Source organism: Mugil cephalus, chromosome 14 (assembly GCF_022458985.1).
Source record: "Mugil cephalus isolate CIBA_MC_2020 chromosome 14, CIBA_Mcephalus_1.1, whole genome shotgun sequence".
NCBI lineage: Eukaryota > Metazoa > Chordata > Actinopteri > Mugiliformes > Mugilidae > Mugil > Mugil cephalus.
In genome coordinates, this window is record NC_061783.1 from 1,557,283 (window position 1) to 1,620,027 (window position 62,745).

The following is a 62,745-nucleotide window of genomic DNA, read 5'->3' on the forward strand; positions in this document are numbered from 1 at the left end:
GCGCAGTCAGTGTGAAAAGAATAAAGGAATAAAGGCGTTCTCAGTTTCATCCTAGCTCTGCTTTTGCTTTTTTGCTGACAACCAAACCCTATTCTCCTTTCTCCGATAAAGAAAACACCTGAAATTATACCTTGATCACCACTCTGAAGAACATTTGAAACAGAGGTGAGGTCTCTGTACCTAATTTCCCAGTTCTCTGCGTCCTCCACCGTGTCAGGAAGAGGTCTGTCTGCAGTTTCAGGCAACGCCAGGGCAAGGATGGCCCCCAACAGCGGGGAGGTGCCAAAGATGACAAGGGGCGTAGCTGGGCTGTGGTTATGCAGCATGTTGATGGCCGGTGCTAACACACCGCCCATTCTCGCAAACATGCAGGATACACCTATTCCTGTTTGTCTGTAGGTAAAATGTGACAGGGGTGAGTTTTTTTTTTTTTTTTTATTAAATTTAAAACTCTTTAAAAACGACTCTTGCCTTAAAACAGTGGGGAATATCTCAGCAGTGTATACGTAGATCACAGCAAAGGAAGCTGTTATGCCAAACTTTCCTGCCATGGCAAGAGCAGCCAGGATGTTGGGATGATCTACAGACAAAAGTAGCAAAATCATCCAAGCGATGAATTATATTTGAGCATTATATATATGTATGAGGAAAAGCTGATGTTGCAGAAAGTTCCAGTCACTGTGTCCATCTAACCTGCAGGGATAGCCAGCATGAGCAGACAGGCGAGCCCTCCAAAAGCCAGGAACCCGCTTTGGGAGAATCGGCGGCTGCAGGGCAGGACGAGCAAGACCAGAGTACGAGCAGGGATCTCAACCAACCCGAACACAAACTGGGTGAGGTAGAGGTCTGTCCCTAACCTGGACACACCCAGTGACAGGCCATAATACACCAGCACATTCACAAACCTGGGATTTCAAACAGGAGGGGAATGAGAGGGAGAGAGAACGCAGATGGTATATGGAGTCAAGATTTGTCACTTAATAACACCAAAATGATAAGACTTACCAGATGTAAAACAAGATAATTGCTCTCTTTCTCATCTGAGGTGTCCGCACAAGATCCATCACAGAGTGACTTTTCCTCCCTCCGCCTAAAATGTCACACTTCTCAACCTGAGGTGATATGGGTGAACAAATGAATCAAAAACCTTAAATCAAGTCTGTTGGCCTTATATATGTTTCACACTGTAATCAAATCCCGATAATATTTTAATAGTTAGTATATAACCAATGCTTTTTGACCAAACAATCAGCGATCGCTAGAAACATAAACAACCCCCACCGTTGTACGTGTTCTTTTATTACACAGAACAAGGACAGTGCCAACCCTTCAATTCACAAGATGTGTCTCTTCATTGAGATCATTTTCCTCTGTGGAGTTTATTGTGTTTTGCTCCTTTTTTCCAGATGATTGCACATGACAGCTGTGCCATAAATGCAAGGAGACAGACCTGAACAGTGGGAGGTAACACCCTGCCGTTAACAAGCGCTGCCTTGCGGAGGAGGGCGATGGCCTCCTCTCTCCTGTCGTTGGCCAACAACCACCTAGCAGACTGAGGCACCACCCTGACAGACAGAGAGCAGGAAGAGAGAATGAAGGTTTGGAGAGGGGCGAGAGAGACTAGTGACAGAAATAAGGGAAGAGGAGGGAGTATCACAAAGAGGCAATTCATGTGTGAACCTAATGCCCGTTGAATTTCCTACCATATATAGAAGATAAGTAGGAACCCTGGGGCTGATATAGCTAGTTGCAGTTTCCTCCAGTCTCGTATCAGGTACGCTACTCCTGCTAGCAGCATGTAACCCAAGCCAAAGGCGTAGTCTGTGATGATACCAGCCAGCATGCGTTTCTTGGTGCACGTCCACTCAGTTCCTACACAGGAGGAGAGGAGAGGAGAGGAGAGGAGAGGAGAGGAGAGGAGAGGAGAGGAGAGGAGAGGAGAGGAGAGGAGAGGAGAGGAGAGGAGAGGAGAGGAGAGGAGGAATGGTGGGTTTGTGGTTTAGCCGAGGTGGTGGTTTGAAGCTTTAAGGTCAAAGGAAGAGTCACAAGGGGTTTGACAAGAACATGATCAAAGTAATGCATTTGCAGGTCTGATTATTAACTGAAAAGGAGACATCAACAGCTGTGCTGACTACTAACATTTTCCTCTTTTCTTGTATCTAGTGCAGCCGGTCAAACTTTCATGTAAATTTTGATTCATCTACAGCCGAAACAATCTGGGAGTGTGGAACTGTTTCTTAGCCCGGTACAGTAAGGCAATATGACATAACTTAGGGCTAGATTGTAAAACATTTCTCTCCCCCTGCTTGCAGTGGGAGTAAACCTGGCAATACACTTAGATAGAAACTGGTCCACCCCAAAGTGGCAAAAACAGAGTAGTGTTGTTTATGCTATTCAGTGCAGTGAGGAATTTACAGACATGTACATTGAGGGAACTAAACAACATTCATAAATGCATGGCCAACACACAGGAGAGCCAGCTCATCAGGGAACGACTCAACAGTCCACCTCCACCTGAAGGACAAAGGGCACTCCTTTGAAGATAACAACATCAAAGTCCTGGCCAGAGAGGACAGATGGTTTGAGAGAGGAGTAAAGGAAGCCTCTATGTCAAAGTGGAAAAACCTTCTCTGAATAGAGGAGGTGGAATGAGATTTAATTTAATATCTATTTACAAATCAGTTTTGACTTCTGTCCCCAAGAAGTTTTAACAACATTCATACCTTGAGACTGGAGGCTCCTACTAACAGTAGCTTAGTTAGAGCACCATCCATAGGGCCTTTATTCAATGCCTTTTGGATAAAATATATATATATATATGGAAAGATGGATGTTTTTGTGGATTTTTCCACTTCAACTGTGTGGTGTTTTGTGTTTTGTAATTGAAAAATGGAACTATATTTAAAATATAAAAGAGAGGTGTGAATTTCATTACATGTATACACTTAAACATAATGGTAAACTATTTTGCAGGCATGACACAGTCAATTTAAATTGACTGTGTCATGCCTTGTTACATTTATATTCGACTATGTATGTTTTAGGTCGTACCAAGCACGAAGGCATTGATGATGACTCCAGATATTGTGGCACCAACTACAAAGCGAAGAATCACATAGACTGGGAAGTTGGGCGCAAAAGCTACAGCCACTCCAAACACAGTCTGCAGAGCGATGGACAGCAGCAGAACAAAACGCCGGCCGTACCTTGCACAGACAGAGAGAGAGAGAGAGAGAGAGAGAGAGACAGAGAGAGAGAGAGAGAGAGAGAGAGGAGATAAACACAAGTTTGGTGTCTAATGTCATCTAAATGAGACAGAGACAGAAATGACAACTGGTAAACTCATAAGATGATTCCACCTTTAACTCTAGTTGTGGGAGACACTGTTAGTGTTGTAAAAAGTGAATGTAAATGACACAAATAAACACAGTACAATCTGTTTTGAAATGATATACCTGTATTTAAAGTATTATGCAGGTTAAAATGCTGAAATCAGAACAGAAGAACAGAGAGCCAGGAACACAGAAAATCAAAAAGGGAAGGGGTTCTGAATAATCACTGCTCCAGCATAACAAACCAGGCCTGAGGAATCAGTATCATACCCAACGGATGTGAGCTTATCTCAAGGACAGAGATAGGGGGCTGCTCATGCCTATTTCTCATGCCTAGTGAGGATACAGGAGTGAGGACATTGAGCCTTTAAGGAGAAAGGCAAGTAATGTAGACAATAAACAATGAACTGTATTTTTTGACACAGGTAGAAACTGGGCAATAAGTGATTATGTAACTTAAAAAACGGCTGAATGTAGAGCAAAACCCAGCTCAAAGGGAGGACCATTTTGTGAGGTGTAACATAAAGAAAAATCAGTTGCGATCCAACTCTTTATGTCTGAACCTGACAGAAACTTAGCATCACCATCACTTCTCTGATCCTGTTATCTGAAAAGGTTAAGATAATTCAGAGGTTTACTCAACACTATCAGAAACTGGTTAATAAGCGGGCTGCAGTCATCAGTGCGTTTACATGCAGAGCTTAATCAAGCTATGCTCAAAATTTGACTTTCTGACTACAGTCCTTGTCCCTGTTTACATGCAATGGAGAAAATCAAATAACTGATGGGAACATGTCCTCCTCCTCCACACTGGGTGGCGATATGTGTCTTTTCAGCGGGTTATTACCACATTTATACGCTCGCTTTCCTGTTGACCTATTACATCATATAATAAACAAGAGTCATTCATGCGCCAGACTGGCATTTAAACAACAATCATAGGGACAATAGTACATTTTTTAATCTCGCACTTAATTTTCGCGCTACTTCTGATGCAGATAAGTTGCACGATATCCCTCAGACAGTTCTTCTACTGGCTCTGTTTACCCTCCTCTTCTTCTGCGACCAGCTTTCTTGAATGTTTTTCTTTTGTCACACGCCAGCGCAGTGGTTGTGGAGCATGCACACACGCATTATCTGATTGCAAACTGTCGAATCGAATTCCAATCGCATTATCTAGATGTCTTAATCGGATAATGAGAACTCCGATTTACATGCACTTAAGTTCTCCTGTTATAGTTCAATTAAGGCAATAATTAATTTTTTTCACGTGCATAAGACATTGGAAAGAATTGGAATCAATATGTGAAGACATGACTTAATGAGAAGATAATCTACACTATTGTTACCGTCAGCCTGTTCTGTAGACACAATCATATTGTTGTGACAGCATTCAGACCCTGACACAGAACCCTCTGTGCCTTGTCTCAGTGATCTTGACGATAATCTCTGCATTTAAAGTCACTGCTCTTGCAAAAATAAATGAATAAACAAATAAGTGAAAATGATAACTCTTACCAACAGCAAAAGCATTGACGCAGAAATTACACCAGTTCTCAAAAATTCCTTAAGGCACAAATGTTGCATACAGGAAAGGTTGTCCCAATTAAGAAGAAACCATATTAATCAAACAAACCTTTTAATATTTGGCCATTGAACTAAATCCTCATGGTGTGTCAAGTGCCCTACTTACACACAGCTACCTACATACAGCAGCCTCCAGGTGTGTTCACATCTACAGCTGTGCTTTGATGTGATGCTGAGCGCCTGAGGTTTCGGGCTGCACGCTGAAAGAGATCCTACCTGTCTGCCATGGCTCCAAACAACACAGATCCCACCAACAGGCCAAACATGTAGATGGATGATCCGAGACTGTTCAGTCCAGCTCTGCTGCATACCAGGTCCCACTGGTAGGTTAAAAAAGTTCATAAACTATATATACCGTATTTTTATTTTCTGCAACAATAGTATCGTTAGCCATAACTGTTTTGAAATAAGAGAAAAACTACAGCAAATAAAAGACATATTAAAAGGCAAAAGCATCTGTGTGGTCTTCAGGAGTAAAGAATGTAACGGCCATAGCCTGCCTTTTCATATTTTGGTACTGTTATTCTTTAATTTATCAAATAACAAACGTTCCCATATGTTAATACATACGCCTAATATCCAATCCATTACTAGTCACATCATTTTACACACTGAACTGTTAAATGCAGAAGTGAACATCCTTGTACCTCGGTGACAGTGGTGCTCTGGAAAGTCTCCTTGCTGTAAACCCATCCGTGGCCACACGGGACGCGCTCAGTTCGGTTGCCTTGGAGCAGGGCCTTCGTGGAGAAGCAGGAGGAGTCCAAGAGGCTGAAGTTCATGTTGACTGTACCAGGCACGAAGGACTGATTCCCGACCGCGGAGCTCGGGCTCTCCCGGCACTGATGGGGCGGCGTGGCTCCGGTGAAGATGCTCACCATCATATGGAAGGCGAGGAGGATCTGAGGTAAACAAATCCATATGTACAGCATTTTCTGGTATTTGCCGAATCCTCCTATGGCAGAGAGGATCTGGTCAAAATTCATTTTTTTTTTTTGGAGGGGGGAATATAGGTCAGATTGGAGACTCTTGGATCGAATCAGCCCGGGGATAGAGGCGTAATGCTTCAATTTACGCAGCAGATGATGAGGCGATGGAGAGGTGCGCTCTGTTGGTCGGGACGTAAACAATGGAAATCAATTCCCATGTGCTACCGTGCTCAGTCCTGGTGTAGTCCACCAACATTTAACCCTTCTGAAGTGGCTCGAGAAAAACATCTAGGCCAGACAGACCTGCCCGCTGACAAACTCCCACCGTCCTGCAAGCAGCGACATTGTTTCCAACTGTGCTCCCACAGGTCTAATAAATACTCCGTAATCAGTCGGTCTCCCAAAGGGTATATAACAAAGTTTTTCCTCTCTAAAGATGCGCAAGTAAATGCATCATGTTGGTGGTCTTGTTACTAAAAATGTCTACATGTACTGCAGAATTTAAGGTATTAAAAAGTGAGGAAAGTCGAGCGTCCACACAATCGCCTGTGTTGTTTCGGATGCTCCTGCTGTTTTCCACACGGAACAAAAATCCGGAGGAGCGCACACACATTAATGGCAGCTGGGATCGCGTATGGTGAGATGTATCCGTTACTTATAGGGCAGGTCTCACTGTAGAACGACGCTCCAGTGAGAGAACCACACATCATTGCGATCCCGTGTGTTCATTATGGAAATCATTCACGCATCTGATGCGCATGCTCCCAGTCCCTGTTGATGCAGGTGCCAGTGTTTATTGCCTACAACACGACCCTTTCTACTAGGAATTTGTTGTTTGTTGCGCACAAAGGCATTCTGCTGCCATCTGCTGTTTGAACGACAGCTCCCACTAAGCGCCTACGGAAAATACTCCGAAATAACGAATGGATTTTGCTGAACTGACAAGGTATCTGTTGTTAACTTAATTTCCTGATGTGCCTTCTCCTTTGTTTTCCCTACCCATACTTCATAAATAAACCTGTCTGACTCACCAGCAATAAAGTTGCCAAAAACAAATTCAAGATTTTAAATGAAAAGGCTCCATGTGTAACTAAATGTTTCATACCATTATGCATTATTTATACTTTCATTATATTAATTAACAGGTTAATGATAGTCAAGTGTGCATATGAATTCCACTGTAACATTGTATTTCATTGGGATGGACACAGTTATACAACATTTTGTACAACATCTTGTATGTGAAGTTCTTTAGTCATCCAGATCACAGTATGTCCAAAGTTTTCTTCACTTCTGGGTTAGGGTTAGAAGCTCTCTGGGTGACTGGCAAAATATCTTCAAGAAACTGTTTTTGGTATGATATATAACAATTTGAACAACACTGGGTACATTTAGCCCCATGCAGGCCAGTGTATGTAACTGTTACAATGTATTGATTCAAGACATTATCTAATCACCGACAACACTCATCCCATCACATCTTCCATATTGCTTAATCCTCACTAGGGTTGCAGGGGTTGCTGGAGCCTATCCCAGCTGTCAACGGGCGAGAGGCAGGGAAGGTGCCAGCCCTGCCAGCCTGTAGGTGCCTGTAAACATAGACAAACAAACATTGTCATTCACACTCACACCTAGGGTCAATTTAGAGTCGTTGGAGGTGGGAGAAAACCACGCGGACACAGGGAGAACTCCACCTAGAAAGGCCCGAGCTGGACTCAAACCCGGACTTTCCACTTCACAGAAATCTGGATCACATCTGGATCATAAATTGAGACAAAAAAGGTCAGAGCTAAGGTACTTTAATATCTGCTGGAAGCTCCTGGACATTCGTTCTACCAGACTACCATTACTGGTGCCATCTTCTACACTGTGGTGTGCTGGAGAAGCAGCACCAAGAAGAAGGGAAACTCACTACTGGATAAACTGATACAGAAGGCAGGCTCCATGGTAAGAACAGAGCTGGAATCCCTGACATCAGTGGGAGGACCTTGAGGACCTTGAACCTTGAACAAACTCTGGTCCATCATGTTCAGTGTCCATCACCCTCTACATCAGGCATGTCAAACTCAGTTTGGCTCTGGGGCCGGATCCAGACTTTCTGTTCTCAGGTGGGCCGGATCAGTAAAAGAATGTCAACTCCAAATATTTAGCTTTGTTTTTCAGTACTATGCTTTATCATTCAGCCTACATTTGTAGCCTACCCTACATATTATAATCACGGATGACAAGGGATCTTTTCTAAGCACAACACATTTATTCAAAAACAATGGGAAAAAAAATATTTTTCATGTTTGGCCGTGAATGTGTTCACAACTGGTTTATTTTAACAGTTGAGTGAATGCAGTTTTACACCTGAACCAACTCACCACACTAAACAAACTCAAGTGGGTGCTATAAAAAAAATATTTTCGCCTTAATTGTCATACTGCTTTGAAATAAATAAAAAAAGAAATACAAAATAAAATAAAATAAATAAATAAAAAAGTTATAGCAGTGCATGGGCAATAGGATTAGACTACATCAGATCAAACTACTATGCTGGGCCTACTGAAGCTGAGAATATACTGCACAATTTTAATTGTCTTTAATATGACATACTTGTCTTTATGATGAGTGGCGCCGAATATTAAACTCTTTGAACACTGCAACTTGCTGATTACTTACCAAGCACACTGGTTTTGCATTCACTTCTGTGAATAAATACTTCTCGGTCCATTTCTCCTGGAAAACTCTGCACTCCGTGTCCACTCTTCTTTTTTTTGACAGTGCCATTTTGGGAAGGGTGTGTTGACCGATAACTTGTTTAGTAGTGGTGAATGGTGAAGCAAGATTGCCGGTTTATTTTTACTTGGACACATCACGTTGCGAATGTTTATTTCCTGTGACTAACTCGTGTCAGTGCCGCATGCTTGACGTGAGCGCTTTTACACATTTACTGCCCTCTAGCGGCCAGAGGGAGCATTTGGTTTGTATTTATTTTAAAAAATCATAACTTTTAATAGAAATTAGCTAGAGACTAGCTTCTTTTTTTGACATACTCAGAAATTTATGCCGGGCCGGATTAAATGACCCAACGGGCCGGGTCCGGCTCTACATGAACCCATAGTCAAGCAAAGAAGCTTGTTCGTTGACAGGCTGCCATCTCTGTCCTGCTCCAGGGACGGGCTGAGGAGGTTGTTTGTCCCTCAGGACATAAGACTCTACCACACTTCCCTGTGAGGAACCAACTGGACTGTAGTCAATGCTGATACTACTGTACAGTGGTACCAGTGATCCACTAATGAAGGTCGTGCTTTTTATTAAAAGACATGTACAGTACCTACTGTCAAAAATGGTGGAGGCACTATCATGGTTTATATGTATGAGTGCTGCTGGTGTTGGTCGTTTCACTGTCTGTGATGGCACATTGAACTCTGTTAAATATTGTGCCATTCTCCAAACCCACATGCTCCCTTCTCCACATGCACTGTTCCATCAAGGTCTAAACTGGATGTTTCAACAAGATAATGCTCCTTGCCACACATCCAGGGCCAGTAGAACTTGGCTGCAGTATCCAGGTCTTAGAGTGGCCAGATCAGTGTCCGGACATGAACCCCACTGAAAATCTGTGGTGGATTATCAAAAGGTCTGTTTCAAAGCACAAACCAAAGAATTTAGAAGAATTAAAAGTAGTAATTCAAGAAGAATGGGACAAGATTACCCCTCAACATTGTGAAAGGCTCATGGGAAACATGTCAGCCAGGATTAGAGCTCTACTGCTAATGGCAGGAGGCCTAAATATTCCTTTGATGATGATGTGATGGTTTATTAATTTTTCATTCAGTTTTGAACACATCCTCTGTTATTGCTGATTTTGATACTGACAATGTTGAGAAGTGACATATTGAAACTGTCACACAGCCTGATATCAAAATATCTGCAGTAAAGCACTGAGGAACAGTGTTACAGAAAACAAAGCTCCTAATCGTATAGACTAACAACAGCGGAGTACAATATAAGTATCACCCCAGTGAAGATCTCTGTGAAATACTACTGGCAACTGTGAGGATCATTTAGGATATCAGAATGTCAGGGTATATTATTAGGCCTAGTAAAAAGGGAAACAAAAATAAAAGAATATGACAACATTATTTGGTCCATAGCGTTTTGGTAAAGGAGTATATCTGCTGGAGATCAGTGGCTAATCTCTCTTCAGTCTAGCTCGTGGGGTGCAGAGAATCCCCCGTAGTTTCCAGTTGTATCAGCCCTTCCTGTTATGGGTGCTAGTGACGTCACTGATGCTTAACCCATAAGATATATTCACATGCCTCCGTTGGGTTTAGTAAAAATATCAGACATATATTTATGATATAATATAGATTGGTAAAATTAAAAATGCAGACAATGTGCAACACCATTGAAAACCTTCAAGGTATTTGTCAAAACGGAATGATATATAACAATAATAATAATGATATATTTGATAATAATTATAATACAACAGAATTTATGATATAATAATCAAAATAAAATAAGGTACATTTACAGGAAGAGTATGTGTGAAATAACACAATATAATAATAATAATAATAATAATAATAATAATAATAATAATAATAATAATAATAATAATAACAATAGTATTGGATTTGAATAGATTGTATTTATGACGCACTTAACATTTGAAGGACAAAACCATTCCATCTGAACAATGCACAATAATAAGATACGGTACTATAAAAGTCTGTCATTTTAGTGTCAGTCACTGACAATGGCACTGACAGTGGTCTATCCGCTGGTCAGAACCCCTGCCCAAGATGGCGGCTCCGTTGACAAGTCTGACAAGCCTGAATGCGGCATCTATGTGTATATATATCTATGCATACCCTCTGTAGAGGGTATACAGCACCACACTCAAAGATGTCGACAACAACGTAGCTCTCTTGAACACTCTCAGGCTGTTAAAGACTGTACATTTGATTTGATTCTTGAAAGGACTGGCAATGATCCATAGAACCCCCTGGTCTGGTCTGGTATTAGCTCATTTGTGTTTGTTAAACCTCACATTTCAATAAACATTGGACAAAAACAGCAATTTTGACACCAAATGAGATCAGAGTATGTATATATTCATAAAACATTCAAAAATGTATAATTTTATACCCTATGTCATCATTTGTATTATATTTGATACATGACTTTTTGAGACCGCTGCATCCTCTTTTTCCAGAAAAAATAAAATAAATAATATATATATATATATATACATATATATATATATATTATTTACTTTATTTTTCTCTGGAAAAAAAATCAAATAAGTGCAGTGCATGGATAATCCAGCAGGGCTCATTCATTCATGCACCAGAGGGCCTTCACTTGACTCATCCAAAATGGCAGCTGTCAGTCAGTGACCCACATGTGTTTTCTCGTGGATATTTCTGCCAATTTTGAAAAAGCTAAAGTAAGAAACACTTCCAAATTGTTACTGAAACTTCAATAGGAAAAGTTACTGCATTGATACAATGTAAAACTACTTAATATTTCATAACTTATTTTATAATAAAACTGTTCTGAAAGTGTGTGTATCAAAATAGATACAGGTATGTAATCTGTCAGTAGTCATTTAATTACCAGTGACCTCTGGTGGCAATCCTCACACACCACACATTAAAATGAAGACCACCAATTTCTGCCATAAAACTAGTCCTGAACAACGAATCCAAATTAGCATGTTAAAACAATAGAGGGTATGTGCCTGACCCACACCGGGTTGGATCCTAGTCTGTGGGGGTCTTCATAGAAGTCAAGTCAATGCTATTTAATCCAGGAAGCGGTCACACAACAAAGCTCTGCCTTAAAATTAAAAGGCCCCAAAAACGAATAAATTAAATAAAATAATAACGGGAATGTTTTTTAAAATGTGTGACCAGTTATGCAAACACACAATAAAGTTACAAACTACCAATGAAAATATTAATAAATGTAAAACTGAATATTGTTCACTATCGATGTGTGCTATAGTTTAGATGCCGACGTGGTTCTTTGTTACAGTTTGTGTGCTTTGTAAATGAGGGTTTTATTTTGAAGGTCCGGGACAGACGTTTGTTCATTCTCGTCCTGTGCGCCTTGACGCTGGTGAGGGACGCTGCATGCAGGGAGAGTGAGAGACATAGGGAGATGGCTGAAAGGAAGGAGGAGTGGACCGGGTCTGGAGCGAGTTTAGCAACCAGGGTAAGGTGACCTTGATCATCCAGAGGCGTCGGCGCTGCGGAAGGAGTCCACCCGGCCTGCGCACAGGCTGCTTGACAGAGATCGCCTCGACCTGCTCATCCTGGGAACATTTTACAATCCCTGCCGATTTCGACTGAGACAGACAACAGGATCTGCCTGGCCGCTGTGATTGTAAGTAGTGCTGCGCTCTCTTGCTTTTCATCACCAACAAACGGCTTTAATGGCGATGTCATGCATCATCCGGTCAGCTGATCATGTGCTGTTGTGAGGACGTGATTTCTGGAGGAAAAAAAAAAAGAAAAAACACAGATTCTCATCCGTGACGTGACCTGCTGATGTGAATGAGGCCACACCCTCAGACAGCATTCAAATAACATTGTTTATGTCACATGCATGAGTCAACTCTGGCCTATTTGCTGTCAGCAGCATCAACAGTAGCAGCTACTGCAGGGCAGTTTGTGAATGCAGTACATCCACTGGTCTGTCCTGTCCCAGCTGTTTCTCTCTCTTCAGTGTCAAATTCCAAGTATAATTTATTAATGCTTGGTCCAATGTGTGACAAATGAGGCAAAGTTCCCTGCTAAACACTGGAGAGAATGGTACAACTGCTGCAGTGGGAAAGACGTCCCAAGGTTGTAGTGCTGCTCGCTGAGAACAGAGAACGTGCCGGTGTGGGTCTGTGCACACTTGTCTGTCGATGTTATCATGTGGGGGTTTGTCATTTACAGAAACATTTTTATCCAAGGTGTATTCAGCAGACCATCACACAATCTCTTATCTGACTGCAGAGGAAGGCACGCAAACTCCTTTTTTCCACCTCCTTTGTTTTTATGCTGCTGTCCAAGCTATTTGGTCTGACACATGAGTGAAATTCATGATCTGGATCAGTGTGATAGGGACAGTGACTGCACCCCACTGTTTGTCTGCAGTGACACACTGAGTCCTGTGTAATACAGACAGAGCTGCAAGGTCATCACGCACGAGCGCTGGTGTCCTGACGGTTGTTGGGTGATTGGGGACATCGGATGTGTGGGGTGCACAGCTGACTAGCAGTTAAAAGATGTGTCTGTGTAATTTGCCATGCTTGGAAAAAATTAAGTTGAACACTCTTGTTATCCCGAGTTGCTCTTGACCCCCTCTATCTGGTGTCAGATAAGAAGTGGTGTCTGCAGTGGATAGGCTCTGATTAATGCAGCATGCTGGCAGGCAGCACAGTGCAGAGTCAGCACTTGAAGTTACAGACTGTGGGAAAAGAGAGTGATGCATTGATTAATGTATCACAGCAACATAAGTTTGTTTGACTCTCTAATGGTCTGTGATTCTCTCCCTCCATCCCTCTTCCCCCCTGTCTCTTGCCCCCCTCCCCACCCCCCCTCCCCCCTCGCCACTCCCCCCAGTTCTTTGTATCTGCTGCCTGCCCGGTGGACCTGCTAACCCAGCGGAGCTCCAGCTCCAGTGGCTCATGGCCCCTGATTCTCTCCATCTGTGAGAGGTGAGCCAAGCTGGCCTCCCCGGCATCCTCCCTGCCCCTGGCCCCAGACCTGGATCCGGATCCGGACCCTGAGCCTAACCTGCGGTGCACACAGGAGGAGCAGTATGTGAGCGTGGGCGAGTCCAGCGAGCTTGACACACACAGGGCACCACCCGACTGCAGGGACGCCGAGACCATCACTGGTAGGAATCCACAGCATTGGATTCAGTTTTTATCACGAGCCCCAACAGAAGCATAGTAGAAATTTGTCACTGCATAAAAGTATTAAATATCAAAATCTCCAAACATGGCTGCACAGTTTGCAATAGGAAACTAACAGTAGCCATAGCTGTGAATTTGGCATAAAATTTGATTCTTTAAAATACTTCATAAAATTATGCCGCTTTAAAAACCACCATGTTTTTACATAGTGATACCAGTGGATTTTATTAATGTTTTATTATTTAACGTTTTAAAATGCATGCAAACAAAAAAAAGAACATTATTGTAATGTTTACCAAAAAGATTTGATACGTAGACTCATACACTCCATTAGGGCATTAGGTTAGGACAATAAAAATCAAATGACATTATCTGCCTCTTAAAACTAAAGTCTCTTTGGTTGCGAGCTGTGATTTGGATCCTGATTGAAATACTGTCCATCACTTGCCTCCTCCTTGTCTTCTCTGTGATGTTCAGATGTGTGCAACAGCACTGATCTGCCAGAGTTTGAGATCATCAGCCTTTTGGAGGAGCAGTTGCCGGTGTACCGGTTGCGGGCTGACACCGTCTACGGCTACGACCACGATGACTGGCTCCACACTCCCCTCATCGCGCCGGACGCCCGTCTCGAACTGACTACCGAGCAGATTGAAGAGACACTCAAATACTTCTGTAAGTAATAGTCTGTGATAAACTGTGATTCTTCAGACAGTGTGAATGTAGTAAGGTGGAAAAAGGAAGACTTAATAATACTTAATGAAACTGGTAGAATTTAATCTCAGGGGCTGACACTAGGTTATTTTAGAAGTAGGGCAGTTAATCACCTGGAACCAATTTAGCACATATTTTATTATCAGGCATAACATTATGACCAAGACAGGAGCAGTGGATAACATTGAGCAACTTGTGACAACCCAATGTTCTTCTGGGAAACTTTTGGACCTGGCATTTATGTGGATGTTACATCCTATAGCAATGGCACTCCTTGATGGCAGTAGCACTCCCCAGCTGGATGCAGCCTCACACAGACACACACACAAAAACAATTTAGGAATAACTCAAAAAAACATGAAGAACAGCACAAGGTGTTGACCTGGCCTCCACATTCAGTAGATCCCAAATAGATCAAGTATCTGTGTGATGCGCTGGCACAAGTCTGATCCACAGAGACCCCTCCCCTTAATCCATAGGATCCAAACGCCCCCATTGGCAATTGTGTTGCCAGACAACACAGGACACTCTCAGACGACCCATGTCCATTCTCTGTTTCAGAAGTGCAAGGAAGACCTACACAATATTTGGACAGTGGTCGTAATGTTATGCCTGATCAGTGTTTGTGTGGATAAATAGTTCTATAAGTGTCTCTGTGATTTTACTGTAACCAGTGTTAAAATAAAATATATTTCTACAGTATTTATTAATCTGTCCTGGGTGGAGGCATCAAGATTGGACCATTTGGATTAAGTCTAGTACACTGTTGTGTGTCCTGATCACATGGATGGACTCCTCTTTCTCTTAACCTTGGAGATTACATTGAGAAGATACATAACAATTCAGAAACTGAGTGTGTGTCAAATAGTCTTGTGAAATCTGTAAGAAATGTGTTTCTCTCTTGAGTACAGTACACATTTATTTTTTGAGTCAAAGCTTGTAACTTAGTCAAAATATTTTCCGGTACTTACTATGCAAACTTAGGCCTTTCTCTCTTTCTGCAATAAATGCAACAATGACTGCAATGTGGCCGTGGAAGATCAGTACATTGAATTTTAATAAAAATCCTTTGTGCTCTCTTCTTCACCCTGTGTAACACACCAGCTTAAGTGACACAGAAGTGTCTGCAGATACTTTTTTTAAATATTAAAACTGGTTCTTGCTGTTAATAGATTACATTATGACTTTGCTTCTGCTTCCCTCTGTAATAATCAGGGTGTAAGGGCTGGTTTATGTGTTATTCATTATTGAATTTATTTTTGAATTTATTTATTTATTGCACAGCCTCTAGCTAATGTGTACAATTGTAGAGAGAGAGAGAGAGAGAGAGAGACGGGATTTTAGGTAATGAAAGATGATGAAACAGGGGAGGGAGAGATGTTGGATGTTGTCCTAGTAGCTCAACTGTGTGGATTGGCTTCGTCTCTATCTCGAATCCTGTCCCATCCAATCAGCATTCAGCTCCAGCTTCTGTGTCATCTCTCTGCTTCCCTTCCACTGTCTGTGTGGGTGGAGGGTAATTCAGTCTCTACAGTCCAGTTGGTGTGATAGAAATTGATAGGATCAGTGTTTGGAATGGTGGCGGTCTCTGTTTGTTTACCGTTGTGGAGCCAATGGAGGATACATACAGCGAGAGAAGGATGTGGAGATTAGAGAGGAGTGAATGTAAGATGGAGGATGACATGAAAGGTAGAATATAAGTCTTGAAAAGAAAGGTTGTGTGTTTTATTTGATTGTTGTATTTATTTATTTATTGCCTTATAGATAGAGATGGGCAGACTGGCATTTAACGTGATGGACATCCAAGGTTCAGTTTGTTTACAGAATCCAGAAGATTGTAGTTTTTTATACTATACTTTTATACTTATACTATTACTATTTCAGGATCTCCAAAAATACAGTATAGCAGTCTGAAACAGTATGTTTTCTCTTTAATTTATTTTTATGGGTTCCAAGGCTTTAATGAAATGGTTTTACGCCACTATCAGGAGGCTTAACATAATACATTCAATAACTTTGTACTGGATGTTATTGACCAGAGCTCTGAGGATCGATGAAAGCTGTCACCCCAGGGCAGCAGAGCCCACTGCTGTGTGCCATGGACAACAACCCTTTCCCCTTTAACTCTGCCCTGCTCATTACGCCACCTCTGAGTAGATGACTTTTTCCCGTGTCTGTTGCATAATAGGCCCGTTGTGCATGGCATATATCGCAGCTGCACAAATGAGACGTTAGGTCAACTGGAGTGAAGGCTATGGTCTCTTCCTCGGTTTTGATTCTTACATCCTGCGTTTTATATTTCCACAGTGCTATGTGCAGACAGAGTGGGCCAGATGACGAAGACCTACAATGACATTGATGCTGTCACACGTTTGTTGGAGGAGGTGAGATGGTCTATTTTTTTGTCTCTTCTGTCAGTGTAATTTAAAGCATCACACGGAGGGATTCTTTTAATCAGACTAAATCACAGGACTGATAGGAAGAACTGTGAGGGCTGGAATGATTGGCAGTACTTTGCCTATGGCAAATGTGTCAAGTGCATAGAACAAATTCCCCGTGTAGCACAGGACGATAAAGTACCTTCATCTCTGCTCTTCTCTTGTTTTGTCTTCAACCACTAGAAAGAGAGAGATTTGGAGTTGGCTGCGAAGATCGGCCAGTCGCTTCTGAAGAAGAACAGAACTCTGACTGAACAGAATGACTATTTGGAGGACCAAGTGGGGCAAATTACAGAGGAGGTGTGCACACATTCTACTTCATCCTCATTTACAGACTAATGATGATGTTTTGGTTCCTCATGCACAAGTGTTCAACGGCATCTGTCCTCCTCCAGGTGGCACAGCTGCACCATGAGCTGAACCTGAAGGATGAGCTGCTGCAATTTTACACCAATGCAGCTGAGGAGAGCGAGGAAGAGTCCAGCAGCTCCACAACGTTAGCTTCCTCTCTTTGCTACTTAATATCACTCATCCAAACTACAGCTGATATAATAGTAGTGTACAAACAAGCAACTAAAACATGACCCAGTACAGACATTCGACCTTCTGACTACAAATACTATGCTCACTCAATGTTTATCCATTTAAAGGGGTAGGAAGAGTAAGTTGGAAACGGCTTCAGGGGGCTTTGTGAGTGACACACTCCAGAGGAAACTCAAAGAGCTGGAGGAGGAGAACTTGTCGCTTCGCTCTGAGGTAACCCACACAATAACAGCAAGACGTAAAGTTAGAATCGGAATCTGCTCTGAATATTTAGTTTAACCGTGGCTGTCACTGTGCAGGCTAACCATCTGAAGTCAGAGACAGAAACTTATGAAGAAAAGGAGCAGCAGCTTGTCAATGACTGTGTGAAAGAACTCAGTAAGCTCTGTTCTACTTTGTCAGCGTGTGCATCTAAAGTTAGCTTGCACTGAAATTGTCTTTATCACCTCCTATTACAATATCCACTATTTCATTCACACAAACATGTACTCCAGTATTTTTCTCACTTGCACTTCCAGGGTTGTCTAGTCTCCAGATCTCTGTCATAGCCGAGGAACTGGCCCGTAAGACCGAGGATGCCTCCCGACAACAAGAGGAGATCACACACCTCCTCTCCCAGATAGTAGATCTGCAGAAGAAAGCCAAATCTGTGAGTGTACATGTACAAGCAAGGTTTCAGCTTGAGTAATTACTTATTTGCTGTTACACTCTTGTGCTGCTTAGAAGTTAGCTAACTCAAAGTTGCATGTGTGTGTCCAGTATGCAGTGGAGAATGAAGAGCTCTGTCAGCACCTGATTGCAGCCAAAGATGCTCAGAGGCAGCTTACAGCAGAGGTAATTTCCTGCCTTCCCAAGCTGTTCTCTGATCATGGATCATTCACCGTTTTCATGATAACATGGCTAATAATTTTATTGCTGTGTGGGAAATATTCAACAGCTCCAGGAGCTGGAGGACAAGTACTCAGAGTGCATCGAGATGCTTCATGAAGCTCAGGAGGAGCTGAAGAACCTGAGGAACAGAAACTACCCCGGAGGAACCCCCCGCCGCTACCACCCACTGGGACTGTACCCAATGGTAAGGGAGTGAGTGTGTGTTCGTGTATATGGGTGTGATTACATTATTATTTTCCCTTTCTTGAAGACATGTGGTGTTGCAGGATTCCCTGGCAGCTGAGATTGAGGGAACGATGAGGAAGGAGTTGAGTCTGGAGGACCCTGAGTGTGAAGAACAGAAGTGCGTATGTTTTAATGTCACACTGCTTCAGTATGCTGCAATTTTATTCATTCGTTCATCTGTTATCTATCGCAGCTTCAGATATTCAAGAGCCACTGGGCGAGAGGTGGGTATGTCCTGGACAGGTCTCCCATCTATCACAGGGCTAACACAGAGAGACACACAACCACACTTAGAACCACACCTACGGCCAATTAAGAAACACTAATTAACCTTACATGCATGTATTTGGACTGTGGGAGGAAGCACGAACATCCAGAGAAAACCCCCACAGAACATGCAGACTCCACACAGAAGGGTCCCAACCCACCAGAGCTTTCAAGCTCAGAACCTTCTTGCTGTGAGGTGTCAGTGCTAACCACTGTGTGGCTGTCATTTACTTTCAGTTGTATTCACAGAATTAAAAGAAAGAAAGAAAAAAAAAGAAAAAATAGTGTAAACTGATCAGCCATAACATTATGGCTGTAGAAGTAAATAACACTGACCATCTTGTGACATGTACCAACCACCTAGACCAGAACAGACACCCACACCCAAGAGCAATGACAAAATGAAAACATGAAGAGCAGCACAAGGTGTTGCCACAAGATCCCAAACTGATCAAGTATCTGTGGGATGATCCACAGAGGCCCATCCCCTCAACCCATACGGCCCCCACTAACACCATTCCGTTGCCAGATCCCACAGACACCCTCAGAAGACCCATTCTCTGATGAGGTTTGGAGGCACAAAGGAGACCTACATATTGGGACATATTGGGTCATAATGTTATGCCTGATCGTTGTACGTAATAACAAATATAATGATTTGTTGATTGAAGTTTTTTTATATTTTCTAATATGTAAAAGTGTAATTTTATACATGTACTCCACAAAGACAATACTTATTGTAAAAACAAATAAAACTAGTGAGAATAGTAAGAAGAATTCAGACTTCAGTTTACTTATGGAAAATAAATAATAATAATTGGAAGGTTGATGTCAAAACAGTGCCCCTTAAGTACATACATTAGCTGAGAAAATAAATGAAACTAAAAATGAGTGCTTGATAGCTTGGTTAACTAAAAATGAGCAACAGTACAAGTTAGCTCACTTTGGTTGTTAATGAAGAATTTTGACCAAACATTGTGCATGTTAGCCAACAAACAGTATAAAAACTAAATAACACTGGCTAAGAAAGTAAAAAATAATAATGATTATGCCTCTCAGAGTTGTGATTATTGTAGTTGTCAAAGTGCCATTTATTTCCATGATTCAGTCTGGTAGTCTGAACCATGGAAATAAATGATAATACAAAGAAATAAATAACCTAACAAAGTGTAGCTCACTTTCTTACCCATAGCCAAAAGTGTCACTAGCCAGAAAATCAGTTTGTCTTTGACATTCATTGAGATTTCACTCTGTCCCCCAGGAGACCTGCTTCAACTATTATGAATTCTTTGAAATAAAAGAAAAATACTATATATAACAACACAGACAACATGAAATATAGGATAATGGTCTCATGTTTAACTGTGTGCAGGATCCATCAGCAGCGTGTGTTTGAGACGGTCAAGAACGTCAACCAGACAGTCCGTCAGCGCTCACTGACTCCAACCAACGCCAACATCCCTGGCTCCAACCAGTCCCTGTCTGCTCGAACATCGCCTCAGTCCAGCGGCCTCACTACTCCACGCTCCAGCATATATGGGGGGGATGTCAGCGGAGACAGTGTTGCCCTTGACAACCGAGCACAGAGCATCCTGATGGAGACGGCATCCAACCAGGATATGTGAGTAGATAGATAGATTCTTTATTATGCCAAGGGGCAGCTGTTAGGGATTATAAAGAACTTCTTAAGAATAATGTTAAAACATATTATTTTCATTGCTGCAGAGGTGCAGACGGTCGAGAGAAGAAGGCTAGTGGGGCTGAGGACCTTCGGCTGGCCTTACGTCGCTTGTCTCTGCGTCGACAAAATAACTTGAGTGAGAGGCGCTTCTTTGAGGAGGAGAGAGAGCGTAGGCGCGGGGGACATGTTGGACTGCAGGACTCCCTGAGCCAAGAGACCATGTTGACACCATCCGAAAGCATCATGTCCCTCGGGAACCTGCACCTGTGGGCCTCACGGGGGCCCTATCTCCCAGACAAGCTCCAGATCGTCAAACCACTTGAAGGTGAGGGAGAAAGCGAGGGCGGAATGAGCTGCAAGACGGGGAAAAACAGGGAAGGCGAGCGGCACAGACCGGTCTTGGCAAAGAAAGGGAGCAAGTGGGCCTGGGGGATGGAAGGGGAGAGGAGGCGTTCACGAATGCTTGAGGGGGATAGGGAGAAAGGATGGGGGTGGGCAAGGAAAACTGGAGCAGGGATGGAGAGGGAGAGGGGAAGGAGGTGGGCCAGAGACCGAACCGGAAGCAGGAAAGTGAAGAGTGTAATAGAGAGGAACGAGAGACCCCTGTCATTGATGCTGTTCAACTCGTTCTGGTCTCTGATGCATCATGACAAGTCAGGCAGCTTTGCATCTCCTCACAGCTATTACAAAGATACACAACCCAGAGCATGGCTGTAGACAAACACACACATGATTAAACGGAGGAAGAAACAGGTGGTGACTCTTCAATTCTTTTATTAATCTTGGCCTATAAAGGAAAACATACGATAGTTATATAAAAGCTCCAGTATCCAGTAAATACATGTACACTTTTATTTTGGAGGCCACTGATTCACTGATGTCTTCACTGGGGTTTTGACTTCATAATCATTGTATCATTCCTATTGTTTGTTGTTTAACCTCTGAGGTGGCTGCTTTTGCTCTGCTCTTTGCTGCCCTCCTCTGGCTATAACCTATACCTCAACAATACGTAAAAACTCACCATCTGCTTTTGACCTTGCATACAGTCCAGTAATATATGAATAAAACCCTGCTACTGCTTCTGTTCACATTTCTGTGTATTCTTCTCATTATTTTTTCTTTATGTTTTCATTATCTTTATTTGTGACTTCCTCTTTTTTCTTTTTTCATCGTGCAATCTGTCACTTCTCGCTTTCCAATACGTGGGACTCACTAATAAAAAAATTCTCATTTTGTTTCGCTTCTCCATTTCATGTCTTTGTCGTATTACTTTTCTCTCTATCTTTTATGCAGCTTCATCCTCTTCGCTCTCTTTCATACATGTTCTCATGAGGCAGTTTTTGACCACAGTACTGTAGCTAATACCATCAGTGTGTTCCTGCACTGTTTTTCAGGATCAGTTACTACCACTAACTTATGATGTAATGATGATGAAGGACATGATGATTTTTCATCTATCAATTTAGGAATTCCATGTAATTCATAACATGTAAGAACCTGTTTAAACTTTGATGTTTTATTGATATGTTAAGATTCTGAGTGTTTAGTCAAGTACATTGCAGTTACGCGCTTTTCTTTCCATCAGGCTCTGCCACCCTGCACCACTGGCAGCAGTTAGCTCAGCCTCACCTCGGTGTGATACTGGACGCCAGGCCAGGGGTCGTGCCAAAGGGATACAGACCCCTTGAACTAGAGCTGGAGCAGGTCTGTGTGTGTTACAGAGACAGAGAGATCCATATCCACAACTTCCACAACACATCTTTGCATCTTTGCCATATGTGCAACTACAGTGGGTTTAACACAATAGTACCAACACAGTTTTGGTTTCTCATTTACTGTAGAGATAATCAAAGTCCTGTCAGGACTGTGTGGGACGAGTGACATAATCCTTCATGATATCAAATAGCTGTTCATGTCCCTGAAATGTTCCTGCTATTTGTCACAGTTAGTGGAAGGAAATTTAAGAGAGCGCAGTGATGGCTAAATATGTACATTTATTTTTATATCTCCCAGTTCAAAATTACACATGATCACAAGTGGTTAACTCTCAGAAAAAAGTGTCTGTAAATCTGTATAATACCTAAATAATAACTCAGATTGGAGAGTCATTCAATTCTTTATATCTGTAGGTGGAATATGATGAACAACAGAAAGCTTGAGTGTGTTTATGCAGTGTGATTTCATTACTTGGTACATATCCCTCTAAGACTCTACCCTTGATAACAGTTAAAATTTTGATTTTGATATGGACTCCTATCTCTCCTATCTGTGTCTGCAGGTGTACCCATGGGGCGGTTTTGAGGAGGATGAGCCAGGAGAGCAATACTTCCAGAATCTGCCTACCTCCTCAGCTGCCGCCTCGCCAGCCGTGCCCACCTGCACCTCCGGCACCAGTGACGCCAACCTTGGGCAGCCCCCACCCAGCCTCGCTCCACCTTCTCCGCCCTCTCCATCCCCGTCACCGCATCTTAGCAACACCGATGCTCTGGGTGAGAACATGCAGTCAGTCAGTTTTACCTATATATATGTTGACATTGCTGGGCCCGTTTGAAAATCACTGTCTGTCTGTGTTTGTGTGACTTTCAGCTGCATACTATCCTGGTAAATGCATGGCTCACACAAGCTCTACTTACACCTTTACAACCTGTCGGATCCTACACCCAACTGATGAGCAGACACGGGTTACACCAAGGTTGGCTACGTTACTAACATGCCTCCTCTTTTCTGCCAATATCAACAATGTACAAACAACAACCTTATTACACTACAAGTAATGAAACAGTACATTGCTATAAAGGTTGTCAGGTGCTTGCGCACATTTGAATATTGCATGCTTTTAAATGGTTACATTTGTGACCTTTCATGTATTGTAATAACATTAAAATTTACTTTAAACCTTTAATGCAGAGCACTCTGAATCTGAGAGGACAGACTGACGTGTCCAGGCAACAATATTTAGTCATCACTCTGCTAGACTGTGGGAAGGTGCTAAATAATGTATGCAGGTGTTTATGGTTCAGCCGTCCACATAAACTGCAGTTTAGACAGTGATTCAAGTTAAGAGCTGCTGCCTCTTCAGTGTTCTGTGCCACTCTGTAACTTCCTCTCTTTGCCACTCCTTCCAGTCTAAACCCAGTCCCAGCGTCGTCCTCCTGCGTGATGACCAGCACTCTGTTGGGTACTCCTGCTGCTACTCCCTGCACGCCCCGCAGACTCAGCCTCAGGCCCTCTGAATCCTCCACTAACCTCAGGCAAGGCCCTACATACAGTATACGGACACAATATACATCTTAATTATTCTTTACTCTTACTTGTAGATGCCAAGTTTTTCTTTAAAGCACGATCACTGCTTTTTGGTACTATTTTTTACTCGTTTGAGTGTGTTGTGTGATGTTAAATTTTCTTGATGGATGTCTGTGCAGAGATGCAACACGCACCACCAGCACCTCCCTGGGGTTAGTGCGCCTTCTCCAGGAGAGAGGTATCTCAGCAGCCATGTACCATCAGAGACAGGGACTGGAGCACGGTCAGGGCAGCGGAGGAGTCCTATTCAGCACCTCCATCACCCCTAACCGAGCACCCAACCCTGACCCTCTGCGCCCCTCCACCCCTCCAAACTCCCCCACAAGACAAGAAGCTTCAGCTGTGCCAAACACTGCGGGCTTCGACTTCAAGAGCCCCTCTTATGACAATTTCCTGGCTTCCAAACCAGCCCGTTCCATTCTGAAGGAGGTGACGGGGGGTATGAGAGGCAGACAGAGAGGAAGGGATTGCGAAAGCCAAACAGACGTTAGCGTGACCGTCCACAACCTCAACCTGCTGGACAAGGTGAAGCGGCTGGGCGTGGCTGGAGCTCCAAGGGGCAGAGCAGTGAGCTCCAGTCCCATGCTAGGGCCTCTGGGTGGGCTTCGCAGATCAGGCTCACCTTTTGGACCCGATGGAATGAGGAGGAACCGGAGCTACCCAGCTATGGTTGGAGCCAGCATGGCGATGAAAGGCCCAGGGCCACAGGAGTAGTGGACTGCTGCTGACAATCAGGGTAGCCAAGACACTGTTGGGCAAAGCAGAGGACTGACTGCAGAGCAGTCACCTCGAGCCCAAACACAGACTGACAATGTTCACAGTAAACAACAACAACATGATGACACTACTGACCTGTTTCTACTCACTGCTGAAGTTGAACACAAACACTGGCTACACATTAGTGCTTCTAAGTGGTGACTCATGGTTTAATTTAAATAAATCCTATATAGTTCCCCGAAAATGTAAAACTTTTGTCAGATATACAGCTAGATCTACATATGTTTTGACACAGACACAATTTCTATGATTCAATTTGTTTACCAAAGCACGCAGGTCTATAGTGACTGTAGACTTAAAGTACAGACTCTCAGCTTTAATTTAAGGACTTTGAAGTATTGGATGAAAAGTATAGGATTAACAACAACCATTTTTATACACAGAGGGCAATTAAAAGTGATTGGAAAAATTTACCTAATCATAAAGAAAATGTTTCCATTTGTCCAGAATGCTTTTGCAGGCAATCACTGTTTAAAATCTGGAACCAATGGAGATCACCAATGGATGGACATCCTCCTTTGTAATGTTTCACCAGGCTTTGAACTGCAGCTTCCATCAGTTGTTTGTTTGTGGGTCCTTCTGCCTTTAGTTTTATCTTCAGCAAGTTAAAAGCAGCTCAGTTGGGTTCAGATCAGACGACTTACCCTGCCCCTGCAGAATATTTCCTCTTTTTAACCTTTAAAAACTCCTGGGTTGCTTTGGATGAAGCACAGTATCTCTACTGGCTTAAGAATTAATAGTGCCATCTTTGCTTCAAATCGTGAGCCGTTCCAAGCCTTGTCCTTTATTTCCTCCATTGTGGTACAGATTGAACAGAGTTTTATCTATATTAAGAATGCCATTCTACAATCAGTCTTTTTGTTCTTTCACTAGTTATGTGGTCAATCTTTCACATTGTCTTCAACATTGAGGACTGTGTCTGAAAATGGTTCTTATTCCTTCTATTTGAATGCCCTCAAATTAGAGCTGATCATCTGCATAACTGCAGATTCAGTGTATTTTGGTGAACAGCTAAAATTAATTTAAAAAAAAAAAAATGTGTTGTTGTCCAGACTGTATACTGTAGATTTGCTTTATCTCACCCGATATTGAGGTATCTCTAAAAATGGATATGTGAATGAACTGATCTCTCAGTACAAGCCCTGAAAATCACACTTAAAAACTGTTGTATAGTTTCATGGATTAACATGAAATTTGGAATAAACTGAATTTTAAAAACTGATGATCATATAGTTTTCAGTCTAGTGGTACCATGTTAGAATTTGGCCTTTAAAACATTCCCATCATCCTTGGCTGTATTTCAGTTTTAGTGATAATTAACAAATCTTAACATCTTCCAGCTAATACCCTGGATTAAATTTGAAGAAAGTGGTACCAGTAAAGTAACTGTCCCTTTCTGTGTCATTGTGAGCATGTGAGCAGAGCTGCTGTTAACAATGCCCTCTGTTAGTGAAAGTTTTGCCACATATATTTATTCGATATTTAAAAAAACTGCACACACAAAACCAATTTTATGTCATTCAACTTTTACATAATTGGGTGAACTGACCCACAAACAGAAATGATGAACTAGAGCTGACGTGATCGCCGCTCAGATCCCTGCTTTGGAGGCTGACTCTGCTGGGTAGATGTAGTACTCCCACTCTTGCCTTTTCTGAAACATGTCCACAAAATCCCACACACAGACACAGACATGCACAGGTGCACTCTGTTAAATCCTCCATCGCACTGGTTAGATATTTGTATAGTCACTGTAGCACTAAACCATGTCTTTCCTCCACAGTACTATTATTATTATGATACACATTTTATATATGATATCAATTTTGCACCACAAATATGTCATCCTCAACCTCTTTCTGTGTCTTCCCCCTCTCAGCCTTACCTAAATCCCTTCTGGAGTGAATAGACATTAGTCTGACAAGTCATGCTCTCACAACTCACTGAATCACTGTTATGTCAGTATTATTATGTCAGTGCTTTTTCTTGGTTTCCTAATTGGCTGATTGTCAGGGAAGTTGATGCTGTTTCCAGTGAACTGGACAGAGATCAATATCCTGAAGTCCCAGTTCACAAAGAGGATGGAGAGAGGGCCGAGGGAAGTGATTGAGGCTAATCTGCCGTCATATTCTGAAGCTTCCTGGGACGTTTTCTTGAAGGTGTTGTCAGAGAAATGAAGCAACGTAGTGCCTCAGCCTTTTGGGTAGCTCACACAAGCGTAGTTGCACTTGCATTTATTTATTTTAAAACCCATGTCCTGCCTTACTTGTCATAAAAATCATGTTGTCTTATACACTGTATATTCATTGTCACTGGAATGCAAGGTGTAAACTACTTGTTATGTGTAGTGCATAACCAAGACTCACACATCACTGTAAGTATTGGGGTGAGCATGTAATCAGGGTTTTTCCAAATAAAAAAAATAAAAAATCATCAAACAGTTATGTTTCCCTCTATGGTGTTTTACCCTCTACATGGAAATGTGAGTAAATTATGACTGTAGTAATCACGAGGAAATTATTATTTACCCTCCTCCAGCAGATGGTGCTCACAAATAACTCAACACAGGCTGAGTATGTGAAGTACACTGTGATTATCTGTCTGTCCACGCTGGTGCAGTCATAATCCATTACCCACTGACAATCTGTGCCTCGTGTACTATGATGAGAGATGTGATGAGGCCTGGTTATTAAACCTCTGCTGGCCACGGGTGAACAAGGGGTGAGCAATAATCAAAAAATGCCACTATGGCAGACGGAGAGTCTAATTAGAAGAAATGAAACGGCTTCAAATGCCACTGACGTCTTTCACTTTGGACATTTGTCATTTTATAACATTTCGATAATCTTATTTATACGATGAGCAGCTCGAACACCTTCAGAGATGAAACTAGGATTTCATCCTACACTGACTGAAGACACAAATGCTACTGATACTGAAGCCTTTTTTTTTTTTTTTTTTTACCGATAGTCTTACCAGATAAGTTATAGCATTATGTTCTACACAATTTAATTTCAGTTGATATTAAATTTGGATATTCAGTGTTTGTATTTATTATCATATTTCTACATTGACTAGAACAAAATTTCATACCAGAACTTTCAGAAGTCTGTTAGTTGTCACGTGGAGGGAAAGAGGGAAATGCTACAGAGCAAATTTAGATCATACACTGAACAGGAATTTTATTTATTACACAAAACTGACCCTGGGTTTAATAAGACAGCCACTGTCTCCACCTACAGCCTCATCTAAACTCTGGTAATTCAGACATGTGTCATCAAACTATCATTTGTAGTGAATATTTTCAAGTTTTGTTTGACTTATCGTGCAAAAAGATTTACCCATGATTTCTTGGTTTTTATACTAAATGCATTAAAAATGCTCTGCCTGTAGTCAGAGCTCCCTGCTGGCAGCTTGTTAACCTGTGAACCAGACAAAAAGCCCACCAAGCACTCACTGTGAATACTTATTTGGTGCTCTGCAGTATGAAGTTCGAAAGGCTGCAGCTCTATTGTTCGTCTTTCATCCCTGGGTGCAGCTGCTCAATAGATGAGGCTGTCAGGTAACCATGTCTATATCAGCTGAAGTGTAAAGTTACTCCTCTTACATTGTTGTTTTATGTAGATGTGGATCATACAGTTTATGTATCTTATGTGCTTGAACATTTGGGAACTCTATTGAATTTCCTATATTTCAGCCCAGAATATTACTCCTGCATTCATCTAATTAACACAACAACTCAATATAAGGTCGGTGAACCTTTGCTTGAACAGAAATAACTACAATTACATTTTTCTGATGACTATTGGATAAACTTCACTGAATATTCTGATTCAGAATTAATTGTCGCGCTAATCAGTATGTTCCCACATAATACACTCCCACTTTGATGTATCTATGGCAGAAGTTTGTTTATCTTGTTTCTCCTGCTCTTCTTTTCTCTCTATCTTCTCTGTTTCTACCCGGCTGGCCTTCGGCAGATGGGTTCCTCCATATGAGCTGGGTTCTGCTCAAGGTTTCTTCCTGTTAAAAGGGAGTTTCTCCTTGCCACTGTCACTTTCAGATTTGCTCTGGAGGTTTCAGGCCGTTTTTTGTAAAACAGCATCATATTCTGAATGTAGCCTTTTGTTATCAACACATGGAATGTGGAGATTTTAGTAAATTTTATTCTTCATAAACAAAAAAGTAGAAGATGCACAACTAATTCTAAAAAAGTGGGGGGAGAAGATGGGCAAAAAGTTCATTGGATGTAAGTAGTGACATGTCAGTTGAGGACAGATAGATATTTTTGACAGTGTGGAAAAATGGAAGAAATAAGGAAATACAGAGACAACCCACATTCACCAGAGGGGCTCCCATCAACCAGTGTGAGAGAGACCCAGTCTGGGATTGATCCTTGATCCTGGGCCAAACAGTCATCTTAAAATTCTTCAATTAAGAACAAACTGTCAGACTGTAGGATTGGTGGAGTCCAAATTCAGATGGTTTTAAAACCTTGAGGTCTTCAGAAAACTCCTTTGTTGGTGCAATGATACACTTCCACAAATATGACTTGTAAAGAACTGACACAGATATGTTCCTGTTCTTTAAATAAAACAGTGTGCCTACTCACACCATGATGTGATCCCAGTGAGTAGAAACACTTTCAACTTCAAATGAATTGCAAATCCAAGAGGTTCACATACATGTGTGACTAACATTTATATAATAATTCATCGTTTGTCATATATTCATAAATGAGCAACTATAATATTTTTGTCTCATATTTTTAATTGGGCTCTCTTAGTCTGTTTTTATCGTGAACATCTGATAATGCTTTAGGTCCTATCCAAGCAGAAATAAAGAAAGTTCTTAAGGGTTTACAAACTTTTAAGTACCACGTCCAGTATGTGAGCTTGGTTTTGCAGGGTTTTGGAGTGGTGTCCGGAACATCAAAAGTGGGAGAGGATTCCTACTTTACCATACGTTCTTCTGTTTTAGATGCCAGTGAAATCCATGTGAAGTCAAAGAAAGGACATTTTGGAGACAGACAGGACAGAATGAAAGACAGTATGTTGAGCCAGTTTCAGGAAGAGCTCGGACCATCTGCTCATCCATGCTGGATCTTCATTACAGCCACACTCTTGGAGCTCATGTTCCTTTCATGAGTTTGTGGCTTTGCTCATAAGCACACACAACCAGAGCTCTTACGCATGTATGAGTGCTTGATCACTCCGCGTTTCACATGGTAGGCATTTCACGCATCTGCCTTTTGACCTTTTTTTAATCGACATTCCTCGCAGGTATCCACACACATTTAGTGGTAAACACACCAACAGTGGAGACATTAACCAGCAGTTCCCTTGAAGCCTTCAAACCTTTTCTGAGCTTTTAACTCTGAAGGCTTTCGACCTCGGCTCTTTAGACAGAAAGTTTGAGTCAATTCCCATGGATCGCTATGAATCTCTATGAGTCTCTGGAAATTTTTGACTCAAGCGCAATCTCAGTCCCAGCCAGTGGCTTTAATGCCCCCCCACACACAAACATATAAACACACAGCAAACCTTCTCTTTCCCTCAGGGCATCAGAAACCACTTCTCTGAATAATTCACTGAGCCTGCTTTGTTCATTGATTCCCCTTCTTCACCTCTCACTCACACAGACACATCTTTCACTTAACACACAGGACTAGGAGCAGCATAATGGGCACCATTCATTACAATTCACCACCACAGTGGACTTCTCCTCTTTGCCTTCTTAATATCTTCCACCGGCTGAACTTTGTAACCTTTTGTAATGGTTGGCTTTGGTCAGTGGTGTTGTTTTCAAGATAATTCTAACAAAAGAAATGTCAAGTAGACTCTCACAAAAAGTGTCAACACACCCTTAATCAGATTTGCCTCTATTTGCCAACTTTTTTTTTCATAACACACCAAAAAATACTGGGCTCACCAAAAGCATCCTCTCCTGAGGAGCCAAAAGCAATTAATGGGATTTTTTTCAGATCCGGCTTTAATAATTCAAACGATATCAGTTTCTCCCAAGTGCTTCAAACCGTTTCAATATTTAGCACAGGCGTTATGGCTGGCAATGATCTTTCCTGTTCTTTTGAAGATTTTTAAACATTCTCCGCTCACTGAACGATGTGTTCGCTGACTTTCATCTCTTTCATGTGTGGCCGCATGCTGACCCGTTTACTCGGTATCATATATTTTTTCATTTTTACCCATAATCCAGTGGGGTGTTTTTCAACTCTCATGTGCAGGATTTCCTTTAATCATTTTGTGTCGGGAAAGACTCTGACCTTTGACACTAGAAGAGTGTTTTCTCTGGAATCGTTTTGTCATCATTTGGTTGCGTGAGCATAAATGCAGTATTACATCGATTAAGTGATTTCATTTGTATAGCAGCAACAAGATAACACAATTACATGAAACACTTGAAAGAACACTTAAAACAACATGAACTGAACAGAGGATAACATAAGACAACAGCCTTAATAATAAATACAGTACCTGATTTTATTGTTAATTAATAATTTGACATAGACATTATTTTGTACATGGTCTGTATATCTCTCCTCCCCAGACGAGGGGGAAAATCTGACAGACATGATTTAACCTTAGGTGTACTGCTGATCTTACATGTTTTAGCAGAGTGTGACAGTAAGAGAGGCTTCCTCAGTCCGTTTGATCAACATCAATTTAACATCCATTTAATTTGATGGAAGATACATCAAAATAAAATATATTTTAAGCTCCATGACTATACGGCTGAAATGAAATGACATGCACATTTTACACACTGATGTGATAAATTGTTGTGTTGTTATGGTCCTGGTTTTTAATCTAGTCATTTAATTTCACCTGTGTCATGTTTTCCCAGTTAATTATAAGCCATGGGTTAGTCGTTCCATCTGAGCATGTTGTCTGAATTCTTGTCAGCCTGTTTTCAAAGTTTTTGCCTCAGTTTTGAAGTCTTTGTGAACTATTTTTTTTTTTTTTTTTACATATCTTGCATCAGTTTTAGTAATAAAGTCTCATTTTTGTATATTTTCAACCATCCTCTTGAGGTCTTCATTTGGGCCCTCATTTTTTTAGACACCCCCAAGACATGTAATATGTGATGAATTTTGCGTTATTTCTTTCGGTCTATTGCATGTACAGGAAGCAGTCTGTGTCTTACCGTACCAGTCGTCCTTTGTGTATTCATTGTCAGAATTATTCAAATTAAAACAGGATGTATTCCATCCAAAGGAAAACACTTCAGGGAACTGATTAAAGGATAACTCTTAACCTCTCATCAAAATGACTTTGAGAGAAAATATGTGTGAGTATTACCACATTTTGTATTTTTTGTGACCTATGAATGTACATGGAGCTAAAATATTAACAGCTTAGCCTTATTTTTTAACATTTTATGAAGACGTCTACTGTAAGTTAATTGGTCTAATTAAAGTGTCATAAACTGTGTTGGAAGAATGTTTATGCAGAGTGATATTTTTAATCTTTATTCAGTCCATTTAGTCTCCACAGACCCTGACACCATCCATATCCTTTCCACTCAAAATCATAATGAAACCAGAAACAAACAAACAGTGGACAGTGAGAGCTTTTCTGCAAAATTTGGCATACAGTATGTATATTGCGTTATTACAGTTTTACAAACAAATGTACAACAAATACATCATATATAGACTCTTATTTTGAGACAGTGAGGAATCAGCTTGCGTGGGATTTTCTTGTTTTTCTCATGTGCCCGTACGGAGGGGGTATGAGCCGTGACTTCCGCTTACGAGGAGTACTCGTACTCCTCTGCACTGCGGCGCCCGAAATCCATCCAGCCCAAGTAGTCTCTGTCTGCTATCCTGTGGTTGGCGCTCAGTCCGACGCCCCTGTTGTTTGTCGTAGAGTTTCTACGCACAGAACCTGGAAGGGCGGGAGGAGACTTCTGGTGAATACTGCTCAGAGAACTTCACTTGATTGTGGTTCTACCTCTGATTTCTTTCTGTATGGAGATGATCTGAACAGTTGTGGCAGTTTTTGGCCCATGAACAGTTCATTTGGCAAAAGACGTCATGCACTGAAATGTATTTTTAATGACTGATGCTTTTGATATCAGCAACTCCATCAATGCATTTTTTGGTCATAAAAAGACCCCAAGTCTGTTAGTTGAGTTCATTAAAGAATTACAATTGGGGTTTATGCCTTCAAAAGGAAAAAAAAAAGCTTTAAGTTTAACTTTCCAATGTCAACAACTGATGATGTTTGGCTTCTTTCTGTTGAAAAATGTATCTCACTGAGATTTCATTTTGTGCTACACTGTGAAGATGGGGGGTTTTGGGGCATTTTAATTGCCCAGCAGTGGCTCTGTTCTCACTTTCTCATTATTTTCTCTCTCTCCCTCTCTCGCTCTCTCTCTCTCTCTCTCTCTCTTTGACACACACACGCAGAGAGAGAAACACAAACGAAAGGAGATGGGTCAAAAACAGCTGGACTTTAACTTGACAACATACTATTAGGCTCTCTTTCAGTACGCCAGTGCACAAATGTGCGTGCACACATCTCTGCGCCCATTCCCTTGAAATTATCACTGCATCACGCACATACGCACATCTTTTAAAACATCTCTGCTTCTGATCTCTGAATCGTCGACTTTTTTATTCCTACTGAAGTGAAGCAGCACCGTTATCCATTTGGTAATCAATTGCATGCCCATACACATGCAGTTTTCACTCCACCCACATCCTCCCACGCAACACACGTGCGCACACACACACACACACACACACACACACACACACACACACACACACACACACACTAGCAACTCTGCACACATAAACACAGTGTTTGCGATCCCTGGTGTGCTGAGAAGATTGGCTGCAGAAGGCTCGACAACGACACCTCCCACACCGAAACATGCAAGTGAACAGCGTGCACACGAGCACAGACACCCACCAGCACCATACACACAAACACAACACATCCTTGGGTATTACACATTAATTCGACCTTTGACATTTTATAGATTTTTCTGTCTGACCGAACAGTTTCTGAGTTTCTGCTTTGTCTTTTCCTACATGCAGAAAAAACAATCCTCTCACAAAATAGTATTAAACTGCTAAACCTGGATAGTAACTACAGCTGTAATTCAGATTCATCTTCTTTGCCTGTGGGCACTGGACAAAATCCTGAAGATGCTTAACTATATCTTCTGCTCACTAATGATGCAGAATATATTTCCTTTTTGAAATTGCCCGATACTGTAATTATTTTTTATTTTTTTTAAAATCTTCTGGTTATCTGCAGTTCTGCAAAAATGTGTGTGTGTCACATTTTTAAGCATCATGCATGTGGATTCCAGAGGATTTAGTTTCAACATTTGGAAGTGGAAAATTCAGATCTTAACAGCGTGTTTGCATTCCCATCCCCCATTTTTTCCCACTGGAATCAGAGCAAACTGACAGGGTTGAGGATTTGTGTACTTGACTAAATAAAGAAAACAGATGAAAGTGTAATAAGTGTATGTAATAAGTGTAATAGGATGGTATGAGGTGAAATGGCCGGAAGGCTGCCTGTACTAATACACTTCCAAACCACAGAAGCTTTTCAGACCCACTAATTCATTTTACAAAGCTGGTTGTGCTGCTAATTCCAGTAATTAGCAGCCCTGGGGGGAGGAGAATGACAGGAAACTTGCCTCTGAAAATTTCAAATGTGCTTGTCACCAGATGTTTTTGTCTTTTCTTTTTACAGTCACATCTGTCGTAGTAGAAGAAGGATGATGCTTAAGTGAATGAAAACGAGTACACACTCCTCACACACACCTTTCCTGGAGGAGATGAGTCTTGCCAGCAGCTCGCTGAGGTTGGCCCGGGAGTCCGCATCCTCCTCAGGCAGAGGAACAGCTTTCAGCGGCGAGGCAGAGCGGCTGTGTCGGAGGTGGGGCTCCGCCAAGGTGTGGGTGTCAGCCTCAGGGAGAGCTACTCAACACAGATACACACAGAGATGCATGCAGGAGAAGATGTCAGATATGAAAACCTTCTGTGAAGTCAGTCAGTATGCTCGCAGTTTGTTAGGGGCAGGGTCTCAAAGTTGTACCTTCGGAAGGAGCGGAGAAGGAGCGCTGACCATCGTCTATAGGCTGAGAGGAGAAGGGGAGCCCCAAGCAGCTCGTACACAGGACTACCAGCAAGACACACACACACAGCCCTGCAGTCATCTGAAACACACACACAGAGGAGAGAGGAGCAGAAGAAGTTTATTAAGACTTTCGGATGTGGTCCAGCTTGGACCAACAGCACACAAATCTTCCACAAAGCTACAGCTGAGATGCCAGACAAATGCTCTTTGGCAGTCAGTGATCACCACAGACACATGAATCAGTGTAATCCAGGGGCACGGCATACAACACAACAGTTTAGGTCATCGTGGATTGCCGGCTATCGATATCCTGAGCACAGTTTCAGTAGGTCAAACTGGCCTGATCACCAGAGCAGAAAGAATTTCTGCTGTGCTTCCAGGAAACATCTCTGGAAACAATTCAGATTTATTTTCACTCTCAGGACATAACTTGTCATTAATTGTGCATGAAATGGGAAAATGCGTAGCATTCCCATAAATATCATGTTTAAAAATGATTTCCTTCTGCCTTCACATTAACATTTCTAGTTTTAGTTTTTCTTCCATGTTTGAGTTCCAGTCTGATTAGGAAGTGGAGGATTTGTTCTTCCAGTGTAAAATAATCTCATCAGATGCTTAAATCCCTGACATGTCACATGATAAACAAGTAAAAGTCAGTTACTTACCTTGGGAAAAGAGATTCAGCGTGTTCGAGGAGTGTATGAGACTGAGGAGAGCACTTCTCTGTTGAGTGGGAAGGACGCCCCTTTTATACTCCCAGCTCTGCGTCCTCCGAGTGTGTGTTTGTATGCGCGTGTGTGTTTTTCTCAGCGTACATCCTGAGTATTCCTCTGTGTGTTTGCGTGCCTAATGTGAGCGCATTTGTTAAAGCCTCAACTGTGTGGTTCAGTCTGTTTGCTTATCATAAAACTCTACATCAGAAGCTTCCTGTTTGACGTGCATTAACTATGTGTTATGTGTGTGTGATAGTCAATGTTTTGAGTTGTGCTGATCAAAAGCATAGCTTCAAACTGCTGTTGAAATATTTAAAAGTTCTTCATGTTTTTGGCCGGAAGTATTTTTGTAATACAGTATCCTTGCTGTGAAATCCAGGATGTATGTGTGTGTTTGTGTTTGTGTTTGGGAAGGGGTGTCTCGTGTAGTCAGGCATGTGTAGGTGTCAGTATCTGTACACACCCACACGAGTATTAGATGTCAGAGGATGCTCACACTTAAAAAAGTGGGCGAATGCAGCAACGAGAATCTCCAGAATTGTTCATTTAGCAGGTGACTGAGCTAGAAGTGAGACATCTTCACCCTCCACTTACTGTCTCTCACCCCCTCTCTCCCTTCCCCTGTCACCTCTGTCCTCCTCTCTAACCATGCAGGATAAACCCGGCCCGTCGATCATGCAGGTGTAGCAAATCAGTCAGCCTGAGTCAATGGGTATTGATCAGCTGTTTTTTCTACTGACAGGTTTGGGATCCTCTGTCAAGGCACCAGAAATGTTTTCACCTGCTGAGAATGCGTGGACAAGGAAGCATCGGTGAGGCTGTTGAAGTTGAACATGCTCAGGGGAATCGTACCGGAAGGAATACAGACTCTTTTTATGGCAGCACTCTAAGTGGGAGAGAGAAATGAGTCTCAAATCTGAAATGGAAAGGAGTGTGAAGCTGGTCCTCTCTGATCTCTCTCTCTGTATTTAAAACTAGCATATGTGCGTGCAGCTAAGATTGTGGCTGATCCCTCTCACCCCGGACACAGTCTATTTAACAGACTCCCCTCTGGCAGGCAGCTGTGATCCATCGAGTGCAGGACCACTCGCATGATGAACAGTTTTTTCCCATCCACAGTGCATGTGCTGAACAATGCCAGGACCCACCCCCATGAACACATGAAACCCGCCACCATCCCACTGTAAAAGCTCCTTTCATTGTAGAAGCAGTGAATATATTGTTTATATATTTTGTATATTTGTACGTACAAATATACTTTAGTCTTTTGTAGTCTTTCTACATGTTTCCAATCTGAGGAGCTGTATATTTCTGTTCTATGCAGCTACATGTTGTGAATTTATCTGTGTTTGACCCGGTCCTTCCGTCTCTTCTTTTCCATCTTTTTTCTGTCCTTAACTCGGTACCCTCAAGCAGATGGGTTTTACCACATGAGCTGGGTTCTACTCAAGGTTTCTTCCTTTTAAAAGGTAGTTTTCCCTTGTCCTTACGTGAATTTACATTGATTTCTTCAAATTAACTAAACACATTAGGTATGTCATTAAAGTCATTAAAGCTGTACCAGATAATATCTGTGTAAGTGTAATGTGAAAGGTGCCTGACATTTTGACTCTTCTGAGTACTATTCAGTGGGCTGTGTTGGATTTACAGCAGCGACTATGTCAATGTCAGCCTTAGTGAAAGAGATATAATAACAATGGTAAACGACCATTTCCCTCAGAAAGAATCAGAAGAGTGAAAGCTGAAGTGGAAGAACCCAACATGAATGTTAATGTTTCATACACTGTAGCTGCTGGATGAACAAAAAGGCAACAGGTTGCTAACATGGTCAATATAAATACTTGTATTAAGGCCTAAATATCTGTTAATGCAGGCTTATGCGTAATGCACTATATAAAACAACATTTAACCCAAATACTGACTGGAACTAAAATCAACATATTTGTTATCTGAAAGCCACAACACCTATTTTAATACTGTCAAATAAAAAAACTTCTACCACTCACAGGAGGAAAATGGCCAGATTTGAAATTCTGAAGCATATTGTATTCATATTGTATGAGGTGCAAAACATTGCGTGTGGTTTTTAATCAAACAAAACAAGATTGTTTTTCACATGCATAGATGTCATTCATGCTTTGGCGTTAGATATTACTGATTGCTGTAATTCTCTGAGAAAACTGTGGTAAATATTTACATGTGTTAGAAGGGGGCTCCTTGGATATGAAAAGCCATGCACTGCATGACGTCACAGGTTTAAGGTGCTTTATGGCTGTCATTGCAAAATACGCCAGAAAGCTTTGTCATTGTCCACAAAAAAATGGACTTACTTGCATTAACAGTGGGCCCTATGTGTATAATCTTAACAAATCTGTTTTACCAGGCACCATCCTGATTCTCTGCTAAGTGAAATATCTCAGAGAGCTGTAAGCGGGGGATCTGACTCACACCAGTAGAGCCCTTGTTTCTTCTCTGTAACATTATTCTAAATCAGAATCTAGCAGGATTTACAAAATTACATGGTATTACAACCCTCAAAATTCATTTCAGTCACGGCTTGCCCAAACTTTAGGCCACAACTCCCAGCTGTCACTCAGCTCTCTCTCAATCGCATCACCTCCGTCTTTCTCTCTACTTTCACACTCTTGCTTTTCCTGCCTGCCTTTCTCGGTCAGTGAAGATGCTCTAGCGATTTCTCCAGGCACCATCAGAAGGCACGAGTGTAGGAGGTGAGGCCACGGCCGTTCAAATTAGAATTAATTAACCATGTGGTGTGGGAGGAGTGCGTGTGTGAAGGATGTGCGTGTTTGTAAGCTTTTGTCTAAGATTCATAGTTTTAGTATGGGAATGTGAATTTGTGTATGGATTGACTGCAGGACTGAGGCAACTTGTTGAACATGATTATTTTCTCACCTTTCAGTGTAGGCAGGCATAAAGTCACCACTCCCCTGAGCTCAGTTCGCACAACACACATCTGGCCTGCAAGGTTTATTTTAAATGTCTGTTAAAGCATCTTACAGGTGGCAAAGGAGGGGATCCTGTGAAAAATAACCAAACTGAAGTGCACATTTATGAAGACAGACACCAAGACATCCCTTGCTGAGGGAATTTGCTGATGCTTTGGTATACCGTTAGTAAACACACTAAATAATGCATGGATCTATTAATGCATATGTCTCAGTGGCATTGTCTTGCACTCAGACTAGTGTCTTAGACACCTGTCTAGTCTCAGTTTCGGAGGGCAGTTTTAACCACAAGGTAGAACTTGACGCTTTTTTCACTTATTGTAGTTACTTGATAATTTTACTGCTGTGTTTTAATTTCAAGCTCAGCTGGAGCTAATCCAATATACTGTGTGTATATATATATATATATATTTCTCGAACCATCAACAGAAGTAAGTACAAGTTGCATCAGTTTCCAACAATAATATTCAAACAGTTCAGAAAATACAAATTTACTGACAAAAAAATAAACTTGTCTTGCTCTGCCCCCTCTATATTAGGTTATTACACAGAAAAACAAAACAAAACAAAACCAAAAGCATAGACTATTTTGAACATCCTCAACACTAAAAAGAATTAAGATATTCTCTCTGTAAAAGAGTCTAAAACTATTTTGAAAATACCCAGGCTCCAGATGCTTATTTATTAGATAAACCCTACATTTGTTTTTAAAATGTGTTATGTTATTGCACATTTTTAGTTCCTCCTGCACATTATCTCATATTCTAATTCCACAAACTGAAATACACATCTTTTTCAGTGTAGTACAGACAGCAGTGTTTTTGAATTTGAGTTTCCCTCTCAAAAAACCTTTGAATGATTTTTGGTAAGAGGTCATTCCAAGCTGTAAATAAAATGTAAGCAGTTTTAAAATGCACTATGTCTGGTAATTTCAGGGTGTGTTACTTTAAAAACACGTGATTTGTATGCTCCTGATACTCAGTGTTATATACTATCCGTAAAGTTGTTTTTTTGCAGCGTGTCAACCCTGTATAAAGTGCTTTTATTAGTATTCCCCCAAACTTCTGCACAGTATGACAGAAAGGGGATAATAAGTACCTAAGACCTGCTGCTAATCCTCTCCAGAACAAAAGATCACTTAGGGAGCCATCCCTTAGGGAGCTCCATAGTAACCCTCTTCATGCAAAAACATGGAAACGCTGCATATTCTCCTCAAGTGCCCAGCTACTTCAACACAACATATACTCACTAGCATATGGATGCACCAGCAGGTTCAGCCTTGTGCAGGCTCACACATAGAGGATACAGAGGCGGTCAAGTGCCACTTGAGACCCAATGAATTCAGATTCAAGTGTGATTTGAAAAAGACACTTGGACCCTCAGCTGCATTCAGATTAGGATGGAGTTTGAGCTACTTTTACGTACACATTCTGAAAGTGAACAATGGCTACAGAAACATCCACACACACGCCTTTGCAAATTTGCTGCATGGATAGAACTGATATAAACTGATATAAACTCATGCAGATTTCTATGGTTTCTTTCCCTCTCATTTTTACATGACAATATCTGCACTCTTTTATGATTTCTCTAATTTTGGTTATTTTTGTACTGATGTTCTCAGCAAACAAGAGCAAGAAGTAAAGGCTACTTAAACTGACATTTTGTTCCCGTCTCCCTGGATGTGTGGGTCTCCATTTCCACACATGAAGCTTTTCCATTTTCTTTGCCGTCGCTGCAGGCGACATCTCTGTGTCGTGTGAATGAATCTCCCAGGAGATCAAGCACCAGTGTGGACAGGACAGGAAGACCTATTACACCGTGTGCTTTCCCATCAATTGTTCTGACACAAGGGTTGATGAGACCAAACCCGTCTCACCGCAGCGGTGGACCCATTATGATGGAGATGGTCACACGTATTATCATGTGCAAATTGCTCAAATCTTCTTGTTTTTGAGGTTTTGTGATGTTACCTCTCCCATCTCTTGCACGACAGACACACAAAAGAGGTGGAAGTCAGAAATGTTGTAGGAGGAACTATTTAATTCTATTTAATTTAATATGTATGCCATGTAGATTTACTGAAAGAAATTAGACTGACCTTCAAAATAACACAGGGGCTGTCTTTATTGGGTTGTGTGGATGCAGGGTGCATAAGGGAAAAAAAGGGGCGTGATGTGAACAAAGGAAAGGGGGAGAGAATAAAGGACGTCCCAGGGTGCCTCTACATTAGGCAATCCAATTGATATAGTTCTGACAGAAAATTATTCAATGGAGCACTACTTCACACAGCTGCTGCTTCTGTTTCTGATGCACAGGACTAGATGAGGACATTCGACACGCCCACACGTTTCCAAACCTCATCTTTTAAGTGAGGAAATAGCAAGGAGGTGGGCTGTGCAGAAAATGTTTGAAAAGGTGTAATGACAGTTGAGAAATGGTGATGTCCCCAGTGGTACAATTTCACCAGATTAGAGCACACGAGGACCAGAACGCAGATTGTCACACCGTGCATGGAACCCATGTGCACAACGTTCACACTGACATAGAACTTTAGGCTCAGACGTACACATGTGAAAGCCATCTCAGATAAGGGTTGAGGGGATGAAGTGCACTGTGTGGGTGGTCTTTGTTATCGCGAAGTAATTAACAGCAAGTAAAGTTTAGCTTTTAAAGGTCTCTGGCTGGTCGATAGTATTGATTGGTGCTAATGAAAACATTGTTTCACCTGCTTTTGCAGACTCATTCTACAGCCTGAGTCCGAGGCAGCTCAAGGTATCCACAAACTTTTTGTATTCATCTGTGATTTTACCATTTTTATTGTACTAGATGTTGTTCTAGCCAAGTATTTTGGAGTTGGTCTTCTTTATACTAACAAGGGAAAGCTTTTCTTTCATTTTATTTTGAAAAGCACCATGCGGCTGCACAGATCAGCTATAAATACAATATCTTGGACAATATGTTTTGTAAACTATTTTTTTTTTCGCTGACAATACCCCATGGCTTTAGAGTGTGTCGCTGGGCCCCATGGTTGAATCCTTTATTTTTTCTCAGATTTGCTTTTGCACAGAGCAATAAGAGGTAAATAAGAAACGTCTATATGGGATTCATGAAACGTGCACTGGCAGCTAAGTCTGTTCTTACCCATGTTGATGAATGTTTGATCTTGCATGAGATGCAGACAAAAGAAGCAAAGCTTGCACAAAAAAGGAAAATAACTCTCTGTTCTGCAGAGGATGAGGAGGACATGGGCTGCCTAAGCTTCCTGTTTGTAGAATGTTGTATTCTGTGAATCATGGAACAAAAAGCAAGTTATGGCACTGTTGTTAGATTTTACCTAAGAACAAACAGCAAGTACACAAGCACTGATGGATGCCACAAAGGTCCTTATGATTAAATATGTGCATATTCACAATTCATACATGAGGCAGTGTTGGTATTGAAAAAACTAGTCAGTTGCCAGACTTTGTGAATGAAGCTCTGTCTGTCAGAGTCACTTAGATGTTTTCCACCTCAGGTTCTTTGAAAAGGAAAATGGCAAAACAAGGCACGTAGTTGCCGTGTAACATTAATTTCATCACAAATAGGTTGTACGATGATGTAATAGAAATTAGAAAAAAACAAATACACCCAGCACAATGTGTGGCCATCAGCAGTTACATTAGCTTCTTACGTACAAGAAGACATGAAATGAGAAAACAGAAAAGACTTTATTGCCACTGTTTATACAACAAAAGGAACATCTACAGTGGGATGGTGGTGGGTTTCATGTGTTCATGTAGGTGCCCTGGCATTGTTCAACAGACGCACTGCGGATGGATGACCAGCAGGTTTCATCCGGTGAATATATTTATTTTGTGTACATTTGAGTGTGTATATGTTTGCGATTTTATTTTAGTATAAACAATCAGATTTCATTTCTCCTTGTATGTAAGAAGCTAATGTAAAGTTACATTACTCCAAGGACCACCAGCAGGAACAATCTACTTAACAGTTTAATATGTTCAACAACACGTTTTATATCTTGATATGTTTCATCCCATTAATGTTGAAATTTAAGTGACATTTCTGCATAGAAATCAAGACATGAATGTTTTCATTCCCACTTAGACCCAGTTGCAACCATTATTTAATGTGACTTTGAGATTCATGCAGCAATCATAACACATGGTTGAATGTGAAAATATTACTTTATTTCCAGGATTTTCTACTACAGGCAAGAAAACTTTTATCAGATCGAGTTCTGTGGCAGAACTGATGTATATATATATATTTGGGTGAAAACTTGCATTAACTGATGCTTCAAATGGCAACTATGACGTTGAAATGTGTAAGATCTGATTTACTTTGAGTGTAATTTTGCACTGGGTAAAATTTAGACACAGAAACGTGGATTTTATATTTGTACTCTCACAGAGAATCCAAGTTTTTTGCCCTAGGCTACATTCTTCTACATTCTAGACTGCTCCGGCATGTCGTGATCTTCTGCATGTTCTCTTCAGGACTTGTTGTGTAACAGCAACACTTTTGTATTTAAAAATGTTTGTGTCCAGGGACATAACCCAGAAGAAGGAACCATTGTTCTTTCCGTGGATTGTCCAAATGAACAGGAGTGTTGATTTTTATAAATAAGCACCTAAGCACCTTTCGGCCTGCTGTGGATCTTTCTCTGCAGTTTCATACTGCTAAGCACCATTGTAAATGAAGAATAGCTTTCACTGAGACTTATTCATCGATTTGTTGTTGACAGGCAGTTAGGCGAGATGTTCCACCGAGGAAAGTAGAGGTTATGGCTGCTGTTTCAAGCACATCCATCTCCCGATCATGGAGAGGGGAGCAACTTCCAGTGGAAGGCTATTGCGTGGAAACTCAGTGTCACCATAATAAATGAGCTTTGTTGTGTCATTATGCACCTTCACGTTTGACGGTTGCAGTTTGTAGTCTTGTGTGTTCAGTTGGCAGCTATATTAAATGTGAGTGAATATTTTGCATCCAGTTAGGCTGACAAATGTTCATTAAATGATGGCACTATTCACAAACTCAAACCAATTAAAAAGCCTTTGAAGAAAAGCTGTTAAGAAGTTCAGCATTGTAATAACGGAGGGTTCGTGATTAAAAGAAACTGTGACCTTATCTTTTCAGTCATGGAACATGTGTATGTGCATTTATGTAACAGCAGCTACATGAAGATTTGAAGGCTGTAAAATGTCACCACGTGTATGTGCACCTGCATGTTCACAGGTTCATACACATGGACAGAAGGAGCCACAAGAGGCTGCTCATCGTTGCTCTGCTCCAGCGCTGTCTGCCGGAAAGATATCTGTGTGCCTCCTCAGGCTCTGCTTGGTCTCTGCACTGAATTATAAATGATCCTGTGGTGTGTCACTGCTGACAGAGGAGAGTGGATATAGGTTACTCCCATTGAGCAAACACAGGCATCACGCGGTGAAAAGATATCCGTGATGATTTTATTGGCTCACTCTAACTCAGAAACCAGCTCAGCAGCAATAGCTGGGAAATAGTTTATTTTTGATTGAACACAGGGAGGAATTTAACAACCTGTTTCCATCAAATGCTTCCACTGAAACACACACACAAACACACAAATATGACTTCCAGCACACAACACAGGACAAGGAAAGTTGCTGTCTACCTTAACACTCCCACCAAGGCACTTGACTGTTTTTTTGTGAAATAAGTGAAAATAAATCATTTAAATTAGTATTCTAAAGTACTCTGTCCTCTTCTATTGAGACACGTATTATTATTCTCACTTATTCAGCTCATAAGATCAAGAAAGTGAAAACAAATGCAACTGGACTTGAGTGATTTTTCTTGGAAGACATATCGGAGAGGCTTCTCTAGTTCTGGATGGTTTAGCAGTCTATGGAAGATTAGAGTAACACACTGAATTTGACTATGACTTTTTTTGACGCTTTCAGATGACCCTTACATTCACAGCAGCTGCAACAGAAGCCTTTGTTTTGTTGCCATTTTGGATAAACAGTATAAACAAAATAGTTTTTTATGTGAAATTTTGATCCCAGATTTGATCATGAAGGTTCTCTGTGACCACTATCTGTATGAAGGTGCAGAGCCAACAGGTAAAAAGTTCAACGAAGATTGATACAATTTTTGATGTTTTTTCAGTGATGAAAAAAGTGATCGCTCTTTTCAGTCAACACAATGGCACTAATCGTTGTTTTTTCCACTGTGGGAGTTTTTATCATGTTTTTCCACGGATTGATGTTCCTCCAAAGAGATTAACGTGCTAATGCAGCTCCGTAACTCATTTCGTGGCAGTTAAGTACAAATGCATTAGATAACACAAAGCATTAAATATTAAACACCAGCTAATCGTCATGTAGACTGATGAACTCACGCGGTATGGCGGCGTGCGTGCCCGGATGAGGTACGCACTAATGCCTGTGCAGTGTTCTTGGTCTGTATGTGTGCACTGGTGACACAGGAAGGAATTGGCCAATAAAAGGAGATAAACAGCAATCAATATCTGTCATCAAGGAAAATCATTACCGAGATTCAAAGTGACCTCAGGATCTGTACTGATCTCCATAGTAACGCAACCTAAACAAAATAACCAAATATTGATTAGATGAGATGATAATTGAATTCATTCCATGTGATGTGGTCTTTTCATTTACTGAAGGAAATCAGTGTAGATAATATAATTAACTGCATCATGTATCCCAGCATGTTTAGGCTTAAACCCAAAGCAGGTCAATATTTAATTATTAATTAATTAATTACTCTTTGTCTTAAAACAGTTTTTAACTGAAACCAGCCTGAAACTTAAAAAAAAGAACAAAAGAAACAGTCTTTATTGTCTAAGCTTTGCACCAGAGAATGAAGCTGAAGGTGTGATTGCAGCAGATCGCAGCCAGTGTCTGCTCTGTTATGTCACCGCTGCTCTGTTTCATAGTGTTTTCCTGCACAGCTTTACTGAATTTAAATGAGGTACCATCATTTTGCAAGGGATTCTGATGTGTTTTTAACATGTCTCACACCATGTCATAGTAGAAATTAGTGTCAGTTAACTAACTTCCTCATAAGTGTTAGTTTTCTCCTTCTTTATACCGCTGTCTCGGCCTGTCACGCTTTTCCAAACACTTGTTGAATGCTTAAGACAGCAGAGGATTTAATGATTTTTGAACACACACTCACGACTCCCCTTCTCTGTCTCTGCCTCGCTGTCTCACTCCCACAGGATGTATAATTCATTAGGCGTTAGTGGAGTTTGGCAGCCGTTGGTTCTGTGAGAGTTTGCAGTAGTAATGTGACACGAATTTGGCAATTACCAGAAGAAAAGTGTCCAAGCAAACTCCAAGGTTGCACTGTTCAGTAAGCGAGAGAGAGAACGACCTTTGGTGTGATGTGGTGAGGCGGATTACAGGTGTTAGTGATGCTGCTGAGGAACACAAAATTGGAAACCATCCATGAGCATATCCAATGCTTTTTGAACCAAGATGACATTCAGGACTGGTGCATAATGTTACCCTGGCTCATTCTGAAGACAGCCACAAACTGTGTTCAGTGATAGTTCATAGCACCAGGGAAAGCCTCTTTTTGCAGCATGACACGTGAAGCTGCTGGAGACAATCCTGACAATCCTTACCTACTACAAAGGGGGCTATCCAGTAAATGAAACTGATCATCAAATTATAAAAGTTTATCACAATTAAAAATATCCAAATACAGATAGGCAGTCTTTGAAGTAAAAAAAATTCAGGCAAAATTTTGGGCTAAGGGCCAAAGTATTGTGCAGAAGTACACATCAGGCTAACTTCAGCTGGAGAAATCCAGTCTAAACATTACTCGGGACCACGGTTTGGCCCTGATTGTCTAGTAATATGATGTGTCTACGGAGCTGGTCCTTGCATCCTTGCATAGCTGGCTTCATATTAAACCTGTTTGACATGGGCCTTTGTTTCTGGGTGCAGTTTTTCCTGTGTCTGTGTGGCTTTTCTCCAGGTACTCTGGTTTCCTCCCACCTCCAAAGATATGTTCATTAGGTTGTTGGTGATTCTAAATTGACCCTAGGTGTAAGTGTGACTGTGAATGGTTTGTCTCTGTGTTAGAGTGGTAACCTGTCAAGGGTGTACCCTGCCCCTCGCCCGATGATAGCTGGGATAGGCTTCAGCAACCCCCGCGACCCTAGAGAGGATAAGTATTAGAAGATGAGATGAGATGTTTGACATCGAGGATTTAAAATAATAATGATTACATCAGTACTTACGTCATAATGACCAATGAGAGCCACAAGTTTACAAGGATGCTGAGCAGCATACTAACATACCACCAAGCCCTGAGGCCATGGTGAAGTAGCATAATAGTGTAGACAGATATTAACACTGACAGTTCAAATCTCACCTCCACTTCTCAGTGAAGACTAAACGCACCGAGTCAACTGTTTCCTCATCCACACTCTTTTAGCCCTGTGCTTTGTTATTTTTCTCACTCAGAAATATGATAAAGTTACAGAAAGTTATTCTTCTTCTTTCAGTTTAATTGGCAGCCAAATCAGCTTGCGGATAAATTACTACCACCTACTGGACTGGAGGATAGATCTGTAGATTTTCGGTAACTTTTGCACCACAGCACATGTTCCATCCTGTCATGACCTGAGTCCTGTATCACGAAGCAGGATTATGGATTTAGCGAGGTAACTTCAGGGTTAACCCTGGGTTTCCGGTATCACGAAGCTGGATTCATTCTTATCGAGGTACGTTACCATGGTAACTTATGGCAAACATGTTTCGGTCAAGGTAACTTTCAGGATTGATCTGAATCTGATAAAAGGCTCCACCTGTACCCTTTCATTGAAGACCTGATTGAGATTAGAGCTCAGATTGCGAAAAGAGCGTTACGGCGTGAATGCATCTTCCAGGAGATAACCACACAAAGAAGAGGATATTTTTGCCATTTGTCCCCGCTAAACTCAAACACAGATCAAAATCAGGATCATTTCATTCAGGCCAACAACTTGATGTATTGATATGATGTAACTGTGAATAGGTGAATAGATAGATAGATAGATAGATAGATAGATAGATAGATAGATAGATAGATAGATAGATAGATAGATAGATAGATAGATAGATAGATAGATAGATAGATAGATAGATAGATAGATAGATAGATAGATAGATAGATAGATAGATAGATAGATAGATAGATAGATAGATGGGAGCTGGACCCAAGCCCAGCCGGCATTGACTGGGAGGCAAGTTAGGCTCTCAACAGGTCGCCAGTCCATCACTCAGAAAGATGGACAACTGTTTGTCAGATGCACACCTAGGGCCATGTTAGAATCACCAGTTAACCTAACAAGCACCTCTTAAGATTGGGTGAGGGAGCAAGGCATGAAGACAACAGGCAACAAAATGAAACAGCAAGTAATCACTTACAGTTCCTGCTACACTAGTTTCCAGACAGAAGATCATCCTAAGGACATCAGAAGCACACGTCTTCTTGATCTTTTGGTGGAATCACATAAGCTTCCTTCACAGTTATCATAGGATACGTACATGATCATATCTCCAATTTTTAAGATCCACTTTCAAGTCTTGCTTGTGTATTTTTTACTAATTTTAGTACTGTGATAAAGGTGGAGAGAGCCTATCTCAGGAAAAATGACATTTCCTTTTTCTTTAAAGGGAATAAATACACGATATTGAGCTGAGTGCCACGGATAGAAAGCATTGACTGAAAAGATAGTTGGAAAGTGAAAGTAAATAAAAATAAAAAATGTGACTACCTGTTAAGAGTGGATATATACATATATAATATACATTGATTTTTTGTGTTAAAAGATGATCTACACTGAGGACAATGATCTGTCTCCTATACACAGTCCCTGAATCACACTGACCAGTGGTGGACCTTTATTGTTCATCATCTCTTATTTCTGCCCACTTTTGTCACGTTGCTGTTCTCAAGGTGCTTATAACTGAGAGAAAAACAGAAAATTAATATAGAGAATGTAAATTAGGTATGTGCAACATGTATTTCAACAATAGATCTACTTACTACAATGCAATTGGGGGTTCTAGGAGGTTTTCGGGAAATTGTAAATTGTAACGTGTTATGGCAACAAAATAGGCGTGATTCTCAGATAGGGAGCATCCATCCCAGAGATCCAAACAGTGTCTTGATACTTGCCACTAATTCACAGGCACTTTTGTAGATTTTTCAGCCCATTTCATAGAAATAGTATGGGATACTATACCCAAAACCTCCCCCCGTGGATCACAGAGGGAATGTTTTGAATTTTTTACAGTTTCATCTATTGGTCAAATCCTGCCTTAAAATGGGACATGGGAGTTAGTTCACAAAATACTGATTTTGCCGTAAATCTGCCTTAAGTTATGAGAACACCACTGCCAGGTATCCTTTGGTGTCTAGAACCCACAAAGGCTAACAGTTTTAACAAGCTAATGGCCACATAACTATTGGTGTTGCCTCTTCTTGTTAACACAGTGAACCCTAACCCAGTTTCTATACAATCACTCTAAGGCACCATTTCTTTCTGCAATAGAAGTTTCAACAGACGTTTGCTTAAATGAAATCTCTGAGGCTGACAGTTAAAGGCCTTTTAAGGTGAAAGATTTAATACATTAATATTTGTCTTTCGACAGACTGACATTTCTAAACGATCATATTGTAGGTTTCAGCGATGAGACACTAAACGATCCTAACCAGAGCTGGCATGAAGGAATTAGTCACACAGCCTTGACAGTCGTGCTGGAGCCATGATAGTTATTTCTGTGGGCACGCATTCTTCCAGTCTGTCTCTCTCTCGCTCACACAAACACACACTCATGCACACATGCTGACAGGTACAGTACATCCAGCTTCCTGCTTTTTACATATGGATATATACATAGCCTCAGGCCTTATTGAAATACACTATGCATGGCATGCTTGTGTGCCTCTATGAATCATAATTAATATTTCATATTTGGCATGCCTGGTCTGGATAAACAGATGGTACCTCTTTTGCCTGTCTCCTGTACACCTGGGCCCTGTCCACGTATTAGCATTTAAGAATGTCTGTTTCCTCTCTCAGCCCTCTCTTTCTTTCTCTCTCGCTCTCGTTCATTCTCGTTTCTCTCATCTGATTAGTTGACTTTGTTAACATGAGTCCAGCTGCTCAATTGCTTCTACAACATATCCTTTATTGTCTGTCGCAAAATGAGATCTGTTGAAAAATCACAAGTTGAAGCCATATAGATTTGTTTTAGGGTACATCAGTCAGGGCCAGTGACAATTTCCACAAAGAAACCAAGCATTAGTTAAATTAGCTCAATAAGCTGTGAGGGCACTTGCACCCTTGTCACAAAAGAAAAGCTTCATTTCATTCTAGTAAAGTTATCTTTCAATCTTTAACCAATAGTCCAAATTCAAAAGTACAAAATTAATTCTAAACCCTCTATCTGTGTACTCATGCACAGTGGATGTAGGGTGGCTGTCAACAGTCGTGTGCAGAATCACGGCCACCCATTTAGTAGGCAACATTAGTCACCCATTCGGTCTAAAGAAGAAGAAGAAGAAGATGCAGAAGAGAAAAGCAACCTGAATCTGCAGGGAATCCCACACAGATGAAGCCAAACGCGAGAGGCAGTGCTACAGCTTGACAGACGATCTCAGAGAAGCCAAGCCGCCCATCTCCCAGATGGCTCCATCTACAAGCAGTTAGGGGGGTGTACGCTTCAGCATTCCTTGAAGAACTAATGAAGCTACTGGCTGTGAGAAAACCATTTTACAAGTGATAGTGTTCAGGTCTCTGAGTGAGTGTAAAGCAGTTAAGATTAGTGAAAAGTACTGTTATCTGTAAATGTCGCTTCCAACCTCCCTTTTTGTTATCAAATTTTACTTGGCCCATGATTCGATTTTGTATCCACTTATAAAAATGACAAATGTTCTCTAGTTCCAGCTCTTCAAACAAAAGCTCTTCAATTATATTAATAAATTCATGTCATTAATAACAGCAGGAATAAGTGAATAATTCCAGATTTTGGACTGTTGATTGGCTGAAACCAGAGATGAATCAAACAAATGGTGCGTTGAGAGTCTTCGGTGGAAGACAATAACATGAATGACCAACAGACACTTGACCTTTGACACTGCTCAACAGCTGATTGAAGCTGAACTGATCTTTAAATTTTGAGCTTTGAGACCCAGTGAATAGCATGCACTGTCTATTATGAAACTGTTTCACCAGTTCCATTTCCTTTCTCTCCCAATACCTCTTCTTCCATTCTGTCTGTCCGTTGGGAACTAATTATTCTCAGCAAAGAGCTGCTGGAGTAATTAAAACATTTTGGTGGGCTTTATCTGGTGATGAAAAGAAGAGCAACAGCCACATAGTCATACACATGATCAGAGCGTCGTGGAGTTGAATGTGTTTACAGATAAATGGCTCTCAGTGGCTGTAGGATGATACAACTGCAAAGGTATTTTTTTTTCATTACATCAGCTGAAACACTCCCTTAATAAAATAGCAATAGTTGACACGGATATTCTGATGAGAATTAAGTTTGGTCCTATAAGACTAGTGCTACCCTACTTTTTTTCTCTGGTTTCAATATCAACAAAAAGAATGTATCTTTGCATGCATTTTAAAATCACCTGGTACCTGGTATGATATTATACATTATCATGTTTACCATGTTCATCATTTTAGTTTATCTTGCAAACAAAAGCTAATTAGCAGATGATATATCTGTACCCGACAACTTGCTGTTGATGGTCCATCATAGATCACATGTTGACGTGATCAGACATCGCAATCCATAAATCTACACTAAGAAACTATAATATAGCAGCCTAAAGAAGAGCTTTATTACTACAATGATCATCTGCTATTGGGACCTTATGGCCTAAGAGTTTAAAATAATTTGTCTCGTTAAGTTATTTGTTTGTCTTTGCTGGAGTAACTCTGAATACCATAGAGTTCCTTGGTGTATTACAGCTCAAATCTGCAACATGAAACACAACTATCTCTACTTTGACCCATTCAGTTAACTATTTTTTTTACTATTATGTTAATGAATTATCATTTATTATATTTATGAAATTCATTTCAGTGGACCACAGAATCTTTCAGCAGTAAGCAGATAATTAATTTTTCTGGAGAATATTAAAAAACTGTAAGTTTTCCCCAGATGTTGTGCCATAGTCTACAGTTTACAGTAATATATGTATCACTGTAAACTCCCAATTTTGTTGCAAATTCATATAGGACAACCAGTAAAGGTCTTAAGTTTGTTGAAGTACGGAAATAACGTAGAACCGTTTGGAGGGTTTCTAAAATAATTAGAGTGAGCAAAGGCCTCACGTTGTTGACTGTCGACTGATAGACCTTTGAGTAGAAGCCATGTGCTGTAAAGCGCTGATTATCAGTCCAAGTAGCCCATTGATAAAGGGGCACTTAAGACCAAACTCAATCCCCACTGATGTCTGAGAGGGCTGTTAATTAGAAAGATGGGGTGATAAAATCTCATCCGTCCCCTTGTTTTGTTCTTTTTTCCTTCTCTTTTTCTGTTTGTCAGAGGCAGCTGACTACAACGCAGTTTCATCTGTGAAACTTATCCTGCCTTTGATCGTACTTGGGAGATGTTGTCTACATGGAACACAGAAGCATTCGACTTACTGATTACTGCGTGTTGTATAAGCAGGCAATAGTGAGGTTAGCAACCCAGACACTGAAAGAATGACTTTAACGTACTGAGAATAAATACGTGCTAAACAGAGAAGGTTCTACTGTCTATTGGTCCTTGGAAAAAAAAAAAAAATCACACTAGACTTGATGATGGCAACAGAGCTGGACACACTGTTACCACACAGCTCCAAGCCAGCACAGAAAAGAAAGAACAAATTAAATAAAATGATGCTAGTGGCAAGTTATTTTATCCAAATGTCTCTCCCCTATAATTAAGGCTAGACTTGTAGCATTCACTTAGCTGTTTACTATCGCTATTATCTGCTTCACTTACCACTGTCTCACTTTCTTTTTGCTCCTTCCTCTCCCTTTTTCTTTCTTCAGCCTTAAAACTTATTTTCTTTCTTAATTGTGCACTGTTGTCATACTTTATTAAAGAGCCATGCACACAAAATGGAATGGGATTGAGTATGCAGAGTTGTGCCAGACTGGGGACCCTTGAGAACATTACCACTGCTGTAGTTTAACACTTTCTAGCCTTAAAACTAAACTTGGAGAGGCAGTTGCCTGGCTCCTGTTGACAGGCTGCACCTCTAGTTTGCCAAGTAATTAACCTGAATATTTATTGTATCCCTGTAGATGTCCTGCATTTGCTGCATAATAGGTGGTTTAGGCTTCTGCGTCAATTTGATGCTATAGCTACAGCGACAGCCCAGCCCTAACATAGACCCCAGCACCGTAGCCTGTTGAGCTGGACTTAAAGCAAGTCAATGACGAAAACCTGAGAAAATTCAAATTTCTGTAATAGATACTCTGTAGGTTTGTTGTTCAGAAGCAGAGATGCTCTTGCAGTATCTGCATATATCTCATGTTCACCAAAAGAAGATGGAGGAGAACTAATCAGAAACACAGGAAGCTGCTTTTAGTATAACACTTCTGATGGCTTAATGTGTACTACCTGTTGATCACCAAATGGAAACAGTGAGCAGCTAAAAGTAGCTGAATGAAGTTAGCAAAACAGGATCAGCAAGACAAACTTAAAGGGACAAAATCAACAAGACAAGGTAAGCAAAAAAATAAATAAATAAAAATTACAACCACCTAGCAATAATAGAATATTTGTGTTCCAGGCTGGGAAAATTCATGTGAAACCACAACACCCTGAAATCCTGTGTTGATCTTCACATGGCAACTTCAAATTTACAGAAACATAAAAGAATGGATAAGCAGGCATGTTATTTACTTACCACCATTGTAATAAGTCAAGGCTTTAGAAATGTCTTTCATAGTGATAGCCCAAGTTGACATTCAAAAATACTTTCAGTGCCTCCAACTTTGCTGAACCGATGTTTGGACTGTAAGCCACAGATAAACATAAGTCCAATCACTGTTTCACTAACAACAACTAAGTAAAAATTTTAACTTTTACCCTGGAGCTTTTCCACGCCGGTAATATTATCGCAGCAGCACTGATAATTAGTGATCTACCTGTCAAAGTGGGTTCCCCAAGAGGAGGCTACAGAAGCATTTAGTGCGCGTTTGACAATGCAAGTAAAGCACACACCCATCTATAGCATTTTAAAAAGTATTACAGTCCCCCCATCAGCATCTTTCCTCATTGGTGACAGCGAGGACAGCAATAAAGCTTCTAACAATCCCTGTCCAGTTTAACTTGATGGATTCATATAGCCACACGTCAATATACACCATCCTTGAGACAAATCACAACAGCATATTATGTTGCTGCACTACAAAGTGCACAATAGAGGAGTCCATGTATAGTACAAGGTCTGTTAAAGTTGCACTGTGTGAGCTTCCAGCTGACATATGGGTCTTTTACCCAGTTTTTTTTCTCCATCAAATGACATCAAATGTATTCCTGGCTTTGAAAAAAAGGCTTCCTATGTCAAATAATCCTAATAATGAAGATTATTCTAAGATGCCACGCTCTCTTTATTTATGTATGCCTGCAGACCTTTATGGTGACGTGCGATTATGAAGTCTCTCTGGTCTTCGTTAGTTTTTATTCCCAACTTTTCTTAGCAAGGCAGAAAGAAAGAGGGTGGGGGGGAAAGGAAAGGAAATTGACTTGAAAAAGACAGAGGTGATGACATGGAAGATGGTTGAGAAGCGAGAGAGATTACAAGTGAGAATACATTTGCACTTCAAATGCATTTCTCTCGTTCTCCTCATCTATTATATACTGCCAGAGAGTAAAGGTAGAAGTGATAGTGTAAACTGTGGGCGTGTTAATGCAGAAAGACTGGAGCCTTTGAGTGAATTTAATGAAGTGTAATGTCTGAATATGCATAGGGCCAGTGGTGTATAATTATAGCTGCAGCTTGAACTGGTAATCACAGAGACGTGGTCAAAGAATCAGCTATTTTAAACAGGAAAGTTTCAAACACATAAGGAGCTCTAATTTCACACTTGCCAAAATACAAAACTATAATGCCACCTGTTTTCTATTTGGTCTGCATCAGAAACACGTACCTTAACACGCACGTGTACCATAAGAATGCACTGGAAACTATTGTGACGCAGATAGATATCTGTGGCTTGGGCCTGTTCTGTGAAGAAGCTGCTTGTCTGGGACTCTTAAAGATGATCACTAAGAGAAGGATCAGAGAAACAACACAGTATTGTTAACCTCATGCATTTTTAATGCACACTGCTTCAATATTTGATGATGCTGAGAGGCTTCAGAGATATTGTGGCGTCAGTGGAGAGATGTGGGCTTTACAAATCTTGGGGAAAATCTCTGACCTCAAAAGTTTGTATTTCAAAATTAGAAAAAGATCCATTCATTTTGGTAAACTGGGCTTGTTTCTCCTTCTTCTGCTAGAAGGTAGAGTAAAGTGAATGATGTAGAGATTAACAACTTAAGATCCTTGTTTGGTTTTAGGTTCTATTTCTCTTGGTGGGCTGTGCTGATTTGTAAATCCCCCTAAGGGGAACACATCAAGTATTAACACTGACAAAAAATACTGACATTTTCTAACATTAAGGAGGCAAACTTGCCTATAGTGGCTTATTTACACAATGAACAGACACAAACATTTAGCAAACATTTAAAACTAATTGTGTCTATCTAACAGATTTGAGTGGATGACCAAAATTGGGCTGGTTTTGGGATCATTTGGGTGTTTTTTCTAAGTACTGAAGTTTGAGCGCACCTAATGCAAACTGGTTGCACCCATATGCTACACTCAATGGACTATACATCATGTCATAATGGCTTTGTTATAGCCAGATGTGAGTAGCATGGTGTCTGGCTGCTGCATTCAATTGCTGTATAAGTTCTGTGCTCGGACTGTACTGCTTTCTATGACAGTATAAGCAATCTGGGTGGTTAAAGTACCAAAATATAGATTTTTTTAGTATTGATATTTAAATCTGACCTTATTAATTTAATCAGATGAATTGCTTCACTAAACTAAACAGCCAATCAGGGTGGTCTTTGTCACTGACAGGTTCTCAGTGCTCAAAAGTGAAAAACCAAAAAGCCTCAAACAGAAGGCAACGTAAAGCTAGATCCTCAGATAACACTGGCAGCCACTGGCCAATGGGAAACTGTCAGCTTAGTGTGTCACAGACCTTATCAAAGATCTCTGTTCTGGTTTCCACAAAATATTGGTCCTATAGCTGTTGAATAGCTCAGTGTGTTGACCAACAACAGTTTACAAATAGGCAAATATGTAAAAGAAGTTCTTTTTTTAATTGAGTGTTGAAACTATACAAACTATACAAAAAATGTTTGCATTTTAGGATAGTAAAAAATAGGAAGTGAATGGGAATTCTCTCTGATATCACCCTACACATACGCTTTTTCAAATTACACACATCAGTTAACCCATTACTAATAGTACAACAAATTGTCCAATTGAACAAACATTTGTATTCAGCTTGTCCAGACCAAACTAAAAAAAAAAAAAAACATCTGTAAGAGGAAATACAGCATCTAAAAGCTATTAATCGCACACCCCTTTGACTTGAAATGACTAACTGGATGTGGCCACTTTATCGATTAATGATCTGTTGTGCCAATAGCACAGTGTTTGCTTTGCTCAATTGATATTGACCAAATCATTAACCCAGGAGAAGCAGCGACGCCATTCCAGGCCCTTATCTGGCTATCAGATGGCTTTTAAATGTTGAGCACATATTTAGCATGAGATGCTGTTTGTCCGCGTCGTCAACGAAGCTCTACCCACGTGTCGTCTGTAGATCATTACCGCTGCTGCTGCTGCATGCTAACACTCCAAGGTGCATGATGGATTAAGAAAGCAGGGTTAAAGCAGGCCGCTTTCTCATCTGATAAGACAACTAATGGCTACATTACTGTGTATTCTCTGACTTTCTGGAAAGCAGTTTTTAATCAATTACGAATAAAGGGTATTTACAACAACAATTTGTCAAGTTTGTTGCCGTAGAAACAGTGGGGTTTCACACACAAGGTCTGAAGTCAGAAGGTTTGTAGCATGGTCACATATCAGTTGCCATGTTTCTTTGTGGGTTTGAATGAACAATCCACATCCAGAGATACTAGAAACTTTTTGCAATAATTCACCTTCATCACCATCCATACAATTCTGTTTCAAAGGTGTTGGAGTCTGGGATTTATGCACCCAGGTGTAATATGGATTACTAACACATCCTCATTACTTAATAAGTAATTTATCTAAATTAAATATACAGTGTATTCCTGTACAGCAGGCTAGCTTCAGAATAAAACCCGAGATTATGATGCACTCCATCACTGTTTTTTGCTTCGTTTTCTTCTTCTTCTTCTTTTTACTTTGCTGTAGTCAGAGAGGAGGAATTTTTTTCACTCAAACAGAAACCTCTATGAATGAGTGAGAGAACAGGGAAACTATGGAGGAGCTCCAGGAATCAAGCTCATGGGCTTCTGGGCGATGTTCATGCAATTACTTGTTTCTATGCGAGCGCTGACCTTTTCACACCCTGTCTACATGGGAAACCTGTTTTTGATATGTTAATAGAGGCTCGTCTGCCTCTGGCTGTTTTCATTTGTGACGCATCTGTGATAAATGAGAACAAGAGCGACACGCTGAATGAATACATAATGAGAGTATATTGATAGCAGCATACCTTTTTATGCATGGCTGACTTCTAGGAGGTCTACGTAACAAACAAGAGGAGTTAGAAAATGGCAAATTGGCCGGTTGAACAGTAGGAAACGGGGAATGGGGAAATTAAACCACTCTCTAGAGAGAGAATAAGAATGAGAGCTTTTCTCAAAGCAAGGCCAATACAAATTGATTTGTGTACTTTTTTTTGCTTAAACGAAGAGACAAATATTTTTCCACAAGAAGCTCATCTTTTTTTGTCTTGCTGTGACTCCAGAAAACTTTGTATATTGGTCTATACAACTTTTATCAGCATACTGTAAGGCACTAGCCTGCAAGCCAGCCTTCTTAATTTTAGTGGGGGGCTTTATGCGATAACATTGAGTTGATTTGTCTGCACAAGAATAGTTCTGATTGATTGTAGGACAGTCCAGGTTTTTTTTTTCTGTTGGTTGAAATGCATCCTGAAATCCAAAGTACACGGTAGGCCAGTACTCCACAATGCTGTAGCATAAAATTTTAGCTCAAACCTTCTTAGCTAACATCATGGGAAGAATTGAACACAAAATGCTTGGTGTTCAAGTGCAGCATCAGCAGTGAGTAGTGAGAAGACTGTTAGCATCTAAAACCTGGCAAGGCTAACGGTGTAGCAATCTAACAACTGCATAATGTTGCTTTCAGATGGACTTCATAAGCTTGTGGTTGTGACATGGAAAGTTGAGTACACAAAATGCAAGGTATTCAAATGGTAAAACTGATAAAAGAAAACCGATGCTAAGCAACTGTTGGCATCTAGAGCCCACAAAGGCTAACAGCTAGCTAGCTAAGAGGAGAATCAGCGTTTTCAGATTCACAGAATTTCTAACATTTCACAACTTGTGAACTCTGACTTTATCAAAGATTTCCAGTTAGGTTGTGAATACCACATAATGGGGTTGTTCATATGGAAAGTTCATAGGACCTGGGGAACATGGGTACACTCCCCTCATGGACATCATGAACCTGACTCATTTGAAGAAAGCATAAGTTAATCAAGGAAATGAAAACAGTATAGTGAAAGGATGAGGCTACTTGGAATGTCAAAAGTTTTCTCCTTTGGAAGTATTACAAGGAAAACAATGTGAGGAAATCACAATATATTAATTATATTAACTAACCATTCACCTCCACTGTTTTCTAAAACATGCCTCAAGGCAGTTTCATTTGAACTTTTCCTGTGAACATAACCCTTTTTAAAGGCAGCAACTGTATGGGAGGATCGCACACATCTACAAATAAAGACTTCAAGAAATAATCGTGAAATAAGTCTTGTATTTGTGAACTTCTAATTAGCATTAGTTTGCAAACCTTTTTATGTGTTGCTTGGCAGTTAAACATTCAACTATTTTTACAAGCCTTCTTACAGTGATGTTTAAGCAGTACACAGTGCAAATGAGGATGATACATTGGCCGGTGACATTTTAGGGAGAAAGCTGAAGAAAAAGTTAATATACAATATCTGTTAATTTAAATGAAAGTTTCTGTAATTTTCCAGAGCTATGAACACTGGCTTTATACACATTTTGTCTCACTTCCTCTGTGGTTGTTTGTCTCACACATGCATGAAAGGAATCAGATTTCTGGACAGGAGCAGCCCATATCTGTGCAGGAGACACGGTAATGCACAGTCAGTCTCGTTTTGCTGAGAGGATGCATGTGACGGATGGAGGGGTAATCTGCATTGCAGAGGTCAGTGAACTCTAACATGACTCCATCTTGCATCTGTCACTTTCTATGTTTATCAGTCCACTGTCTGCTACAATGGCTTGCTAAGGTGTGTGCACGCACAACTGTGTGCACCTGACAAACTTCTCTGATGCATGATGACCAGATAGAGCAGTGGTCAAAACTGGAGGTCACAAGGCTACAGTGAGTCTATAATCCCATCACTGGTTTATGCTACCCCGACATTAATCATATTAAATCACATTCTGTCTGCTATAGTGAGGTTGCCATGACTCCCTGACAAGAAGGAAAGAAGATGGAGATGTCATGATCTAATTTATCCGTGGAAGAAATTAATCAGAGGACATCGTATAATACAGTGGCTATAAGTAACCACATGTCACACAGCTGCTACGTCAACACAATGTCATCCACGCTCATCTGTCCCATCCCAAGACTCTCATACACAGCTAGGTCCTTGGCTAGAGGAAAATGAGCCAAAGTATGACTCAACATGTCACCTCGATCTGCCTCGGCAGAAAAGTAGACATTGTCTTTTGAGTTTAGCCTCCACTGAGGGCCATTGTCGGCGGTGTAGGAGAGCGTGTGCATGAATACGGAAGTGCATTCTGGATGCTTTACAGATGGGTGTGAATGTCTCTGTGAGTGAGAGTAATGGGTTAAAAGTAGGCGCTCTTTTCTTTTCCCTACAAGATGGCAGTTCCATGGTACTTGCGTTATTTCTGAGATGATTCCTTGCTGACAGAAGGAGCATCGTGGCATAAAGAAAGATGTGCATTACAAAAGGATGAAGTGGGGAGTCGCTATTAGTTGTACACTAAGAGGACATATAAGAGGACAATATCGTAGCCTGCAATGAAATGGCCCGGCAGAAAATAAACAACAGTCGCTGCAAGACATAAGGATGATTTTAACACCTTATATTTACCCCCCTGCTGAGCTAAATCTGTCTGTACGTGTCTGTCCACAGCTCTGTTCATGGTGCGACAACAGGCATGAAAGAGGCAACAGAAAGAAGTGACACCAGACACGTTACATGACACCACAAAAGAGTTCCAGCTAATGTTTTTCTCTTTGTAATTCTCAGATCCAGTGACAGAACGCTGCTTCACATGTTTTTACTTTGTGTACCTTGTTATCTTTCTGAGTGAAAAGCCTCATTATCCCACGAGCAGGGTTGTTTCTTGGTTGTCTCCACTGATGAGGCGGAGAGTAAATATTTCTTGGCTATGAGTTGGAGTCAATATGCTTGAAAAGTCTTTGAAGAGTGTGAAATATAAGACAAAATCAATGTCTGTCTGTCTAACTGGTTCCCTCCCGCTGCTGGTTCTGCTGCTGCTGCTACACACCTGCCCCCTCCCTCCTGACAACTCAGAGTAACGTCTCTCCCCAGCACCAGCGTTGAATTGGAAATGAAGGCACTTCATGCACTGGTGGGGGAAGACGTGGGCTGGGTGTGAGGTCACATTCTTCTGGGGTCTTGACTACGTCACGCCCGGCATCACCTCAGCGTCAAGACTACGTCAGCTGCAAGTGCTTGCTCTGTACAAGTGGGGTTGGTCGAATCCTCCCACGCCTCAGTGTCTCAGGTCAAAAACTTACTTTATTCTGATGCTTAAAAAATAAATGAAATAGAATCCGTGGTTGGGTTTATTTATTCACATTCAGATCTGCTGGACCACAATGGTTTTGCAAAAGAATTTTTAAAATGCATGTGAAGACTTGGAGAGGAGAAAGACTACAAATCAATATTGATTGATTAGCAGTTCTGAATTCTGAATTTATCTTTATGGTCTGCCTGTAAGCGTATTAAAGTACTGACATTATTAAAATGATTAAATGATTTTTAAATAAATACATGGACAAATTATAGCCCAAATAATTGAAAAACTACTAACATTCGTGAAATTCTTATTCTCATCTTCTATAACCGCTAGGGGGCAGCAGGGTCTATCCCAGCTATCATCAGAGGAAAGGCAGGGTACACCCTAGACAGGTCGCTGGTCCATCGCAGGGCTCATTTGTAAAATTAAAGAATATATGTATTTCATCATATTTTCACTTTTATTTTACTTTAGTTTACCGAATAATTCGACTTTAAAAATGAAAGGTCATGAAAAGTGAAAATATGAAGTTAAATGAGGACCACATCATTAAATAAATGTAGTACTGGAATAATAATAATGCAATGGTTTTATTTTTAACTACACAGTTTATTAATTCAGCTGTATCCTTCAGTTGTCTTACAGCTTTTTGTTGTTGTTATTGTTGTTTTAATTGATTTTTGAGTGTGTCTTTAGTGTGTATCCCTTCACAGAACACACAAGTATGATAACACTATGGACATGTGATCCAGGTCTTTGGTGACTGCAGGTAACTGATGCTCTCTTCTGATTCTGCCAGAACAGCCGGGTTTGTGTCACCACCAAAGCAAAGCGGCCTGGATCTCTGTCCTCTGCGGTGCCATCTCAGTCTACTACAGCTAATTGGCTCCTCTGAGAGCCTCGCACAGCCGCTCACACACATACAGCTGATGCAGACATCTAGGCAAAGACGCACACCAACTGAGGACCTCCCAGCCATCTGTTGGGGGCTCACACATACAGGTGCTCCTTTGCTCTTGGTTTTCCAAACTCAGCTTGTGGGTGTTTTGAGGTCCCCCCCAGCCTGCTATTGTGTTTGATTAGCGATGCTGCGCCGCGTCTTGTCATTGAAATTCTGTAAACCTACAGCTTTCGACTCATCTCTGTTCAAACATTCCACTTCTGTCTTTGCCTCCCATCCCCTGCACTTGTGCATCTCTCTTCCTTGGACCTGGAGGACTTTGTTTCACAAGACATTTGACACAGTTTGCACTCTGATCCATCCCTCCTTTTGCTCTGATTAAGACCACCACCCTCCATGAGCACAGTAGATATTTTGCTACGGATATATAGTACGTAACGCACCCACAGTCTGGGAGAATATAAAATGAAGCTCTGCTGACATCAGGTTGTGAAAGAAGAGAACTACAGTTGATGGGTTCTGATGCACTTTATACTGACTGTGTGAATAAATCCCTGGGTCTTTCATTTATGTGCACTTATGTATGAATGTTTATACAGTATGTATACATTAATGCATTTATGTGCATATGTATACATGTATACATACAACTCATGTACACCAACCAAGAACATTAACTACATTTACACTTTTTTTTAATGCTATTTGCCTTCTGTGCCAAACTGTATTTTGATATGCCTGTACTTTATGCACTGACAGTAATTTTTGTTTAGTCTAATCAGCTGTGGCTCAGTAGGTACAGGGGGTTGTCCATAAACCGGAGGGTTGACTGAAGCCCCAGTAGTGTGAACGGGTGAGTGAATGGGTACATGGGTGTCACTGTGACTGGAAGGTGCTTTGAGTAGCAACAGGTAGAAAAGCACTATACAAAAATAAAACCATTTACCATCTAATGTATTATAATCTAATCTCGATATCATGACCGGCATCCAGCACCAACCAGCAATTTGCATTTTCACATCAAACTGCGTGTCTTCTAGTGTTTTCCAGGCATCGTCCTGTGTGACATACTTCTGTCTTTACTTCTTGAGTTGCTCTCTGTCACTTCTCCGCCTACACGCATACAACTCAGAAAATTCAAGATTCAGGTAGAGTCAGTAATTATATTAAAATCAATGCAAAACTATTCCTGTACAGGAAAATATTTGACATGAGGCTGAGAAAGAAGCTGAACAGCCTAAGGGTCTTTGCTGACCGCTGACTTGTTTGTTGGCAACTAAGAGAACACACACATTATCTTTATTCCTGTCATCACCACTAGGGGGAGAAAGAAGCCTGTGATCTATGAGTC

The 62,745-nt window shown here is 40.9% G+C and overlaps 3 protein-coding genes across 5 annotated transcripts in view; 1 reads left to right on the top strand and 2 right to left on the bottom strand.

Moving 5' to 3' along the window:
* si:dkey-166k12.1 (organic cation transporter protein) overlaps positions 1–5,927 on the bottom strand; it is a 7,749-nt gene extending 1,822 nt beyond the window's left edge. The window contains exons 1-9 of one of the 2 annotated variants that reach the window (XM_047604402.1): positions 5,567–5,927; positions 5,136–5,239; positions 3,052–3,206; positions 1,704–1,872; positions 1,451–1,565; positions 1,006–1,112; positions 694–857; positions 472–580; positions 181–393 (exon numbers count right to left, since the gene is read on the bottom strand). In XM_047604402.1, coding sequence (XP_047460358.1) covers positions 181–393; positions 472–580; positions 694–857; positions 1,006–1,112; positions 1,451–1,565; positions 1,704–1,872; positions 3,052–3,206; positions 5,136–5,239; positions 5,567–5,905 — 1,475 coding nt within the window. In that variant the 5' untranslated portion in view covers positions 5,906–5,927. Of the gene's footprint in view, positions 1–180; positions 394–471; positions 581–693; positions 906–1,005; positions 1,113–1,450; positions 1,566–1,703; positions 1,873–3,051; positions 3,207–5,135; positions 5,240–5,566 lie in introns of both variants that reach the window. The other variant, XM_047604401.1, reaches the window with a different exon arrangement.
* A 7,631-nt stretch (positions 5,928–13,558) lies between these two features.
* LOC125019561 (trafficking kinesin-binding protein 1-like) lies at positions 13,559–27,030 on the top strand. 2 transcript variants are annotated; one of them, XM_047604398.1, is made up of 18 exons: positions 13,559–13,735; positions 14,232–14,426; positions 16,773–16,849; positions 17,087–17,203; positions 17,299–17,399; positions 17,554–17,659; positions 17,746–17,824; positions 17,965–18,095; positions 18,206–18,280; positions 18,384–18,521; positions 18,604–18,680; positions 20,202–20,450; positions 20,555–20,835; positions 22,096–22,214; positions 22,789–22,999; positions 23,097–23,202; positions 23,636–23,761; positions 23,933–27,030. In XM_047604398.1, the coding sequence occupies exons 3-18, from the start codon at positions 16,799–16,801 to the stop codon at positions 24,525–24,527; spliced, it is 2,562 nt and encodes an 853-aa protein (XP_047460354.1). In that variant the 5' UTR covers positions 13,559–13,735; positions 14,232–14,426; positions 16,773–16,798; the 3' UTR covers positions 24,528–27,030. The 2 variants fall into 2 exon arrangements, with proteins under 2 accessions (XP_047460354.1, XP_047460353.1); XM_047604397.1 differs by lacking the exons at positions 13,559–13,735; positions 14,232–14,426 and adding an exon at positions 16,010–16,154.
* A 5,033-nt stretch (positions 27,031–32,063) lies between these two features.
* Positions 32,064–35,499, bottom strand: LOC125019425 (cholecystokinin-like). Its single transcript, XM_047604194.1, has 4 exons — positions 35,380–35,499; positions 34,673–34,793; positions 34,399–34,554; positions 32,064–32,497 (listed from the first exon to the last, which is right to left on the bottom strand). Exons 2-4 carry the CDS (start codon positions 34,791–34,793, stop codon positions 32,361–32,363), a joined length of 414 nt encoding a protein of 137 aa, XP_047460150.1. The 5' UTR covers positions 35,380–35,499; the 3' UTR covers positions 32,064–32,360.
* Positions 35,500–62,745: the final 27,246 nt, after the last annotated feature.

Excerpts from the sequence above, each read along its gene's own strand:
- LOC125019425 (XM_047604194.1), bottom strand. The coding sequence starts at position 34,793 with ATGACTGCAGGGCTGTGTGTGTGTGTCTTGCTGGTAGTCCTGTGTACG. Across the intron at positions 34,555-34,672 it reads CTTCTCCGCTCCTTCCGAAG|CTCTCCCTGAGGCTGACACC; the intron begins GTACAACTTTGA and ends TGTGTTGAGTAG. Across the intron at positions 32,498-34,398 it reads ACTCATCTCCTCCAGGAAAG|GTTCTGTGCGTAGAAACTCT; the intron begins GTGTGTGTGAGG and ends CCGCCCTTCCAG.
- LOC125019561 (XM_047604397.1), top strand. The coding sequence starts at position 16,079 with ATGGAGGATACATACAGCGAGAGAAGGATGTGGAGATTAGAGAGGAGT. Across the intron at positions 20,451-20,554 it reads ACGGCATCCAACCAGGATAT|AGGTGCAGACGGTCGAGAGA; the intron begins GTGAGTAGATAG and ends TCATTGCTGCAG. Across the intron at positions 22,215-22,788 it reads TTGAACTAGAGCTGGAGCAG|GTGTACCCATGGGGCGGTTT; the intron begins GTCTGTGTGTGT and ends CTGTGTCTGCAG.